Below are 72089 nucleotides of genomic sequence, written 5' to 3' on the forward strand. Positions count from 1 at the left end.
TTGAATGTTTGTCCCCCCTGTCTTTCTCCTTGATTGTCAGTGCACAGAGGAGCTGCTTCCATCTCAGGGGTCCAGACAAGGGAAGGAAAGAGACTGCCCAGGGGGCACCTCACACTGTCAGCTGTAATGGAGCCCTCAAGGCCCAAAGCACAGGCATGGCCCGATGGTGACATTGCCTGGCAGGAGGGTCACTGCAGCCAGCGATGTGGCCCTACGTCCCAGACACGACTGGAGAAGCTGATCATTTAGATCACATCCCAGAGCAGGTCAGAGATGGACATTCATGGGTCAGAACTGAGAAAGGGACAAAGAGAGAGAGAGAGAGGGAGGAGACGAAAAAGGAGAAAAAGAGGAAGAAAAGAGAGAGGGGAAGGGAAAGAGGTTGAACTACAACTGTCAAGCTGCAGATGAAGTGAGATTGGATTTTCCAAATGGGCCTCAGCAATCAGGATTACAAAACACTGTGGTGACTGAGTGAGACAGGTGCCTGGAGGCCTGGGGTTCCAGCTGACACCCCGTCTCCTCACCTGGAGAGCGTGGGTAGTCCAGCACCAATGGCCTGGACAAGGGCTTGCCCTCTAGTTATATTCTCCTGGTGGCATGTGGCTGCCCTTCACCTTGAAGTTTGACTTCACTTGAAGTTGGGCTACCGTCAGCTCTGGGACTGCTTTGCTCCATTGCTGTGTCATGATCGTGGTGTTCTCAGAGGCCTCAGAGGTAAGGCTGGCAGGTAAAATATAGGGTATCCAGGTAAGTCTGAACTTCAGATAGACAACAATTACCATTCTAGGATAAGCACTTTCCACACATATTTGACATATACTTGCACTGAAAAATGTATTTAACTGGATGACCTGTATTTTTATTTGCTAAATCTGGTAACCTACTCAGAAGACATCTGATCCACCTCCTCAGGTATGGACCACAAATATAAATGAACAGTGGCCACATGCCCCAGATTTTCCAACTCTCCTCCTAGAAAACCATGACCTGCTGTTAGATGGCATGTCCTGATTTAGGCTGAAGGTCAAACAGCTGGTTAGAGGCAGATCTTCAAGGAGAGTCTTGTCTCTCTCACCTGTGCTCTTCCATCGGTCCTATTCCGAACTTAAGTGGACTCAGTACACCTGAGGGAATTGGAAGACATCTCCATGAGTAGCAGATCTTGCAGTCTGCAAGATGTGTCTCAAGCACGTTGCAGATGAAATGATTCTTGTGAGACAAATGATGCTCTTCCGAAACAGAAGGGAAACAAATCATTAGACACATTTCTCTGTATAAGCAACATGAAAACAACCTATGAATTTGAGGGTGCAAATATTCACTGCACAGTGTAGCTTTGGGGTGCCAAGAAATAAGAAGGCTGTAAAGAAGGCTGTAATAACATAACAAGTCACCAAAGCCAATATTTTACTCAAATTTTTTATTGTTCTTCCTACTTCATATAGTTCTGGAAGTTTTAGACAGCATTCTACAACTCAGATACCTCCTATGTGTATCTACACAAGGAGCTTCTTGGATGTGGCCCACGGTATTAACTTTCTCTTTAGGGAGAAACAAGAAAATAACATTTCTTTTCTAAATGACTTTCAATGTCTCCTTATCGTTTTGAGATAAAATTCTGTTTGTAGGAAAGCCTGTCCCCAGCCACCTTGTGTGTCCTTTTCTGCTGCCCTTCCTCACAGGTCCCCTGTGTGCTTTTCTCTTCCAGGCCTCACTGACCTGCATGAGTGTCACCTCTGTCTGGGGAGACTTCCCTTCCACATATCATCAGGATAAATTATGAGTGGTTACCTCAATCTTTCCTAAATAAAATATTCATCCATTGTCATTGTTTTTTTGTTGTTGTTTGTTTGTTTTCTACATTTTTAGAATATGTTCCAATTTGCCACCCACTTTGCATCCTATTAATTATCCAAAATAAAATTTAGACATAGACTCTACAAAAAGGGGAATCATCACTTACTGAACTATGATGAAGGGCCAAATTACATTCACACTTCTTGAGAGCAAATGTCATTAAAAAATCATTAGACATCACTAGAAAATCACTTGTCAAAGACTCAGAAACTCTATTTTCTTGCATTTCCTCACCAAGTTGTCTTTTCAATATGAATTTATTTTTAGTCAAGTGAACTGCAATTTAGTACAGAGGTAAAAGTAGGTGTGACGATGTCAGATTTCCTCAGCCATTTGTCGTGTCCACCACTGTTTCAGGAGGCAGCTTGCAGCTGTCAGCACAGTGCAGGTATTGTGCATAGTCTTAGGGTCTGCAGATAAGGACACAAATTATTTACAAAGGTTTGAGACAGAGTTGATATCTTTGGCAAAGTCAGAAATTAGAAAAACTAAATAACCAATGGACATGGGATCACTGTTTCCGCATTTAAAATTGCACAGGTGTTAGAACAAAGCATTAAATACAAATTTGAAAAAAGGTAGAACAGCAACAATCCTAATTTTACTTCTGCAAATTGCCTTCTGGTGTCTGTCCACACACAAGTAAGTTTTATTTTGTTTTTTATTTCTCAGCAACATAGCATAAATACTTTCTAGTTTCTCAGATCCCTGTTAATTAACATTTCCAGGCTACACATAATATAATTTTGTTGTTTGGCTACCATATATTTAATCATTTTGTTATGGTAGAATTGCTAAATTTTCAATACTATAGGTTGACATGCTTTAGGAATCATTGAAAGTGATTTTTCTGTGTGAAAGATTTTGAGCATTGTATAGTTCTTGACATATTGCCAATGGACTTCCCCAAAAAAGTGTTCATAATTGAAAATGCCACCAGCAAAACATGAGTGCTCCTGTTGCACTAAAACCCGGAAGTCATTGACTTTGGAGGGTACTCATTTGTATAAAATGTTGTTTTATGGGTTGATCTATTTAGTGAGCATAAAACATTATTTCATTTGTTTGATTTTTAAAAAATGTATCTTTGTCTAAGTTATTTATTCTTATCGTTCCCCCATATTCTTTATTGGTGGACTTGTGCTTTTATTGCAAACTTGAAAGATGACTTAGTAAAGGCCATGTAATTTTAATGCAGTTATATGTGACCTGACCCCTGATAGAATGAGCTGGAGGAAGAGCACTCCAGGGTGAGGGAACAGGAAGTGCCAACTCCCTGGTTCCTGTTGTGTTAGAGGAACAGAAAGACCCCTGGGGCTCTGCACAGAGATATCATGGAGACAAAAGTGGAGAGGGAGCCAGGGGCAGGTTCACAGGCACCACCTTGCCAGCCATGGTTAACAGAGTCAGGGTTTATTCTAAGCATCTTAGGAAGTCGTTAGTGTTTTTCTAAAATGCTTTTACATACTCTATGTACTTTATCTTCTCCTTCCTCCTCTTCTTTCTCCTTCTGTACAGACAATTATCAAGACTTGGAAGTCAGATATCAAATTCTTGATTTGCTTACCATTATTAGCAAAACAGTAATGACCAGGGCATGGATGAGAGCTAATATTAGAGGGTAAGAGAAAATACATGAAGGTTGTCCAAGATCGTAGCACTGCTGGCAGAAAGGGTCTGAATCCAAGGTCACTCTGGCGCCTTCCTCACCAACCCCATAAGGTGGTCTCGGCTAGTGGAAAGGTTGAAGCAGCTCTTAGCACAAACGCCTTTGAGAGTCTTCCACATGCTCAAAAGGAATCATTGCTTTTCCCACTATTTAACAATTTGTATAGATTTTATTTGCTTTTCATGTCAGGTCATGAGACTAATTCTGTAGCATGTGTGCAGACTTTTCATGAATACATTTACTGCTGCATTTGCCAGATAAAATTCCAATTACTTTATATTCTTTTCAGACAACATGCTTCCTGCTGAAAGTGCAGAGCTCACTCTGGGAACAGGCTTTTAAACAATAGTGATTATTTAGTTTATGATATACTAGGAAACCCTAAGACAAAACAGTATTTTAGTAGCATCTGCTGTCACCAACAGTTACAACTTTTGGCAGCAGTGTTTATGATTGTTTAAAAAATCACCATTGTGCTCAAATTTAGCCTAAAAGATGATTGCTCAGGAGAGATTTTTCTGCATTGAAATACATTTTGTAAGCAGCGATCGGTCACTTTTACAATCATTTTTGTTGTTGTTTTCTAACTTAAAATAGCTCTAATAAACAAGAAAGAAAAGTTCTCAACTGTTTGGTTTATGCTGGTGACATATTTTGTTTTCCCGAAAATAAGACCTATCCAGACAATCAGCTCTAATGCGTCTTTTGGAGCAAAAATTAATATAAGACCTGGTATTATATTATATTACATTACTTTACATTACATTACATTATATTATATTATATTATACTATATTAATTATATTATATTATAATGTAAGAACCATTCTTATATTATAGTAAAATAAGACCAGGTTTTATATTAGTTTTTGCTCCAAAAGACACATTAGAGCTTATTGTCCAGCTAGGTCTTATTTTCGGGGAAACACGGTAGTTAGAATAAGCCTCCCCACCTTCTTCATACTGGTTATGTAAGATTTAAGTACTCTTAGTTGGTGACTTATTTTAGATATACAGATATCTGATTTGGGAAAGTACAGATATGCCTCTGTGCAAAATATTTGGTGCAAAGGAGACAGAGGCAATTTCAAATAAGCAAACCATATTTATACCTCAACTTATTAACTATTGGGGAAAAAAGTGAGGGATGAGGCATGAAGGAATAGTTACTTTAAAAAGGCATTTGGTTCTCAACACAAGAACAAAAGAAATTGTAATGTGTGATGATGGATGTTAAGTAAATTTATTGTGGTAATCATTTTGCAATATATACATATATCAAGTCATTATGTTGTGCACCTAAAACTAATACAATGTTTTACGTCAATTATACCTCAATTTACAAAGGTATTTGTAGGATTGGTAGCATCAGGAGGAAACCAATATGGTATATAGGACATTGACATTGGAATGACCTGATGCAGGCTGAGCACACACCCAGAAACATGTAGCTAAAAATTTAAATTACTGTTGATCAGCATTCTCTATCATCCACCTGGGCTTTGACTGCCATAGATTAAGAGGTAGCAGAGGTAAAGTGGCAGACTCAAGTCACAAAAGTGACTTGAAAACTAGAAAAGGCTAGAGTCAGTCAGTAAATGAGCAAGTGATACAGTATTCTGAGCCATTGCGGCTCCATAATGAACATCAATTTTTCACACAGGAGGGAAATTCAGACACTCTACAAAGCAGCATTTTGTATGCTTAGAACAGAGTAAAGGTTTCACAGTGGTGAGTCTCCTACATACTTTTACAGTTAGGATTTTTTCTGCACAGATAGACTTCTTGGTCATGATGTTTCCCCTTGTATGTATAATATGAGAACATCTTAAGAAGTCAGGGATGGGCCAAGAGAAAGCTATCTTGTTTTAATATGTAAATGGAAAAATTTATTTTGAACTTTCCTTTTGAATGCTTATCTCTATGTTTCAAAGTAGCAGATGTTTTCAAATTCCTTGGAGTCACTGTAGTGTTGAGGAATTGGGTAGAGAGCAGAATCTAAAGTATGGACTTCTAGAACTGACAACTGCTAGGAATTTTGCTCTAAAGGGAAGTAGAGAAATTTGAAATCTCTATAGTATAAAAAACACTATCTTCTTACTCCTGTGAGTTAGCAACTAGCTTACTGCTCCTCAAAAAAACAGTATGTTGGCTACAAAGAGGTGGATGAAACCTGGTCTATTATAATCTCTGCCAACTTCAGGGACATAGAGGAAATGAGAGTCACTGTCACCTTGATATACTAATCATATACTGTATCATTCTAACACAGAAACTGTCTGAGAGAACAGAAAAAAATAGGGGAACTTAAAGCAAAAAGAAAAGAAAAAGCTTCTAAAATAAAATATTAAATGTTCATCTGTGGTTCTGAGAAAATATGGAGAAACAAACTCTACCTCTGCCACAAAATGCAATTATAAATCCTAGACAAAAGGTATGGAGCAGCTATCTGAGGACTTGAAAAATAAATGGTCTTTCACCAAAATTAAATCAAAATAGGTCATAGACCTAAGTGTAAAACAGAAAACTATAAGACTTCTAGAAGAAAAAAATGAAAGAAAATCTAGGTGGTCTTGGGTTTGGTGATAATTTTTTATATACAACACCAAAATCATGATCCATAAAAGAAAAAAATCAATAATTTGGACATTTTTAAAATTAAAAATAGACATCTGCTCTGTGAAAGGTACTGCTAAGAGAATAAAAAGACAAGCCATAGACTGAGAGAAAATATTTGCAAAATGTTTATCTGATAAAGCACTTGTATCCAAAATATAGTCTTCTTAAAACTTAACAATAAGAAAACAAAAGTTTAAAAATATGCAAGACATATATCACCAAAGATGTTGCCAATAAGTATATGAAATAGTGCTCAACATTATTTGTCTCGAGGACATATAAATTAAAATAACAGTGAGATACCACTACATACCTATTAGAATGGCTAAAATATATATATATATATATTTTTTTTTAATTAGAATGGCTAATATATATTTTAAATGAGAATACCAATCACTGGCAGAGATGTGGAGCAACTAGAACTCTCATTACTTTCCAATAGGAATGTAAAATGGTACAGTTTGAAAGACAGATGGTAGTTTCTTACAAAGATAAACATACTTCTAACACACCATCTAGCAATCATGCTCTGTTTACCCAAATAAACTGGGTAATTATTTCCACACAAAAGCCAGACACTAATATTAACAGCAGCTTTATTTATAATGGCTAGAAACTAGGAACCAAAAATTCCTTCAATATGTGAGCAGATTACTGAGCTGTGATACATCCATAAAGGGAATGCTATTCTCGATAAAAAGGAATAAGCTATCAATTCATGCAAAGACATGGATAAGTCTCAAATTTGTATTGCTAAGCGAAAGAAGTCAGTCTGAAATGTGACATACTGCACGATCGCTTATATGACATTGTGGAAAAATCATACCCAGACAGATGGCAAACAGATGAGACGAGTGGTGCCAAGGATTTCAGGTGGAATGGGAGGTTTGAATAGGTGTAGCACAGAGGGATGTTTAGGGCAGTGAAACTATTCTGTGTGATATTGTATTGGTGGATACATGATACTATGCATTTATCATACACCCATAGAACTTTATATCACAAAGAACAAACCTTAATATATGCAAATTTTTAAAAATCACTTAGGCGGTCAGGAGAACCTAGGATGGAATGAAAAATGTGACACAAAAATGCAACTGCTTCAAATGCCTCAATGAAGTAGGTGGGGGGAAAGGTGCTGACTTCAGTAACATTGGAAATGAGTGGAATCTGTAAGACTAAAGGCATAAAAAACTAGTATATATAAGCCACTCTAGTTGATGAAGTTGTTTCCCATAGGGATATGAGTTAATGAACCTGAAAACACTAGATATGTATACTGAAATTTAACAATAAATAAATGGATGGCAGATGGTGGGAGACAAATTTTTCATTGTTAGAGAGGAAGATTATACATCAACAAGAGGAGAAGGTTAGAACAATCCAGGTGACAATAGATTAGAGTTGAAGACATCAGTATGAACTAATATTTAGCTTACTATACAGATGGATATATAGATGATAGAGATAGAGATAGAGATAGATACCTAGACAGGTTAGTGTATATACATATTTCCTTGCTCTATTGACTGAGAGGGACTATGAGCAAGGGCACTCCAATGGCAAAGTAGCAGCATCTAGCACCCAGATCTTGATTTCTAATAGCATTCTCCAGTGAAAGGAACAGGGATCCTGGGAGACATGGTTTACTCTAGAGCTGGGGCAGAAAATATAAAAGGTGACCGTAGAGTATCTTGTAGCGACAGGAACTAAGGAAGTGCTCAAAAATAAACAAACAAACAAAATCTCACAACGGTGGGGTATGCCAAAGGGTCACAGTACCCAACTGAAAGAGCTTCTGATGACCAAAGCTGGAACAATTTAGGCAATAAAATAAATAATGTGGTATTGGAGTGTAATTCAAAATGCAAAATATTTGTGAGTCCCTACTAATACAAATAAGTGACTGAGTTGAAGGCAGGAAGCAAAGAAAGAGATAAATCTGTGCAGAAAAAGGACAAATCATTCATGTAGTCTGTGCATGATTTCTTCCCAAAGAGTACAGTATGGCAAGGGGGAGGATGGGAGCACTTTTACAGGGGAGAAATTTGAAAAAGACGACTTCAGCTAGCTCATCAAGGTTAATATTAAGGATGATAAGTTGTGTTAACAGTATGTACTGTTGATAAGTATGTGCTGTTGTGACGAGGAGGCATTTTTCCTCTGTGGTCTGCCTTCCCAACCCCATAACCACAGTCTAATCATGAGGAAACTATCAGACAAAGCCCAGCTGAGGGACAGTCTACAAAATAGCTGAGCAGTACTTCTTGACAGCAAAACTGTCAAGGTCATCAAAAACAAAGACAGGCCTGAGAAACTGCCACCTTCAATAGGCTTCTATTGGCTCAATAGGCTCCAACTAAATATAATGTCACATCCTGGATGAGATCCTGGAACAGAAAAATAAATAAATGTTAGGTAAAAATTAAGTAAATATGGATATAGTATAGCTGTTGATTAAGAATGAAATATCAATATTGTCTTATTTTCTGTGACAAAACCCCACTAATGTAAGATATCAATAACAGTAGAAACTAGGTGTGGGGTATATGGAAACTCGCTGACCATTTTTTCTGTACATCTGAACCTAGATTCCATTTAATGTGAGGTATCTAAAGTAGCCAAACTCATAAAACTAGAGAATAGAATGGTGGTTGCCAGGGCTGGGGAGAGGGGGAAATGGGGAGTTGCCATTAAACGGGTATATTGTTATAGTTGTTCAAAACAAGACAACGAGCCCAAAATGAAGCCACTTATGCTAAGCCCCATGTCACCAAATTGAGACTTAATTACAGTTTCAACTCTTTCAGAAATGGAAGTCTAAACCGGTCAATCAGGAAATGCCTGCTCAGCATTGGTTAGGTAATCTGTCAGATAGGCCCCTACCATCCCCTAAAGGAAAATAACTTTGCAATCACCAATCTGCCTTTTTGCCTAATACAACTATTTTGTTCCTGCTCCCTTGTGCCTATAAAGGTCTTTCATTTTGTACAGCTCCTCAGAGCTCTTTTCTACCTGCTAGATTGGATGCTGCCCAATTCCTGAATCATTGAATATAGCCAATAAGATCTTTAAAACTTACTCAGTTGAATTTTGTTTTTTAACAGTTATGCAAATGTAATAAGTTCTAGGAATCTGCTGTGCAACATTGTACCTACGGTTAACAATACCATAAAAATGTGTGCACGTCAACAATTCTCAAGAGAGTAGATCTCATGTTAAGTGTTCTTAACAAAATAAAAACAATAAGATATAAAATTTAAAAGTCTATTAGAAACAAAAAAGTAAATGGTAGCAGGTGTATTGGAAAAGAAAACCAGAATCGATATTCCACAGAAGTGCCAGTGAATTTGTTCTTTTGTCCCTTTGTGATACTGCATGGCAGGGACTCAAAGGCAACCCCAAACCTGGTATTGTGCACAATGGTCCAAGGAGGAGTGAAGAGGGACCTAATGGTTAGAGAGTGGGGGAACCTTCTTTGTTTTCTTTGTACCTTTCTCTCCTGTCTCAACCTCTGGGAGATACCATGTGGTCATTAAGAGCCTAACATTTTTTGAGACTGAGAACTTACCAAAGGGGTTATACTCCAAGTGTATGGGGGCAAATATCTGTGTTGTTGTTTTTTCCCCTTTTGCTCTGTCCTCTTGCAGCTTTGCCCTGATGCAGACTCAGTCATAAAAAGCTTCACTGCAGAGCAGCGAAACTAAAACCCAAGCTTTCTAGCCAGTGAACTAGAAAGTGCCAGGGAGATCACAGAGATAGAACTAAAGATAAAGATACAGATAGAGGGAACACAAACTAATTGTATAATTGTGTAATTTTTAAAAAATAAAATATCCAAACAGGACAAATCTGTAGAAAGTAGATGAGCACTTGCCTACAACTAGGGATGGGAATGTGGGATGATAAAAGTGGGCACAAGGTTTCTTTTTGGTATGATGAAATATTCTAAAATAAATCATGAAGATAGTTACACAATGCTGTAGATACATTTTTTAAATTGACTTGTACATTTAGAAGGGATGAATGTTATGGTATGTAAGTTATATAGCTAATTAAATAAGTATATTAAATAACTATAATAAATTATAGAACGGGATAATAAATAAAGCTGTCATAAGGAAGGAGCTAGGTAGCCTAATTTCTTAATGAACAGTATTTCTGCTAGTAACGGTGTTTCATAAATACAAAGATTTCAATCATAATGGATCATGGGCTAAAACACCATAGATCGTAGCTCATGAGGGATACAAATCACATAAAGCAATATGACTATGATTCATTATGCCCTGATCAAAAATAAATTATTTACTTGGATTTGAACAACAAGAAGAAAAAATAACAGTGCAAACCCTTTGGATCATTATTGGAACTACAGATCATGGAAGCCATATAGGAACTTGTATCTTGAATACAGCTTGATATATTGCCTGCTAAAATAAAACGATGAACACATTCTCAGAATATAAACAATAACTGAGTCTCGTACAATATTCAAAATATCCAGAATTACAATCAGAAATTACTTTACATACAAAGAACCGGAAAATCTTAACTCTCAAGAAAAGAAACACTCAAAGACACCAACTTTGAGTAGACACGGATGTTTAAATTATTAGGCAAAGATGTTAAAGCAAGTATTAAAACCACACTCTAAAAAGTAAGAGTGAGCACTTTTGAAATTACTAGAAAGACAAACGTTCTAAGCAATAAAATACAAGATGAAAAGAAGAACCAAATGAGAATTCTAAAACTGAAAATAATATTGGAATAAGAAATTCACTAGATGACTTCACAGCGAATGGAAATTACAAATGCAAAGGAATGAGTCTGTGAACTTGGAGGTATACCAATAGAAATGACCAAATCTCAACAGAGAGACAAATATTGAGGGGGGGAGAAAAGGAAGAAAGAAAGAAAGAAAGAAGGAAAGAAAGAAAGAAAGAAAGAAAGAAAGAAAGAAAGAAAGAAAGAAAGAAAGAAAGAAAGAAAGAAAGAAAGAAAGAAAGAAAGAAAGAAAGAAAGAAAGATTTTAGCAACCTGTGGGTCGATACTAAGAGGTCTAAAATTCATGTCATCAGTGTCTCAGGGAAGAGAAAGAGCATAGCACAGAGCAAAAAATTGAATTAATATTGGTTGAACACTTTCCAAAATTGATGAAAGAGATAAACTTACAGATTTAAGAAGCTCAGCAAATCCTAAACAGGATGAGCTAATATAACATCTATTTCTAAGACACATAATGATAAAACTGCTGAAAATTCAAGAAAAAAATCTGGAAGACAGCCATAGAAAAGTGACACATTTTATATAACAGAATAAAAATTGAATGACTGCAGATTCTCATGAAAGCATGGAGGCCAGAAAATATAGAGCAGTTTGTGTGATGTTTGTGAGTGCATACACAAGCCTGACACATTATCACTGTACACATATTTGTTAAACAGATGAAGAAATGTGAAAATATTGGCTCTTCCATCCTCCCTACCTCAGCCCAGATCAAGCTCCAGGTGGGCACACCTTGTTTCCAGTCTTGACAAATGATTCCCACCTTTCTCCTCCTCTCACTCCAAATTTCATCAGCTGCAGCTGGATTTGGGATCAGGGAAGAAATGGTGGCAGGCTCTTGTCTATTTATTTTGCTCCATCGAGAGTGTGTCCAGCATGGTTTTAAGTATTTCCCAAATATTAACCCATTTAATCCACACCACATTACATCCCATAGGCAAGAACAAATATCATGTTCACTTCAACAAATGAGACAGTAGGGGATGTGCCCAAATTCCACATGAAATAAGTGGCAGAGTTATGGTGCAAGACATCCTCTACTGCTCTAGAGCTTCTAGAACACCCCACTCAAGGACCAAGAAAAACCCTCAGTAATACTCAGGAATACTGAGGTAAACTCTGAACAAAGATCAGTCAAAAATCTGTTTTCCCTTTTCCTAGCGACCTGAGAGATAGTAACTTAGGACCAGAGAGGGTGAATGCCTTTCCCAGTCACATAAAGGGGATGGCAGAGGTGGCCTTGGCACTGCCACCTCCAGCTTCTGTCCTGCCCTCCATGCCACGGTCCTCATGTAGCTGCAGTTCTGGGGTCCTGCTTTAGAGATAAATGGCATTTTACACTCTTTTTTAGTGTGCTTCCAGCATCTTCAACACCCCAAGCCCAGGTCTCTGACCACTGAGCTCTTCAGCCACAGTTTAGCTCCCATATCACTCCTGCTATTGTCCATTGAGCCCACTGTGCTTCAAAAAGATTGTTCTGTTTTCAACACAGCTGGAATACATCAAGTTTTGTTGTATTTCACTATTTTTTATAAGAGACTCTATAAAACACATTGAATTAGAAAATTTGGAAGCCCAAAGAGAAGGATTTTTTAGAGTTAATATTTACAGGCATTGAAAAATTATTGTCCAGGGGGAGAACTATGATAATAATTTTGTTAAATGTTGCAGTTTAGAATGGTGATTACCAATGAGATATCACCTCACCCCAGTCAGAATGGCTATCATCAACAAGACAAATAGTAACAAATGTTGGAGAGGCTGTGGAGAAAAAGGAACCCTCATACACTGTTGGTGGGAATGCAGACTGGTGCAGCCATTATGGAAGGCAGTGTGGAGGTTCCTCAAAAAATTACGAATAGAATTGCCATATGACCCAGCAATCCCTCTCCTGGGTATCTACCCAAAAAATCTGAAAACATTTAGAGATAAAGACACGTGTGCTCCAATGTTCATTGCAGCTTTGTTTACGGTGGCCAAGACATGGAAACAACCAAAATGTCCTTCGATAGATGAATGGATAAAGAAGTTGTGGTATATATACACAATGGAATACTATTCGGCAGTAAGAAAAGATGATATAGGAACATTTGTGACAACATGGATGGATCTTGAGAGTGTAATGCTGAGCGAAACAAGTCAGACAGAAAAAGCAGAGAACCATGTGATTTCACTGATATGTGGTATATAAACCAAAAGCAACAAAAGAACAAGACAAACAAATGAGAAACAGAAACTCATAGACACAGACAATGGTTTAGTGGTTGCCAGAGGGTAAGGGGGCTGGGGGGTGGGGGGTGGGAGATGAGGGTAAGGGGGATCGAATATATGGTGATGGAAGGAGAACTGACTCTGGGTGATGAACACACAATGGGATTTATAGATGATGTAATACAGAATTGTACACCTGAAATCTACGTAATTTTACTAACAATTGTCACCCCAATAAATTTAATAAAATAAAATTTAAAAAAAAAAAGAAAAGAATGGTGATTACTAGATTAGATAAGTTGTTTATTATGTTTATTGTTTAAAGTTCTACCTCCCTCCTAATTCTGGATATGAAATAAACATTTAAATCTTTAAACAGATGCACTGCGAAATTTTAAATAATTGCCTGAAGGTAACATAATTAGGTTTGTGATTTGCTATCATCAAAGGTCAGCTCCAATTCAGGAGGTTGTACCCTGCTGGGGGACCCTCTAATTAAGCTGGAAACCTCTATAGAAAGCATCTCTGCATTACTGGGACATGGATTTTTTTCATTACCTGGAGGTAGCCAATGGTCCTTCCTGAAAATGATTCAAAGACATTTGAGATCAAGCTGTAGATTAAATAAAAATTACAGGGTCTTGTCCACAGTTTCACCAACAATATGCTGACCCAATCAAGAAGTCAAAAAACAAAGGAGTTCTGATCAAGATAACCCAGTATGGCTTATTTTCCACAGAGTCTACCTCTGGCCCGGGGAAGCACATCTATCTTTTAAACCATAGACTCAGGGGTACAGACCATATCCAGTGTTGCTCCCTTACCATGTGTCACCCTTAGAGCAGCCAGCCAGTCTCTTGTTCTTAGGTTTTCCATGAGTGGGCCCAACACCAGTCTTCATCTCACAGACGCCAAGAGAAACTGGTAAACTCTTCACAGTGTTCCATTGAAGGCTTTCTCAGCTTCAAGTGAAGGGGAGCCCTCCTCTCTCACCACCCCACACACTGGACTGTCGCAATGTGTCGTACACACTAGGGTTAAGTCTCACAGCTTTATGATTCTCACCCCAAAGCCTCATCCTTTCTGGCTTCTTCAACCTCAACCAAAATGAGCCACAACAGGATATTAGCAGGTGGAAAGAGAGAGTCCAGGCACTTATTTCCCTGCCCTTCCTGTTTAGTTCAAGGTCTTGGCAGTGGGTATCTTTTTATCTGTATCCACACATCCAGTCATCTAGTCAACTAGCTCCTTTTCTGATAGTTACAGCTCTTGCCAGGTTCCAATAATATTCTTCCTCCTCCTTTACCTCTTTACCCCTTTCATTGAGCTCTTCTTCAACTCTTGAGTGTGCTAGCTATTTCATTCCAACACCCTGACTAATATATTTGTTTTATCCGGTATGATCCCATTACATCAAGGACATAAAAAATGGTTGACATTAAAGAGCAAGACAAATAAGATTCTTTTTGGAAAAAGTTAGAATTTAGTGCCATCACTCCACCTCACCAGGGATGAGAGAGGGATGTTTTCAATCACTTCTAGCTTGGTGAGAGGAAGACAAGAAGACCACTTGGACAGCTAGATATGGATCTGTTGAAATTGGGAGTAAGCAGTAGTTGGGAGCTGGTCTCATTCCTGGAGAGCCTAAAGGGGATGAGTGTGGTTGTTTAGCTGCCTTGGATTGACAGATTGATGACACTGCACTAGAAAAATAAGTGCACTTTTACACATAGTGGGCTCATGACCCTTAGGGGCCATATGAACTATGCAAGAAGTTATCCTCCATATTTTGGTAAGTAATTTTGTCCAAAGAGAGTTCCACAAGGGGCCAATCTCCACTGAAAGACATTGGAGATATTATTGGATGCAGATAGAGTCACTCAGACAATCAGCTGCCAAATAATTGTGCTACATTATGGGAACTATGGCTGGAAGTTTCAGTGGAGAAACACCAATAAACTTACCCTGTTTCAGCTATAAATATCCATTAAACTCACAGAGCTGTGCCAAGTCTATGGCATATCTCACTAAAAATTTGACTCTGAATTCTTTTCTCCTCCCTACTTGACTCATGACACTGGGAGTGAGGGGTATGAGAGGGGGAAAAGAAGAAGGAGGAGGAGGAAGAGGAGGAAAGAGGCAGGTGGTGGAGCAGAGCTCTGAGCTGGTGAGGGGAAAGGCTTTGGCTTCAGTGATTATCAAGAAACCTGGATGCTTTAATTACTGAATGAGGTTTTGTCTCTGGGGCAAAGATTACCAGAGAACATTTTTTATGATTTCATAGCAGCCTAAAAATTATAAGATTTACTCAAGTTTTCACCCAAAGGATGGAAAGGAATTAGCCACAAATGAAGTTTGAGAAAGCAGTGAAAAGGGGGATGAAATTGTATATTTCTCAGGACCTGTCAAGATCTGTTTTTCCAGGGAGGATCCAAGATGGTGGAGTAGATAGATGCTGTGCTTGCTTCCTCCCATGACCACATTGGAATTACAATTAAATTATAGAGAAAGCAACCTGGAGAACCATCTGAAGTCTAGCTATACAAATGTCTTATAACTAAGGATATCAAAGAACAGGCCATGTCAAGACTAGTAAAAGAGGCAGAATGGCCAGCCCCACACCTGCATGTGGCAATTGAGAATGGATAGAAATATCTCAGTCACAGAGGTACCCCCTAGAGGAAAAAGGGACCCCAGCCCCACACTGAACTCCCTAGTCAGGAGCACCAATACTGAGGAGCCCCTATAACATCTGGCTGTGAAAAACAGTGGGTATTATGACATGTTGGGTTACACAGAAGGCTGCTGGAAAATCAGGGGTCTTCTTAAAGGGCACACACACTGACTCAGTCACTTGCTGGTGCTCACCCTGGGCTGCTCAGGAGATGTCAGAGACATATAGGGAGAGACTGACTTGTGTGGTCTCAGGGCAAGGACTGGAGAGACAGTTGCCATTTTTCCTGTGTAGAGCCCTCCTCCCAAGTAGCCAGCAAATAGGTGCCATCTTTTATGCATTGAGCCCTCCCCCACACAAGCCAATCTGAATCTGCAATAGTCTGGTGAACTCTGCTCTCTCCACCCTGGTGATTCTCTGGGTCCCTACCCAGAGAGGGAGGGACTTTCTCAGCCAGCAATTGGCCCTACCCACATTGCAATCTTTCTTGGACAACTCTTGGGGGTCTGTGGGCCCCAGGTAGGCAACAGCTGGCCTCAGTGTACTCTGAGACTTTTGCTGAGTAGCTCTGGGCTCAGCACTGGCAACAAACAAGATTCTACATTAATTAACCTGGTGAACACCACTCATCCCACCCTGGTTACTCCCTGAGTCCCCACCTCATCCAACTCATGTACTGTACAAGGCTCTATCAGAAGCTGAACCTTAGGGGAACTGGCAGGTGGCAGCAGGCCTTGGGGTGTCCTGGGACTATGGTGGCAATAACCCAGGCCTGGTACTGGTGTCAGCCATCTTTGGTTCACAGTGTGGCCTTTCCCACACCCCTTCTGGTCTAGCATAGGCAGCAACTAACTGCGGGTCACTTTGTAGCTCCTACCAAGTAGTCCCAAGCCAGTCACAGGCAGTGGCTGAGCTGGGCCTGCACCACAGCCCCTCCCAAAAGGCCTCAGAACAAATATACCTGAAGATTGGCTTTAGAACACAGCACAGTACTACCCAATTAGCCCCACAAGTGGCAAACTAAAGGGGTGGTCTCAACAGGCACTAGAGATCACTGGGGCAAATCCCCCTCTATGGGGTAAGAGCCTGCACAGAAGCTTGTAAGCTGTGGGCATGGCTCAACCCCACAGCCAGTCAGCCTGATGGTCAATCCTACCCACTGATGTGCCATAGCAATCGAGGCTCAACTATAACAGGAGGGCACACACAAGGGACACTCCTGGAGAACCTGGCTCAGATGAACAGGGAGACTGCCACTGGGTCCCATAGAGCACCCAAAAGGCAAATTGGCCCACACAGGGAGACCTCTACCTAATACATAGAAACACACAAATAGGCAGAAAATGAGAAACAAAAAAATATGTCCCAAATAAAATAATAGGAGAAAACTCCAGAAAAAGAACTAAACGAAATGGAGGCAAGCTACCTACCAGATACAGAACTCAAAACACTGGTTATAAGGATGCTCAATGAACTTAGAAGTAGAATAGATGAACTCAATGGGAACTTCAACAAAGAGATAACAAGCATAAAAAAGGACATAGGAACCATAAAAAAGAACCAATCAGAAATGAAGAGTACAATAACTGAAATGAAAATACACTGGAAGAAATCACCAGAAGATTTGATGAAGCAGAAGACTGAATAAGTTATTTGGAAGGAAAGGTAGCAGAAATACCAAACTGGAACAGCAAAAAGATAGATAGATGATAGATAGATAGATAGATAGATAGATAGATAGATAGATAGATAGATAATAGTTTTAGAGGCCTCTGAGACAACATCAAGGATAACAATATTCACTTCATAGGGGTATCAGAAGGAAGAAAGAGAAAGCAAGGGACTGAGAATATATTTGAAGAAATAATAACTGAAAACTTTCCTAACCTGGCAAAGAAAATAGATATACAGGCACAGGAAGTGCAGAGAGTCTCAAACAAAATGAACCCAACAGACCCACACCAAGACACATTATAATTAAAATGTCAAAGGTTAAAGACAAAGAGAATATCCTAAAAGAAGCAAGAGAAAAGGAACTAGTTAATTACAAGGGAGCTCCCATAAGATTGTCAGCTGATTTCTCAACAGAAACTTTGCAGGCAAAAAGAGATTGCCACAAAATATTCAAAATGATGAAAGCAAAGACTTACAATCATTTAAAACTGTCATTTAAAACTGAAGGAGAGATAAAGAGCTTCCCACACAAGAAAAAGCTAAAGGAGTTCATCACCACCAAGCCAATATTACAATAAATGTTAAAAGGACTTCTTTAGGAAGAAGAAGAAGGGGGAGAAAAACATAAAGAAGAATAATAAAATGACAATAACTATGTACCTATCAAAATTCAGTTTAAGTGTAAATGGATTAAATGTTCCAATCAAAAGACATAGGGTAACTGAATAGATGAGAAAAGAAGACCCATACATATGCTGTCTACCCATTTCAGATCAAAAGACACAAACAGATCAAAAGTAAAGGGGTGAAAAAGGATATTCCATGCCAATGGAAACGAAAACGGATCTGGGATATCAATACTTATATCAGACAAAATAGACTTTAAAACAAAGCCTGCAATAAGAAACAAAGAAGGACACTACATAATGGTAAACATCAAACCAACAAAAGGACGTGACCCTAGTAAATATCTATGCATCCAACAGAGGAGCACCCCAACATAAAGGGGGTATCCACAGTAATACAATCATAGTAGGAGACTTTAACACTCCGTTGACAGCAACGGACAGATCTTCCACAAAGAAAATCAACAAGGAAACCATGACCTTAAATGACACACTAAACCAGATGGATTTAATTGATATTTTTAGAGTATTTCACCATAAAGCAGCAGAATATACGTGCTTTTCAAGTGCACATGGGACATTTTCCAAGATAGACCTCATGTTAGACCACAAAACAAGTCTCAGTAAATTTAAGAAGATTGAACTCATATCAAGCATCTCCTACCACAATGGTATGAAATCAATTATAAGAAAAAAACTAAAAAAACACGCAAACACGTAGAAGCTAAATAACATGCTCCTAAATAATAAATGGGTCAACAGCAAGATCAAGGAAGAAATCAAAAGATACCTTGAGAGAAATGAAAATGAAAACACAATGACTCCAAATCTATGGGACACAGCTAAAGCAATCCTAAGAAGGACATTCATAGCAGTACAGGCCTACCTCAAGAAAAAAGAAAAAAATCTCAAAGAAACAATCTAACCTTACAGTTAAAGGTACTAGAAAAAAACAGCAAACAAAGCAAAAAGTGTGTAGAAGCAAGAAAATAATAAAAATCAGAGTGAAAATAAATGAAATAAAATTTAAAATAACAATACAAAACATCAATGAAACCAAGAGCTGGTATTTTGAAAATATAAACAAAATGGATAAACCTTTAACCAGACATACTGAAATACATAGAATTATGAGAAAGTATTATGAATAATTAGATGCCAACAAATTGGACAATCTGGAAGAAATGAATAAATTCCTAGAAACATACAATCTTTCAAGGCTGAATCAAGAAGAAACAGAAAATCTGAACAGACCAGTTACTACCAATGATATCAAATCAGTAATCAAAATCTTCCACAAATGAAAGTCCTGGACCAGGTGAATTTTACCAAACATTCAAAGAAGAATTCCTTCTCAAAATATTCCAAAAAATTCAAGAGGAGGGAAGCCTCCAGAACTTATTTTATAAGAACACCATTACCTTGATTCCAAAGTTAGACAAAGACATTAATACACCAGCGTGCCAAAAAAAATGTACACAAGTGGACACTTTGGTCAATGTTGCTCAAGCAGTAGTTTGCCGTAATCAGAAGTGTCTGGACACTGATGGTAACCACTCTGAGTACCTCTTGTAATTACAGAAGTCAAACATGACTTGTATTCATCTTTTGTTATTGGTATATATTGAGTATTACAATTTTAATACAATTTTCCTCTCTTAAATTGTATATGCATGCTTTGACACTGTGTATATATATAGTAGGCTGATATCCTCAATAAAAATAGATGTAAAAATTCTCAACAAAATATTAGCAAACCAAATTCAGCAATATATTAAGAAGATTGTACACCACAAACAATTGGTGTTTATTTGTGGGATGCAAAGTTGTTTAAATATCTACAAATCAATCAATGTGATATATCACATAAACAAAATGAAAGATAAAAATATTAAGATCATATAAATAGATGCAGAAAGAGCTTTTGACAAAATCCAGCATCCATTTATGATAAAAAAATTTCAGCAAAGTGGTAATGAGAGAACATACCTCAACATAATAGAGGTCATATAAGACAAACCTACAGATAACATCATACTTAATAGGAAAAAACTGAAAGCATTCTCCTTAAGATCAGGGACAACACAAGGATGCCCACTTACACCATTTTTATTCAACATAGTATTGGAAGTCCTAGCTGAAGCAATCAGACAAGAAAAAGAAATAAAAGTCACCCAAATTGGAAAGGAAGAAAGAAAAGTGTCATATTTGTCAATGATATGACACTACAGAGAGAGAACCCCAAAGAATTCACCAAAAAAACTATTGGAACTGATAAATTAATTTAGTAAAGTAGCAGGATACAAAATTAATATTAAGAAATTGGTAGAATTTTTATATACCAATAATATAATAAACTGTCAGGAAGAGAAATTAAGAAAACAATCCAATTTACAATTGCATAATAAATAAATAAATAAATAAATAAATAAATAAATAAATAAATAAATAAATAACCTAGGAATAAATTTAACCAAGGAGATAAAAGACCTGTACTCAGAATACTATAAGACACTGAAGAAAAAATTAAAGAAGATAATAATAAACAGAAGCACATGCCATGCTCATGAACAGGAAGAATTAACATTATTAAAATGTCCATACTACTCAACAAAATCTATAGATTCAAGGCAATCCTGATCAAAAAACCAAAGGTATTTTTTACAGAATTAAAGCAACTAATCTTACAATTTACTTGGAACAACAAAAGAACATAAATAACCACAGCAATCTTGAGAAACAAGATCAAAATTGGAAGTATCATTGCTACCTGATATCAAACTATACTACAAGGCTATAGTAATCAAAACAGCATGATGGTGACATAAAAACACATGCATAGATTAATGGAACAGAATAGAGAGCCCAGAAATAAATCCACACCTATACAATCATTTAATCTATGACATAGGAAGTAAGATACACAATGGGATAGACAGTCTAATCAATAAATGGTGTTGGGAAAGCTGGACAGAAACATGCAAAAAAATGAAACTGGACCATCTTCTTGCACCATGCTCATATACAAGAATAAATTCAAAATAGAGTAAAGTCTTAAATGTAAGACCTCAATCCATAAAAGTCCTAAAAGAAAACCTAGGCAGTAAACTCTCTGACATTGCTCTTAGTCATATTTTTTCTGATCTATCTCCTCTGGCAAAGGAAACAAAAGAGATAATAAACAAACAGGACTACATCAAACTAAAAAGGTTTTGCACAACAAAGGAAACTATCAACAAAACAAAAAGAAACCCTATTGAATGGGAGAAGATATTCACCAATGATACACCTGATAAATGGTTAGTAACCAAAATTTATAAAGAACTCATACAACTGAACACCAAAGAAACAAACAATCCAATTTAAAAATTGGCAGAGGACTTGAATAGACATTTCTCCACAGAGGACATAGAGATGGCCAATAGATATATGAAAAGATGCTCAACGTTCCTAATCATCAAAAAAAAAACAAAAATGCAAATTAAAACTACAATGAGATACCACCTGCCTACCTGGATGGATATCTGGAGGATGGCTATCATCAATAAATCAATAAACAACGAGGATTCAAAGATAAGTGAACCCTTGTGCATTGTTGGTTTGATTTCACATTTGTATAGTCACTTTAGAAAATGGTTTGGAGGTTCCTTCAAAAAGTTGAAAATTGAACTACCTTATAACCCAGCAATTAATTTATGGGTATTTATGCAAAGAAATCCAAAATACTAATTCAAAAACATATATGCACCCCCATGTTCACTGCAGCATTATTGACAATAACCAAAATATGGAAGTAACTCAAGTGCCCATCAGTAGATGATTGGATAAAGAAGTGGTACATATATACAGTGGAGCATTACTTGGCCATAAAAAGAATGAAATCTTTCCATCACCATGTATTTGACCACCTTTACTCTCATCTACCTCCCCCTCCACCCTTACCCTCTGGTAACCACTAAACTATTGTCTGTGTCTATGAGTTTTTGTTTCTGGGTGGTGAACACAGAATGTGATATATATATAAATGATGCATTACAGAATTGTACACCTAAAATCTATGTAACTTTAGTAACAATTGTCACCCCAATAAACTTTAAAAAAAAAAGATATCTTACCATTTGTGACAACATGGATGGACCTAAAGGGTATTATGCTAAGTGAAATAAGTCAGACTGAGAAAGACAAATACCATGTGATGTCACTTATATGTGAAATCTAATTAAAAAAATAAATGAACAAACAAAATAGAAACAAACTCATAGATACAGAGAACAAATTAGTGTTTGCCTGGTGGGAGGGTGGTAGGGGGACTGGGTGAAAAAGGTGAAGGGGTTTAAGAAGTACAAATTGCACTTACAAAATAGTCACAGGGATGTAAAGTACAGCATAAGGAATATAGTCAATAATATTATAATAACTATGAATGGTGTCTGGTGGATACTAGACTTATCTGGGAAAATCACTTCATAAGTTATATAAATGTATAACCACTATGCTGCACATATGAAACTAACATAAAGTAATATTGAATGTCAACTATAACTGAAAAAAAAGAAATAATTTTTAAAAGTCTGTTATTTCATTGCTTTGTTCTGAGGCCATAGAGTTTGCAAAAGAAAAGTCCATTAAGCATGGCAATTGGACCCCTATAATCTCATAGATTCAAATTCACAAGGACTGTCAGTGCTCTTTGTCCCTTCTTTTACTTGTCAATTTCTTTTCTCATTTATCATGACGAGTGATCCAAATATTTATGCACAGTTCCCCAATCCCTTCTGCATCACATTTCTTGATACTCAATATAACCCACAGACTTGACCTGTCTGACAACTGTGGAAATGCACAACTCACAACTTCTGTTGCAGGTAGTGAGACTGACCTGCAGCTCAGTTACCGCCCCTCAGGATATAATCCTGAGATCTCAGACTGCTTCCAGCCACTGAATCAGCACTACTGGCAACGGATGCAGGCCTACCCCGGAGACGAGACACCAGGGACTCTTTCAACAGCTCTGGTTCAGGGATTTCCTCTAAAGAACTGTCTTAGATGCAGCCTGCAGCCCAGAACTCTTTCTACCCAGTCCTCTATCCTTCCCTGTCCATCACTGGAGTTAGACTTGTATCATGGTCTGATCACTTTCTTCGCTGAGTTAGAGTCAATCAATAGTCACTGGACATTTTAGCAGTAAACTTTTTTTCATTAGTTTCATGTGCACAAAACAAAGTAATACTTAGACATTTATGATTTATATCCCTCACACTGTGTCAACCCCCCTCCCCCCATCCACTATCCCTCTGACATTGCACACAGCCATTACATTTCCACTGTCTCTATTCCTAATGCTGTACTCCGCTTCTTGTAAGTGTATACTTACATACATACATATATATATAGATATATAGATATATATATATAGATATAGATATACATATATATACACATATATATACATATATATACATATATATGAACTTGTAGTTGACATTCATTATTGTTCAGCTTCAGCTGTAAACTTTTAAGCTTTTAAAAAGAATAACCTACAATTCTAAATTCATAGCTTTCCAATGCACTCATATTTCTTACCTTTTTGGTGTATGGCTTTGTTTTCGTAATACTCCATACATCCAAGTGTTGCTATAGTTTTTATTTACCATTTTGTATTACTCAGAATTCACATATTAAACCTCTGAACTAAATACATATTAAGTGCATGGACCACATTTTACATGGATGTCTTTATACCTAGAACTGTACCTAGAATACAAAAGACACTCAATGACATAATGTTTCCTGAATGAGTGACTTCTGAAATGATCCCTTGAAACTCCAAAGCCTCAGAATTGACTCCACTCAGTGGTTTATCTGCCATAGTATAAGTAAAATCTGGAGATACTGCCACAAGCTGCAGTGGTGTATCTGCCATAGTAAAAGTAAAATCTGGAGACACTGCCACAAGCTGCCCCACGTCCCCACCTTCAAATGTTAGAATTGCCATGGTGATGGATAGAAACAAGGGAGTGGGATGGAAGGCATTCTGTCTGCTTATTCCGTTTTCCTTTTTGCTGAAGTGGTTTAAAATAAAATCTACTTGTGCTTTTATTTACCACACCAGTAACGATCTAGAGCTCATTGCCTTGAGAAAGATTCCAGATAATTTGAATATTACATCTTTTACTTTAATGCTTTAAAACTATCTCAGAGTTTTAGAATTAAACTGTACTTTCTTTTTTAAAAATCTTGATAATTTCAATAAAAACTACCTCATTTGAAAACATCTTTTTTACATTTTTTTTCTAGACTGGGTTATGGTCACTTAAAAATATTAGTGTTTGATTAGAAATATACACACAATGTTTTATGCTTCTCACACTTTTAGGAGAGTAAAGCTATCCAGCTACTTTAATAAATTAATTAAAAATTAATTAGAAATAGAAAAATAGAACTTTAGAGGTCAAAAGGGACTTTGCGACCCTCCTCTGCTCACCTGGCAGTCGAGGCCCCCAGAGATCACCGCTGATGCAGGTGACTGAGCTGGGCAGTGAGCAAACCTGACAAAGAATTGCGGTCCAGGGCCTCTCCCATCTGTGTGCCCCGGAGCCCGTGGGCAGGCTGGGGGGTAATTGAAGAGGGCAAGGAGGCTGTGTGGGGCAGAGGAGAACTGCTTTCCTCTGTTTTCTATAAAATGCTTTCACATATGCTTTCATCAAAGACAGGGTTTAGAACCTCACAAGTTACACTTGACACTTCAAAGCTTTCAAATTATTATTGCTTTCAAATTAAGGCAAAATTCAATTATTGGCGTAATGTCCATAGAAAAATACACACGGCGTATGTGGGGACAGAGTCCCAGAGAGCAGTTCCTAGGCTCTCAGCCTCACGTGGAAAGGTGCTAGCTTGGTTATTAGATGGCCATCAGCTGTAATCAGATGGCCATCCGCTGTGGCTGGGTGGCCATCAGCTTTTACCGGTTAGCCATTTGCCACTAATATAACTGCCGTGGCTATGCTAGGGGATCGGTTGGTTGGTTGGCAGAGAAGCAGACGGCTGGTTGCGGATCGTGTATAGTGATATGACTCCCCTATCTATGGCTCTGTGGGTGTTCCTTTTTGGCCTCACTATATCCTGTGTTCTTATGCGGGGAGCGGGGCCAGAAACCCTGCATTACAGCGTACCAATCGAGAACGGAGAATTTAAACTATTCCATGAATAACTCAGAAGACAATTCAGGTCTCAGTGTGATTCTTTAAATGTAAGCAGGGCGGATTTGGATCTTGTCAATATTTTTCTGAGACTAGTGCTCATTGGGTCTTCCTGGATGGTGAGCTCTCTGTCAGCACAAAGCTGCTTAGGAAGAGAGTCCACTTCGCACTGGCTTGAAGTCAAGCCACTTTACTCAACCAGAAATATCTCTCAGTTTTGTTCAAGTACTTGTAGTATGCCCTTCTGCTTTGTATTGGTTACCTGGGTAAGGGGAGTAAATGAGAGAATCCAATAAATAATCGTCTGCTACTTGAATTGCTCAAATGTGCAGCTTCTTTAGGTTTCCTTAAGAGGTGACTCCTGGCCCTTCTTTTGGTTATTTTTTATTATTTTTTTTTTTCATAGAACACATGAATGATGAATTCTCTTTTTTCTTTCCTGATTATTTTCTGCTTAAACAGAGAAACTTTTTATTTTAACTGGGTAAGTGCATTTGCAGAAGTGTTTTATTATCACTTAGCCAATTCTTCGAAAGGACTTAAAAGGGCAGGTGGGGAGGGAAGGCAATTAAATTGATGAGGTGACTGGAACGCATATGGACAGTAAAATGGTGCACATGAATAAGGGACATGGGGTGACCCAGGTTTACATGTGAGTATGTGCACTGAGCATACATTAACCCTGCCAGAACTACTCGTATAGCAGCTTCCCTATGTTGGTAATTGTGTGATGTAACTTCTTTCATCTCTTTTTCCCATGGTTGATTAGCATGTCCCTGGAAAAATATCTTCACATATTAAGAGACGTGTCATTTACAGGTTATCTAACAGAACCTTAAAGTACATCAGCAATGTGAACTAATTTGGTAATATGCCACAGCATACTCCAGAAAATCTGCCATATGCTAGGAACAGATTTCTTAGCCTAAGCAGGAGTCATTGCACAAATAAGGGATAAGGGTTGATATCAGAAGCCAACCAGTGCTAATTTAGTGCCACTTTCCTGAAGCCATAATGGTCTCATGATAACACATTCCCCACAGGCTGCCGTCACCTCAGTGGGATCTTCCCCCTTAGGCTTATTTCACTTGCTGTTGGTAATGTACTCTGTTTTCTTTGAATGTGTATTCTCAAATAGAGCTGGAAAAATGCTCTTTGAAAAGACTGATTGGAAAATCAGAACCCAGGAAACAAAGGGACGCAATGCAAAAGCAGAACTGGCTACAATGCTCAGGATTCCCGGTGGAATCCCAGGAAGAGCTGGACTTGAGTTAATGTAGGACGATAGCCCTCCACCCTGTGATGACTTCTCCCAGGGCCATCCCTGAAGCAAGGAGGGAGACACAGCAGGTTTTAGTGTCTTCTCAGTCTCTCTTTTCCTGGGTTAGGTGAGTCCTAAGAGCAGCTGAGAGGCCCAGGGCATGGTGCCAGAGAACTGCAAAAGAACTCTCCACGTAATGACCCCCTCCAAACCCTGCACTCAGAGCCTTGACATTCCCTAGCATGGCTTCCAGCAGCTCCAGGCTACATCCCTGGGATGACCCAGCTCCCCTTTGAGTTCCCGTCTGAAAAAAATTGAAGACCATCAAAAATGTATTGTTTGTTCTAGTCAACACCTGACAATAGATTCTTTACCTCCCTCACTTTCTCTATTCCTTTGACATATATATGTGTCTCCCACCCAGGGGTGTCTTTCTCAAGGACCTGAAGTCATTCCTTAGAAATGTAATCATCAGAAAGGATGGGGCTCTGTCTCCCAGTCTCTGTAGGAGGATATAATTCTAGCTTTGATAAATGCCAACCAGCAGACACAGCTGCCAATCACACTGGCACTGAACAACTCAACCTTCTTATTTGCTTTTGATAAATTTTTATTTCTCTGACTCTACCTGAGCCCCCTCTTGCTCCCCCTTCACTGACCCTCATTTCTGCATAAAATTCCCAGTCACCTCTGGAGAAACTGGAATGGAGCTCAGCTCTTTCCCCTACTGTTAGTAGTGACTGGATAAAATCTGTTTTCACCACTCTAACTAATGTCCATCTTTGCTTGTCTTTGACAGTTGTCTGGTGCCATTACTCAGATCTGGATCAGAACCACCGCTGGGTCCTTGGACAGGACAACCAGACATTTCACTGTACACTGAGACCTTTGTATCCCCTCAGTCTGCTTTTTTTTTTTTTTAATTTTATTAGTTTCAGGTGCGCAAGACAAAGCAATACTTAGACGTTTATCATTTATATCCCTCACACTGTGTGAACTCCCCTCCCCCGATCCACTATCCCTCTGACATCTCACAGAGCCATTACATTTCCACTGTCTCTATTCCTAATGTTGTACTGTGCTTCCTGTAACCATATACATACATATATATACACAATATATTTATATACATATATATAATTATAGTTTGCATTCATTATTGTTCAGCTTTGGTGTACAGTGCAGAGATCAGGCATCTACATCATCCCTGAGGTGGTCTCCCAAATGGGACATGTGTCCATCGGATACCCTACAAAATCTTTACATTATTGATTACGTTCCCCAAATTAATTTTCAAAACCCCGTGGCCATCTTGTGGTTACCATCTATTTTCTAAACCCCTCACCTTCCCCCTTATCCCCACCCACCCCCCGCCCATCTAGCAACCCTCAGTTTTTCCTCTGTGTCTCCAAAACTGTTTCTGATTAGTTCATTCACTTATTCTTTTCTTTAGATTCTGCATATAAGTGAAATCATATGGTATTTGTCTTTCTCTGTCTGACTTATTTCACTTAACATAATGTTCTCTAGGTCCATCCATGTTGTTGCAAATGGTAAGATTTCTTTCTTCTTTATGGCTGAGTAATACTCCATTGTATAAATGTACCACAGTTTCTTAATCCAGTCATCTACCGATGGGCATTTCGGTTGTTTCCATGTCTTGGCTATTGTGTATAGTGCTGCAATAAACATAGGAGTGCATAAAGATTTTTGAATTGGAGTTTTGGATTTCTCCGGATAGATACCTAGGAGTGGAATTGCTGGGTCATAAGGTAGTTCCATTTTCAGATTTTTGAGATATCTCCATACTGTTTTCCATAGTGGCTGCACCAATCTGCATTCCCACCAACAGTGCACAAGCATTCCTTTTTCTCACATTTGTTCCAGCACTTGTTTGTTGATTTATTGATGATAGCCATTTTGACTGGGGTGAGGTGGTATCTCATTGTGGTTTTTATTTGCATTTCTCTGATGGTTAGTGAGGTTGAGCATTTCTTCATATGTCTGTTAGCCATCTGTATGTCCTTTTTAGAAAAATGACTCATGTCCTCTGCCCAATTTTTAATTAGATTGTTTGGTTTTTTTTTGGAGTTGAATTGAGTGAGTTTTTTTATAAATTTGTAATATTAACCCCTTATCAGATATATCACTGGCAAATATCTTTTCCCATTCAGTAGGATCCCTTTTTGTTTTATTGAAGGTTTCCTTTGCTGTGAAAAAACTTTTTAGTTTGATGTAATCCCACATGTTTATTTTTTCTCTTACTTCCCTCACGCGAGGGGATATATCAGTAAAACTCTTACTCCGGGTAATGTCTGTGACGTTTCTTCCTATATTTTCCTCTAGGAATTTTATGGTTTCAGATCTTACATTTAAGTCTTTAAGCCATTTTGAATTTATTTTTGTATATGGTGTAAGGAGGTGGTCAAGTTTCATTTTTCTGCATGTGTCTGTCCAGGTTTCCCAGCACCATTTATTGAATAGACTGTCTTTACCCCACCGTACATTCTTGCTTCCATTGTCATAGATTAAATGGCCATATAGGCATGGATTTATTTCTGGACTCTCTATTCTGTTCCATTGATCTATGTGTCTGTTTTTATGCCAGTACCATGCTGTTTTGATTACTGTAGCCTTGTAGTATAATTTGATGTCAGGTATTGTTATACCTCCCACTTTGTTTTTATTTCTCAAGATTGTTATCCAGGCTATCCAGGGTCTTTTGTGATCCCATATAAATTTTAGGATTATATGTTCTATTTCTGTGAAAAACATCATTGGTAGTTTGATAGGAATTGCATTGAATATGTATATTGCCTTAGGCAGTATGGACATATTAACTATATTAATTCTTCCTATCCATGAACATGGTATGTGTTTCCATCTATTTGTATCTTCTTTCATTTCTTTCTTCAGTGTCTTATAATTATCTGAGTACAGATCTTTTACTTCATGGTTAAATTTATTCCCAGGTATTTTATAGTCTTTGGAGCAATTGTAAATGGGATTGCTTTTTTAATTTCTCCTTCTGATGTTTTATTATTAGTTTATACAAATGCAACCGATTTCTGAATATTAATTTTGTATCCTGCTACTTTACTAAATTCATCTATCATCTCTAATAGTTTCTTGGTGGAGTCTTTAGGGTTCTCTACATATAGTATCATATCATCTGCATATAATGACAATTTTACTTCCTCCTTACCGATTTGGATGCCTTTTATTTCTTTTTCTTGTCTGATTGCTGTGGCTAGAGCTTCCAGCACTCTGTTGAATAGAAGTGGAGAAAGTGGGCAACCTTGCCTTGTTACTGATCTTAAGGGGAATGGTTTTAGCTTTTCCCCATTGAGTATGATGTTAGCTGTGGGTTTATCACATATGGCCTTTATTATGTTGTGATATGATCCCTGTATTCACACTTTCTTAAGGGTTTTTATCATAAATGTCTGCTGGATTTTATCAAATGCTTTTTCTGCGTTTATTGATATGATCATGTGATTTTTATTTTTCATTTTATTAATGTTGTGTATCACATTAATTGATTTGCGGATGTCGAACCACCCTTGCATACCAGGGATGAATCCCACTTGATCATGGTGTATGATCTTTTTAATGTATTGTTGAATTCTGTTCGCTAATATTTTGTTGAGGATTTTTGCATCTATGTTCATTAGCGATACAACCTGTAGTTTTCTTTTTTGTGGTGTCTTTGCCTGAGTTTGGGATCAGGGTGACAGTGGCTTCGTAAAAAGTGTTTGGGAGTCTTCCCTCCTTCTGGATTTTTTGGAAGAGCTTGAGGAAAATAGGTGATAATTCTTTTTTGAACGTTTTGTAAAATTCACCCATAAAGCCATCTGGTCCAGGGCTTTTGTTTGTTGGGAGATTATTGACTAGTGATTCAATTTCCCTGGTGGTAATCAGTCTATTCAGGTTATCTGTTTCTTCTTGAGTTAGCCTTGTAAAGTTGTACGCCTCTAGAAAATTGTCCATTTCTTCCAGATTGTCAAATTTGTTGGCATGTAGTTGCTCATAGTAGGTTCTTAAAATCTTTTGTATCTCTGCAGTGTCTGTTGTCACTTCTCCTCTTTCATTTCTGATTTTATTAATTTGGGTCCTCTCTCTCTTTTTTTTTTAAATAAGTCTGGCTAAAGGTTTGTCGATTTTGTTTATCTTCCCTAAGATCCAACTCTTGGATCCATTGATCTTTTGTATTGTTCTTCTGGTTTCTATTTCATTTATTTCCACTCTGATCTTTATTATCTCCTTCCTTGTACTCCCTTTGGGCTTATTTTGTTGTTCTTTTCCCAGATCCCTTAAGAGTGAAGATAAACTGTGGATTAGTGATGTTTCTTGTTTCTTTAGGTAGGCCTACAATGCTATGAATTTCCCTCTTAGGACTGCTTTCGCGGCATCCCATATATTTTGGGTCGTCGTGTTTTCATTTTCATTTGTCTCAAGATATCTTTTGATTTCTTCCTTAATCTCCTGCTTGACTCATTCATTATTTAGTAACATGTTATTCAGCCTCCATGAATTTGTGTGTCTCCCAGTTTTTTTTTTCCTGTAGTTCATTTCTAATTTCATAGCACTGTGGTCAGAACAGACAATTGGTATGACTTCAATTTTCTTAAATTTATCAAGACTTGTTTTGTGACCTAACATGTGGTCAATCTTGGAAAATGTTCCATGTGCTCTTGAGAAGAACGTGTATTCTGCAGCATTGGGGTGAAATGATCTGAAAATATCGATTAAATCCAAGTGGTCCAATGTATCATTTAAGGCTATTGTTTCCATATTTATTTTCTGTCTGGAAGACCTGTCCCTTGTTGTCAGAGGTTTGTTGAAGTCCCCTACTATGATAGTGTTACTGTTGATCACTGTCTTTATGTCAGTCAATAACTGTTTTATATATTTAGGTGCTCCTATGTTGGGTGCACAGATGTTTACTAGGGTTATGTCCTTTTGTTGGATCGATCCCTTTATTATTATATAGTGTCCCTCTTTGTCTTTTAATATGTTCTTCATTTTAAAGTCTATTTTGTCAGAAATAAGTATTGCAACTCCAGATTTTTTCTCATTTCCATTTGCATGAAATATCTTACTCCAACCCTTCACTTTCAGCCTGTGTGTGTCTTTTGATCTGAGGTGAGTCTCTTGTACACAGCATATACAAGGGTCTTGCTTTCTTATCCACCCAGCCACCCTATGTCTCTTGATTGGAGCATTTAATCCGTTTACATTTAAAGTGATTATTGATAGGTACATAGTTATTGCCATTTTTAAATTTGTAGTTAGATTGTTTTCATCTTTCTTCTATTTACAGAAGTCCTTTTCGTATTTCTTGCAATGCTGGCTTGGTGGTAATGAATTCCTTTAGCTTATTCTTTTCTGGGAAGCTCTTTATCTCTCCATCAACTTTAAATGATAGCCTTGCTGGATAAAGCAACCTAGGTTGTAGGCCTTTGTTTTCCATCACTTTGAGTATCTCCTGCCACTCTCTCCTGGCCTTCAATGTTTCTGCAGAAAAGTCGTTTGATAGTTTTATGGGAGTTCCCTTGTATGTAACCCTCTGTCTTTCTCTTGCTGCTTTTAGGATTCTCTCTTTGTCTTTAACCTTTGCCATTTTAACTATAATGTGTCTTGGTGTGGACCTGTTTGGGTTTATCCTGGTTGGAACTCTCTGCACTTCCTGGGCTTGTATGTTGGTTTCCTTCATCAGGTTAGGGAAGTTTTCAGACATTATTGCTTCAAATATGTTCTCAATCCCTTGCTTCCTCTCTTCACCTTCTGGTATTCCTGTGATGTGCATGTTGTTGCGCTTGATGTTATCCCATAGGTCTCTTAAAACATCTTCATTGTTTTTTATTCTTTTTTCTTTCTGTTGTTCTGTTTGGGTGATCTCTGCTAACTTGTCTTTTAAGTCGCTGATTCGATCCTCTGCTTCATCTAACCTGCTGTTAATTCCTTCAAGTGAGTTCTTTATTTTGGTAATTGTGTTCTTTAGTTTTAACTGGTTGATCGTTATGATTTCTACATCCCTCTTGATGTCGTCTCTAAGCTCCTTAAACATTCTTATCATCAGTGTTCTGAACTCTGTCTCTGATAGTTTGGTTTCCTCTGTTTCATTTGGTTCCATTTCTGGAGGTTTCTTCTGTTCTTTTATTTGGGACATGTTTCTTTGTTTCCCCATTCTGGCTGACTCTCTGTGTTTGCTTGGACGTATTAGGTAGATCCCCTAGAGTTCTTAGTTCTTGCTGGGTTATCTTATGTAGAATGTGTCCTTTATATTTGACTTGCACTACTTGGTTCTTCTCCTCTACGTGTGCTCCAAAGGTGACTCTTGTGTTGTGTATATTGTCCTGTTAAAGAAGATCTTTAATTGCTTTTCACTTGTGAGTGGGTGGGGTTAACTCCTAGGCTGACTAGTTGTGAGACTTGGCTCTGCCCACCACAGGGTGTTCTGCTGCGTGAGGGTTGACCACTTAAATGTGGTTTGGCCTCTACGGGCTCTTGTGCCTGTAGAGAATTCCCTCTGGGTGTGTCACTTGTAGGTCAAACCCGGTAGTACTCTGGTTTGGTCTGGAGTTGGCCTCTGGGTATATTGAATCTTGTGCCTCTTAAGCTGGGCCCTCCTGGCTTTTGTGTTCTCTGTTCCGTCCTGGGATCCCCTGCGTCTCTGCAGCTGTGGATGTCAGCCGGGTTTCCACTGCCTCTCAGTCTGCTTTTTTGTTTGGGTATGCAGTATGAGTCCCACTCCTGATCCAGTGCCCCGGACAAGCATCTGTCAAAGCACAGTGAGGACAAATTTCAATGCTTACAACTTTGAGTGCCTTCTCTGAAGCTGGTGTGGAGTCTCAGGCTTTTTATGAAAGGTACCTCCTGGGCTGGAAGTTCTTCGTGGCTCCTTGCTTTATGTGGGGATTAATTCCCTGACTCCTAGGAACTTTCCTCTGTGGGCCCTCTCTGTTCTCTCCATTTGATGCTGCTCCTCCCATGGGAATTTTTTCAGACAATTGAAACTGCTGCTTCTTGAACCCCTGCTGAGTATATGCATTACCACAATGACCTTAATAGTACTGTCCACTTTCTTTCTCACTAGTGAAGCATTGATAAAGATTCTTAAATTAAAATGACTCTTCTGGGGCTCCCGGGATATCCCCAAACTAGTCCATCTAAGGGAGTCCTAGAACAGAAAAGAATGAAAATCTTGGGTACACAATGTTTCACTTGTTTCACTTGGCATGAAGAACCTGAAAAAACAACTAAAGAATTCAAACTTCACTCTAACTGTTGTTGCTTTTAAGCATCATCTTCAGAAAAATGATTCTGACCCAATAAGCCCCTGCATTCTTCTTTCCAGGAATTCCCATCACCAATCTCAACCCCCTGCAGCAATAAGATCCACTGAGCCCCTGTCTCCTGTGGCTGAAACCCAGGATGAAGCAGGCACCCATTCCCAAGTGAAACCAACAAAGAAATAACATTTAAACATTGGTCTTGGCCTGAATTACAGGCAATCACCAACGTTTTCCTAAACCCTGCAAAGAAAGGGAAAAAGTTACTGAATGATTTAGAATGGTTCTGGGAACATGCTCTCTGGGATTCTCAACCTACATCAACTTCTTCACCTACTGGTTGGGCCTGGAGATGCCTCCTTTTGGCTTGGAAAATCCAGATGGACCACTATTCCTGAGGAACTTCAAGTGATTCCTGTTGGAGACTGAGGGAAACAAGACAAAAATTCCTGGGCGTTATCTCTTAGGTCTATTCCACCAAAACTGATTGGTATGGAATCAAAATTGTAAACAACAAAGGGAACAAACAGTTCCTAACTATCGTCATTGATTGGAGACAACATGGAAAGAGGGTTTAGGGCTGGAACTGACTCCCAAAACAGCCTCTGCTCTCGCCATAGTTTTATACATGGACTCAGACCAGGGATCCATGACACTTTACAAAAAAATAATATTAACTAGCAAAAGGCAGACATATCTGAGCTCCAGACATTAGTTCAGCATTTAAAAACAAGACAGTATTTAAAAACAAAAACAAAAAATCAGAAAGTACACAATACAGGCTTAAATTAAAACAATTAGAAAAAACTGAAAAAATTAACCCATAGCAAGTTTCAAAATCATAGTCTCCCACTGATTCAGGTGCATGCAAGTATCTAAAGAAAAAGGACATGGGACTTGCAATTGCCCAGCCCTCAAGAGAATGAATTCCTTCCTCATTAGAGAACCGTTGATGCCCCTCTGAGAATGCACCCAGTGCCCCCACTGCCACTAAACTTGAAAGGGGAAGTCGTCCTCAGGCTGGGGGTACAACACCACATTTCTCATTGACATTGGGACAACACATTCAATCCTTAGTGTTACCTTGTCTCCTGACGCCCTTCCTTGGAGTCACCAAACTTTACCAGTGGTGGGTTTTAATCATTTGCTTTATGATTTGTCTCTTTCTCTTAACATTTCTGTGGGACCTCTTGATTCTCAGCAGAACATCTTCTTTTGGTTTCACCACTCCTGAAAATCTATTAGGAAGGGATCTCATAAGTTGGGGTATCAAGATTTATTATACCTCTAAGGGACTCCTTCTACAGGTTTCACTCCTCCCCTTCATGTTTATGTCCCCTAACACTTTTGTCCAACTTTCCTGAGTTTCTCGTTCCCCTTTAACCTAGCACTTATTTAACTAAGGACTTAAATTAACAGTTAAAATTTCTCCTTCTTTGTGGGCAACAAACTCCACAATACTATATCTGGGATACAGAGCCCCTTAAAGTATAAACAATTCCTTTCTTGCCCCTCCCCAGGATTCTCCAATATCAATTTAAAACTAAAGGGCTTTACGAGATTCCACTCAATAATTCAAGGTTTAGGCAAAAAACTCTAATTCTCATTTTCAGTCTATGCAACACTTCCATTCCCAATGTTAAAAAGCCAAATGGAAAAGGACATCAGCTAGCCCAAGATCTAAGATCTATCAATAAAATAGTTAAACCCAGATTTCCCTTATACCATCCTGTCTATGATCCCCGCAACACCCACTATTTTATGGTAATTGATTTGTGATCAGCCTTTAAAAAAAAAAAATCCCCTTCAGAAAGATTCCTAGTATCTATTTGCCTTCACTTGGGAAAATCAACAATAATTCTTGGACTGTTATGCTCCAGGATATACTGAGGCACCTACCTACTTCTGGCACACCCTAAATGCAAATGTGAGGGGGTTAAAATTCCCAGGAAACTCCACTTTAATGCAATATGTAGATGATCTCCTATGTTATTATAGCTCCCTTCTAGACATCGAATATTTTCTGTGACAATTGCAAAAATGGGCCACAAGGTGGCTAGAGATAAAATTAAGTTATGTTCTCTGTGTGTCCAGTATACAAGTTCTGACAATTACATTCGTGAACTTGCCACCATACGCTTACATTGGCAGAACTGCAAAAACAGCTTGGTAAGGTTTCATAACCTTGGTATATATCAATGCCTCACAGCTGTGTTCATGTTGACATGTGGTGTTGTCTTGCTGAGTGGTGTTCTGTCAGTCCAAATCAAGAGTCAAAACAATGTGTCACCCCAATAAATTTAAAAAATAAATTTAAAAAAATATTGCTAACCTTTTTGGATATCAGGAGGATTATTCATTATGAATTTGTACCACCTGGATCAAAAGTTAACCAAGCTTGCTGTTTGGAAGTGCTGAAAAGTCTGCACGAAAAAGTTACACAAAAAGGACCTGAACTTTCACCAAAAAGTCATGGCTCTAGCATCACGACAATGCACCAGCTTACACAGCACTGTCTGTGAGGGAGTTTTTAGCCAGTAAACAAATAACTGTATTGGGACACCCTCCCTACTCACCTGATCTGGCCCCCAATGACTTCTTTCTTTACCCAAAGATAAAGGAAATATTGAAAGGAAGACATTTTAACGACATTCAGGACATCAAGGGTAATATGATGACAGTTCTGATGGTCATTCCAGAAAAAGAGCTTCAAAATTGCTTTGAAAGGTGGACTAGATGCTGGCGTCGGTGCATAGCTTCCCAAGGGGAGTACTTTGAAGGTGACCATAGTGATATTCAGCAATGAGGTATGTAGCACTTTTTCTTGGATGAGTTTGTGAACTTAGTTGTCCAACCTCATATGGGTCATGATATCTCAGCTACAGGAAAAACTCACTCCACCGACCAAGCCTCTACTATTCAACATTGTCCTCTCCAAGAAACAAAAACACATTGTAGAATGTAGACACCTAATTTGTCCATGATTGCCTCATCCCTCTATGTGATGACTAGGGAGTCATCTCCACAGCCAATAGTCTGGCACCCTCTAAACAAATATACTTTCAAGAACTTAAGGGCTCTTTACTTTCACTTCTCACCTTTGAATTTCCCAATGCCTTTTTCCCTTGTTCATATATGAATGATAGTGTCATACCCTTGGAGTGTTATCACAAAATCATAAAGGGCACCCGAGAACTCTAGGATATTGGAGTTTCACCTTGGACCCAGTAGTTAAGGCATATCCTCCTTGCCTATGAATGTTGGTCACAACTGCCAAACTCATCCAAATCTTCTCTGATTTGGTATTGGGTTATCTGCTTGATGTACATATCCCTCATGCTAAAGACCCTATTGCTTAATAAAAACACTCAGCACTTCTCTGTGTCTTGACTTATCTCTTAGGAAATTCTACTACTCTCCCCTTCTCACGTCACTATACATCTCTGTAAAACCTTTAACCCTCCATATGCTTCCTTTATAATTGATGTTACAACACATTGTTTTGCTAACATCAAATCTGTATCTCATCCTAGATTAGATTTATCAGAAGCCTTCCTTCCCTAAGTTGATTTTACTCTTTATGTCGATGGCTCCTACCTCTGGAATCTTCCCGGCAGGATATGCTATCAACGATCAACAAAAACCTCTTGAATATCAAACCCTATAAACATTAAATCAGCTCAGGTAATCTCACTCATGCTGTATAAGGGCAGAGAGATAAAAGTTAACATCTACCCTAACAACCCTACACCTTTGTAGGAGTGCATAATTTGGGTATGTTATGGAAACAGGATTTATGATAGCAACCCAAAAGTGGACCCCAAATAGCAGAAATTCTAGAGGCACTGTTAATCCCCAACACATTTCTATTATAAAAACTGATGGATGTAATATAAGGAACTCAGAGGACATTCAAGGAAACAAGCTGACTTCTTATGATAAACTAGCAGCTTTTCACCAACCACTTGAAATCCAAGCAGGTTCCAGGTCTTGAGATTTTGCCCTTGGGTCTCACTTTGAGACCCAAACCCTTGTGAGATTATTTACTCTTCCTTGAAGAAGACAACTTCTTTAAGATGCCTCCCAAGGAAATAATAAGGAAAACCCACATGGCCCAAATAACAGCTTCAGGCTTAGAAAGAACTGGATGAGGAAAAGCCAAGTGTTCAATCCATTTAAATTACTTTGGAAACATCCAGACGGTTACTTTGTTGCTACTTAGTCTTTTGCCTGAGTCATCATGTGTGGTCTACACAACACGACCTGTCATGGAAAAGACAAAATGCAGAATGTATTAGGCAAATGGTCGTTCAGATCAGACCTTTAGCTTTTATTTGGATCAAGTTGTTGCCACTTGCCTCATCTGCCAGAAACAAAGCCTGGAAAAAGCTACAAAGGTGGAGCAAGGAAGAGAAGTGGCTCCCCTATACCACTTGCAAACAGACCACTGGTACATAGATTTTATCCAGCTACCAAAGACACACGGCTACCAATATGTACTCATTCTAATCTGCATGTTTTCTAAATGAGTAGGCGCTTTCCCCTGCAGAAATACTTTGAGGACATTAGTCACTAGTTTTCCTAGAATAAACCTTCCCCACTTGGGGTATACCGTCTACTGTTTCTAGTGACAGAGGATCACATTTCACTGGAAAGATCATCTAGGATATTGAAAGGACATCACACATCAGTTAGAGATACCACTGCCCTCACTTTCCTCAGTCATCAAGCACCATAGAAAAGCCATCCTCAAGTCTAAACTGGCTAAAGTTTCTGAAAATTGGACTTATCATGGCCCCTGTGGTACCCAGCATTGTATCACTCTCAGATCCTCACATCCCATAGATTGGCCCCTCTTTGAAATAAATACAGGAAGGCCCATGAGAATGTTCTATTCATCCTGGCTAACAAAGGAGTCTAATTTAATACAGTCTGACATCCTCAGGTACTGTTAAGTATTAATTAAATACAGAGTCCTATAATCAACAAGTCAAGGACACCCTTCCTCTCAAACTCCCTGATCAGCACCTAAACAATTTACAAATAGGATATCTGGTATTTGCAAATGCCATCAAAAAACTAACATTGAGGGGCCGGCCCGGTGGCTCAGGTGGTTAAAGCTCCGTGCTCCTAACTCCGAAGGCTGCCGGTTCGATTCCCACATGGGCTAGTGGGCTCTCAACCACAAGGCTGCCGGTTCAATTCCTCGAGTCCCGCAAGGGATGGTGGGCAGCGCCCCCTGCAACTAAAATTGAACACGGCATCTTGAGCTGAGCTGCCGCTGAGCTCCTGGATGGCTCAGTTGGTTGGAATGCATCCTCTCAACCACAAGTTTGCCGGTTGGACTCCCACAAGGGATGGTGGGCTGTGCCCCCTGCAACTAGCAATGGCAACTGGACCTGGAGCTGAGCTGTGCCCTCCACAACTAAGACTGAAAGGACAACAACTTGACTTGGAAAAAAAGGCCTGGAAGTACACACTGTTCCCCAATAAAGTCCTGTTCCTCTTCCCCGCACCCCCAAAAAAAACCTAACATTGAACCTAGATAGAAAGGATCTCACACTTTCTTGCTCATTGCTAACACACTTGTCAAATTACAGTTTTTTATTCAATCGTGAGTCCATGACTCATAGCTGAAAAAAAAAAAAAAATAGAAGAACTATTCATACTTGAAAAGCATAGCAGTTGGAGATCTCAAACTGAGGCTTTATTGAGAACCTCCAGAAGCAGATGATGGGCAGAGCCAGACAACTGTCCCAAGTAGATGACATCAAGAAGTCATCTTCTTCCCAATATCACAGAATAAGACCCTGTCAGATTCCTCTTTTTCTCCCCTGCCTTGTCATTCTCCCACCTGACTAAACATTCTCCTCTTATTACTATCTTCCACACAAGACCTTGTCTCTATTTCCAAGACTCCTCACCTGAAATCACCCCAGCCTTCCACTGTGGTCCCCTTCTAGTTCCTCCTTCTCTCACTCTGTCCCATACTTTCCTATGAGGATCATGACTTCATTTTCTTGGCTCACCAAATAGCCACTGAGACTAATCAAGGTCATTGCTGAATTTGCACTCGCCCCTTCTCTGCCCCCAAACTGGTATCTCTTTAATAATCATGCTCATCACATTCTTAGCTATGGCTCTGAGGGGAAGCATCACACTCACACAACCAGAGCAGTCTCATCACCCCATGGGACACAGTAGAGGCTGCCTGACCTTATGGCAGGATGCATTCCATTGTCATGAAACAGGCTAGCCTGCTGGCATCCCAAGAAGGTGGGTGTACACTACTGGCTCTTCAAGGCTGGGCATTTGTAAATGACAGTCAAAAGGAAATTTATCAAGAAGTAGTCACAGCCAGGGCTCGTGCTCAAGAAGCAGCTGATGCAGCTTAAATGTCTTCAGAAAAAGATTGGTTCAACTCTTTTTAAATGGTTTCCTCCACTTCCTCAGCTCTTTATATCAGTTCTAACAGCCATGTTTTGTCTCCTGAGTGCATCGCCGCCCTGTGGGACAGTTGTACCCTTGCCTGGGATATTACTGAGCTGCCTCTGTCTTGTCTGTGACTTTTACTCCTCTGGAATCACACAGGGATTAGAAGCAACAGCTATCGTCTTCCTCAGGACCTCAGAATGACAAGTAGTATTTGTCCTGTAAGAACGAGATCTGTTCTTTCTCTTGAATAGAGTAGGGACTGACAACTACAAAAGAATGCTCTACACATAACTACTCCATCGAAACAATGCACGAAGAGTGTTGCGACCTGCACAACACAAGCCTTGGGAAGGCGATGGAGGTGGCGAGGGTTAAACTATAATAAAGAGACTGAGACTCATATACAGTTAAATCACAGAGGACCAAGGGACTCACAGCCTCAATAGACTGGAGCCCCAAATCGGGTCACTGACAGTATTTATTGATTACAAACAATGAACATCACATGATTAGAGGCAGGGTCTGTGAAACTCGTACACCATTTCAAAAGAATGATTTCAATACCCAATTATTTGTCCCAAAGCAGCCGAAGCAAGTCGTCCCAAAATGACTAAGGTGCGGTATGCACCACCCTGGGGGAGAGAGTCTCTCATGGTGAAACTGTCCCATGAGCTGAGCAGAAAGAGCTTAATCTTATCGCTCTAATGGGCCTCTCTCACAATAAGGTGGGAGGGAGTAGCAGGGGCAAGCAGCAGCTTCCCACAAGAACAAGAGGAAGGAGGGGCAAGGCTCCCTCCTATTATTTCTTGTAACAGCTCACTGGGGTCTCAATGGGGTCCCGTCTGGCTTGAGTTGTCCCTCCCGCGAGGAATCTTACTGGTCGTTGATCGCAGACCCTTCTCTTGAAGACCAAATGGAGAGACTCAGGATATTATAAACTCAATCCCAGAGAGGCACAGTCCCACAACTTCTTCTTTCCTTAGGGAAAGGTTGGGGGGCAGACGGCTAGGCTGCTGTGTGACCACAGAAGAGGTATTACCAACCCTAGTGTGTCTTCTGTCAGCCCAAGGCCAGATCCCTGGGACAATTCTTTTGAGTTCCTATCTGATAAAACTCAAGGCTTTCAAAAGAATATACTATGTTTTTTCTTGTCAACATATGATGATAGGCCCTGGACTACACTTTCTTAGATCATTTACTAAAAAGTCTTACAATTATAAATCTTCCTCTGTTTCTTTGAGATATTGTCATCTCGGAGACCCTGCTCGCTGTGCCATTTCTCGTGCGGGGTGGCCTGTGGGGTCTCAGCTCCCGCTCCCCACATAAGAACGCAGGATATGGTGAGGCCAAAAAGGAACACCCACAGAGCCATAGGTAGGGGAGTCATACCACTATAGTCTCACCTGAGGCTGGACTCACACGACGTGCAATCTGCTGTCCACTTTTCTGTCAACCAACTGACTCCCCTCTCCAGCGCAGCCACAGCAGTTATATCAGTGGTCAATTGACTAACCGACTACAGCTGACGGCCAACCAGCCACAGCTGACGGCCATCTACTACCCGAGCCAGCACCTTTCCACATGAGGCGGAGAGCCTGGAAACTGCTCTCTGGGGCTCTGTCCCCACAGATATATAGGTGTGTGTTTCCCTCTTCTACAAACCAGCAGTACCATTCTCAAGACCATTTCTTTGAAATGTAATCATTAGGAAGGATAGGGCCTCTGGGTCCCAGTCTTTGTGGGAGAATAGAATATGTACTAACCTTGGCAGCTGCCAGCTACCAGGCACAGCTGTCTAATCACTTTCACTGACCAGCCCAACCTTCCTACCCACTGTATAATTTTTTATTTCCCTCACTCTACTTGAGCCCCTGCTCAGTCCTCCTCCCTACTCCCTCATTCTCCCTAAAGTGCCCAATCATCTTTGGACAAATTTTAATGGAACTTAGCACTTCCCAGTACTATCAGTATTTACTAAGTAAAATCTACCCCAGACCAGGGACAGCCTCCAGAAAACGGCACCTCTTAGCCCCAGAATACTTGTGACTTTTAAAACATTTTTGATGTTCTAAGACTCATCTCAACAAAGGAAAGTAAAAAGGAGTTTGATGGATGTCTTTTCTGTTCTTAAAGAAAAACAGTTGTTGTATCTCCTAAGTTTAAAATATTCAAAATACACATTGATACACCAAACTGGCAAGTTACTAAGCTATTGATTTCAGTAAATCAATTCGCTATGTCAGAAGCAATGTCTTCTTGGTGCTACATAATGTTCCCAGAAGAGTGCTGACAGGTGCTGAGTAGACATGATCTAAAATGAATTGAAGTTTTTTTATCACACTAGAATATGCAAAATATTTGAAACTCATAAAACCAGTGTCATGCGGGGTGGCCTGCGGGGTCTCTGCTCCCTCTCCCCACATAAGAACACAGGACACGGTGATGCCAAAAAGGAACACCCACAGAGCCATGGATAGGGGAGTCATACCACTATAGTCTCGCTGGCAGCTGGGTTGGAGACACAGGAAGCAGGAGCCCCACGATCCGCAACCTGCCGTCCACTTCTCTCTGCCAACCAACCTCACTTGCTAGCTGCAATCTGCCTCTCTGCAATCCGCAACCCACACTCCGCCACTTGCTAGCTCAGCACCATCTTCATGCTAGCCCCCCATTTTTCTGCTAGCATAGCCATGGCAGTTATATTAGTGGCCAATGGGTTACTGGTTACAGCTGACGACCAACTAGCCACAGCTGATGGCCATCCAATCACAGTTGATGGCCATTTACTACCCTAGTGAGCACCTTTCCACGTGAGGGTGAGAGCCTGGAAACTGAACTCCTGGCTCTGTCCCCACAACCAGAAAAGTCTTCCTAATAGTTAATGAAAATATATTCTGGAGAGTTCCGGGAAAATGGTGGCGTGAGGTGAGCCTCTGTAAAGCTCCCCTGGAATTTACAAAGAATCGAACAACAAAAACTCCACAAAGGACTCCCTGCACAGCAGACAGGCAAGACGAAGAGGCCCACTACCGACTGAAATCACCTACAGGTGGGAGATTCGCGCGAGTGGAGGGAGGAGGAAAGGGAGAAGTGCCCGGAGACGGAGCCGCACGGGCGCAGGACGCAGACCCAGCTCAGTGCGCCGAGCTCACTGCTTCCCGGAACCACCGCAGCTGCGGGAGAGGGAAGAACTCGGACTGCTAGGGCTCCGCTTGTGGCCCACAGGGCTGAGGGGGCAGCATATAACACGGCTGAACCCAACGCTCACGGCAGAGACCTCGGAGAAAAGACTGAGGGAAGAAGGCTAAAAACGGTGGTTTAAGCCTGCACTGCTGAGCAGAGAACGGAGCCTTAGGCACTGAGACTAGCCGCCCCCTCCCTCCCCTCCCAGAGCTCGCCCCGCCCCCACCTGCCCAGTGCTAGAAGCCAAACAGTAGCAGTGTCAGATCAAAACAACAGAAAATTTGCTGTTTTGAGAACTGTGGACTGCAAACACAATTTCACAGCCCAACTAGTTCCAGCAAAGGGGAGAGAGCTGTGGAAGCAGGACCGGCTGTGGTGGTGGTCGCCGCCATTGCTCTGGGCCACCTCTCACAACTTACCCCACCCCTGACCCCACCTATCTGGGCGGATCCCTGCAGGAGTAAACAGAACTGCTGAAACATACGGGCTCTGAATCAGGAGCTGGAAGAGCTTTGGAACATCAAAAGCTCTCCGCATACCCACCAGGACACTGCGCCCTGTGACCTAGACAAACTATTAACAAAGGAGAAGCCCGTCTCCCGGGGAATCCCCCCATTGGGTGAGAAGCAGGAATAGTGCATAGAAAACAGCACTACCGTGTGGGAGAAGAAAAATAAATTGCAGTTGGAGAAATAATAAAACATTCTACCAACAAGTTCTGGAAAACAAAAGAAAGACCTCTTCCTATCAACCTGTTGGAGAAGTCACTCCTGTAGATGTCTAGGAAGAGAAATAGTAAACCAGTAATCGCCATGAATAATGAAGGCAACAAGATAGCTCAGAAAGAAAGTGAAAAATCTCCAGAGAAGGCACTTAAAAATATAGAAATATGTGACTTAAATGACAGAGAATTCAAGATTGCAGTTCTGAAAAAACTCAGCGAGATACAAGAAAACACAGATAGGCAGTTAAATGAACTCAGAAACTCAATCAAAGAACAGCATGAGCATTTAACGAAAGAGATTGAAATCTTAAAAAAGAACCAAATAGAATTTCTGGAGATTAAGAACTCAATAGAAGAAATTAAGAATGAAATAACCAGCTTAGGTAGTAGAGTTGACCAGTTGGAGGAAAGAATCAGTGACATCGAAGATAGAAACCTGGAAATGTCACAGATAGAAGAAGAAAGAGACTTGAGACTTAAAAGAAATGAAAGAACTCTGCAAGAACTTTCTGACTCCATCAGAAAGAGCAATATAAGAATAATGGGCATACCAGAAGGAGAAGAAAGAGAGAAGGGAACAGAGAATATATTCAAACAAATTGTCGATGAGAACTTCCCAAATTTGTGGACAGAATTGGACCCTCGAATCCAAGAAGCAAATAGAACACCTAGTTACCTCAATCCCAACAGGCCTTCTCCAAGGCACATTGTATTGAAGCTGTCTAAAATCAACGACAAAGAAAGAATCCTCAAGGCAGCCAGGGAAAAGAAGACGGTAACTTACAAAGGAAAGCCCATTAGATTATCATCAGATTTTTCAGCAGAAACTCTACAAGCCAGGAGGGAGTGGAACCAAATATTCAAACTATTGAAAGAGAGAAATCATGAGCCAAGCATAATATATCCAGCAAAGATATCCTTTAGATATGAAGGAGGAATAAAGACCATTCCAGACATACAGAAGCTGAGGGAATTTTCTAATACACGACCTGCACTACAAGAAATACTAAAGGAGGCTATTCGACCACCATCAACAGGGACAATTTGTGGCAACCAAAACTCAAAAAGGGGGAGAGTAAAGGCCTGAACCGGAATATGGGAATGTAGAAAGTAAGCGTGCTGAAGAAAATGTAATACTCTAAATATCAAACTTTCTTTTACATAAACTTAAGGGTAACCACTCAAAAAGATCCAGAACTGAAATATATACTGAAATAAAAGAAGAAACAGAGGGAAACATCATAGAATACCACCACACAGAAATAATAGACAACAACAAAAAGGCAAAGAAACAATGGAGACACAGCCTTACCAGAAAACTAAAGATAGAATGACAGGAAATCCTCACATATCAATAATCACTCTAAACGTAAATGGACTGAACTCACCAATAAAAAGGCACAGAGTAGCAGATTGGATCAAAAAATTAAACCCAACCATATGTTGTCTCCAAGAGACACATCTCAGCTACAAGGACAAGCATAGACTCAAAGTGAAAGGGTGGAAATTGACACTCCAAGCAAATGGTACCCAGAGAAAATCAGGTGTAGCCATAATGATATCAGATGAAACAGACTTCAAGGTGAAAAAGATAACAAGAGACAAAGATGGACATTTCATAATGGTGAAGGGGACTGTACAACAAGAAGACATAACAGTCATCAATATTTATGCCCCCAATCAGGGAGCACCGAAATACACCAAGCAACTACTAACAGAACTAAAGGGAGAAATTGACCAAAACACAATTATACGAGGGGACTTAAATACATCATTGACAGCTATGGATAGATCATCCAAACAGAAAATAAATGACGAAATAGTAGCCCTAAATGACACATTAGATGAAATGGACATAATTGACATTTATAGAGCACTTCATCCTAAAACATCAGACTATACATTCTTTTCTAGTGTACATGGAACATTCTCAAGGATAGACCATATATTGGGACATAAAATCAGTCTCAACAAATTTAAGAAGATTGAAATCATACCATGCATATTCTCTGATCACAAGGCTTTGAAATTGGATATCAACTATAAAAAGAAAGTGGGAAAAAACACAAATACATGGAGACTAAACAACATACTTTTAAAGAAGGACTGGGTCAAAGAAGAAATTAGAGGAGAGATCAAAAGATACATAGAAACAAATGACAATGAAAATACATCCTACCAAAATTTTTGGGATGCAGCGAAAGCAGTTTTAAGAGGGAAATTTATCTCATTACAGGCCTATCTCAAGAAACAAGAAAACTCCCAAATAAATAACCTCATGTTACACCTTAAAGAACTAGAAAAAGAAGAACAAGTAAAACCCAAGGTCAGCAGAAGAAAGCAAATAACAAAAACTAGAGCACAACTAAATGAAATAGAGAACAAAAAGACAATAGAAAAAATTAATGTGACAAAGAGCTGGTTCTTTGAAAAGATTAACAAAATTGACAAACCCTTGGCTGGACTTACTAAGATAAAAAGAGAGAAGACACTGATTAACAAAATCAGAAACGTAAAAGGGGAAGTTATCACGGACACCACAGAAATACAAAGGATCATCCAAGAATACTATGAAGGACTATATGCCACCAAATTCAACAACCTAGAAGAAATGGACAAGTTCTTAGAAACATATAGCCTTCTAAGGCTGAACCATGAAGAACTGGAAAATCTAAACAGACCGATCACCAGTAACGAAATTGAATCAGTCATCCAAAACCTTCCCAAAAGCAAAAGTCCGGGACCAGATGGCTTCACTAGTGAATTCTACCAAACCTTCAAAGAGGATCTAATACCAATTCTGCACAAACTCTTCCAAAAAATTGCAGAACAGACAGTACTCCCTAACTCATTTTATGAGGCCAACAGTACCCTGATACCAAAACCTGGTAAGGAGAGCACAAAAAAAGAAAACTAGAGACCAATATCTCTGATGAATACCGATGCAAAAATCCTAAATAAAATTCTAGCAAATCGAATACAACAATGCATTAAAAACATTATTCATCACGACCAAGTGGGGTTCATCCTCGGAGCACAAGGATGGTTCAACATACGCAAATCCATCAATGTGATACATCACATAAACAAAATAAAGGACAAAAATCATATGATTATATCAATTGATGCAGAAAAAGCATTTGACAAGATACAACATCCATTTATGATTAAAACACTTAATAAAATGGGTATAGAAGGAAAATACCTTAACATAATAAAGGCCATATATGACAAGCCCTCTGCTAATCTCGTAATTAATGGAGAAAAACTGAAGCCCTTTGCTCTACGTTCAGGAACACGACAGGGATGTCCCCTATCACCTCTGCTTTTCAACATAGTGTTGGACGTCCTTGCCAGAGCAATCAGGCAAGAGAAAGAAATAAAAGGCATCCAAATTGGGAATGAAGAAGTTAAATTATCACTCTTTGCAGATGACATGATGTTATATATAGAAAACCCTAAAGACTCCACCAAAAAGCTATTAGAAACAATCAACGAATACAGTAAAGTTGTCGGCTACAAAATCAACGCACAAAAGTCCATTGCCTTCCTATATACTAACAATGAAATCTCAGAAAAAGAAATACAAAAAACAATTCCTTTTGCAATTGCAGCAAAAAGAATAAAATACCTAGGAATAAACTTAACCAAGGATGTGAAAGACCTATACGCTGAAAACTATAAGACATTTTTGAAAGAAATTGAAGAAGACACAAAGAAATGGAAAGACATTCCGTGCTCATGGATTGGTAGAATCAACATAGTTAAAATGGCCATATTACCCAAAGCAATATACAGATTCAATGCAATCCCCATCAAAATCCCAATGGCATATTTTAAAGAAATAGAACAAAAAATCATCAGATTTGTTTGGAACCACAAAAGACCCCGAATAGCCAAAGCAATCTTAAGGAAAAAGAACAATAATGGAGGTATCACACTTCCTGACTTTGGCTTGTACTACAGGGCTACAATAATCAAAACAGCATGGTATTGGCAGAAAAACAGACACATAGACCAATGGAATAGAATTGAGAACCCAGAAATAAAACCACATAAATATGGACAGATAATTTTTGACAAAGAAGCTAAAAACATACAATGGAGCAAAGACAGCCTCTTCAATAAATGGTGCTGGGAGAATTGGATAGCCACGTGCAAAAGAATGAAACTGGACTGCTATTTGTCACCATGTACCAAAGTTAATTCAAAATGGATCAAAGACTTAAGCATAAGACCTGACACAATAAACTGCATAGAACAAAAGATAGGTACTAAACTTATGGACCTTGGGTTCAAAGAGCATTTTATGAACTTGACTCCGAAGGCAATGGAAGTAAAAGCTAAAATAAACGAATGGGACTATATGAAACTTAAAAGCTTCTGCACAGCAAAAGAAACCATTGACAAAATAAAGAGGCCACCAACTGAATGGGAGAAGATTTTTCAAACAGTGCCTCCGATAAGGGGCTAGTATCCAGAATATACAAGGAACTCATGCAACTCAACAACAAAAAAACAAACAACCCAATTGAAAAATGGGCAGAGGACTTGAAGAGACATTTCTCCAAAGAGGACATACAAATGGCAAATAGACATATGAAAAAATGCTCAACGTCACTAATCATCACAGAAATGCAAATCAAAACCACAATGAGATATCACCTCACCCCAGTCAGAATGGCTATCATCAACAAGACAAATAGTAACAAATGTTGGAGAGGCTGTGGAGAAAAAGGAACCCTCATACACTGTTGGTGGGAATGCAGACTGGTGCAGCCCTTACGGAAGGCAGTGTGGAGGTTCCTCAAAAAATTACGAATAGAATTGCCATATGACCCAGCAATCCCTCTCCTGGGTATCTACCCAAAAAATCTGAAAACATTTAGAGATAAAGACACGTGTGCTCCAATGTTCATTGCAGCTTTGTTTACAGTGGCCAAGACATGGAAACAACCAAAATGTCCTTCGATAGATGAATGGATAAAGAAGTTGTGGTATATATACACAATGGAATAGTATTCGGCGGTAAGAAAAGATGATATAGGAACATTTGTGACAACATGGATGGATCTTGAGAGAGTAATGCTGAGCGAAACAAGTCAGACAGAAAAAGCGGAGAACCATGTGATTTCACTGATGTGTGGTATATAAACCAAAAACAACAAAAGAACAAGACAAACAAATGAGAAACAGAAACTCATAGACACAGATAATAGTTTAGTGGTTGCCAGAGGGTAAGGGGGGTGGGGGGTGGGGGGTGGGAGATGAGGGTAAGGGGGATCGAATATATGGTGATGGAAGGAGAACTGACTCTGGGTGATGAACACACAATGGGATTTATAGATGATGTAATACGGAATTGTACACCTGAAATCTATGTAATTTTACTAACAATTGTCACCCCAATAAATTTAATTAAAAAAAGAAAAGAAAAAAAAAAAGAAAATATATTCCATAGCTGAACTTTCTTTTGATTTTTCTTTACCTCTTCATGCAGGAAGGTCAAAGGGCAGGCTGGGATATTGATCAATCAATGTGTTAATTATACACATAAATGCAAGCCTCCTATCACTGCTATTTTATTTAAGGAGTTAAACTGATTTCCTAGCTACCGTATTTCCCCGAAAATAAGACCTAACCAGAAAATAAGCCCTAGCATGATTTTTCAGGATGACATCCCCCGAACATAAGCCCTAATGCGTCTCTTGAACCAAAAATTAATATAGGACCTGCTCTTATTTTTAGGGAAAAACAGTACACGGTGAGACCTCACAATACCTCTCTGAGCAAATATATTTGCATTTATTTTAGGAATGAGACGATTTTTCCCAATTGTGATGTAACCTTCATTTTTCTAAGTAGATGGGAAAAAGTTCAGGAAAGTAAAGTCACCTGCATAAAGTTGTATAACAGGAGGTTGAATCCAGGGAGGATGGCTACCTGTCAGACATTCAATACTTCAGTTGTGGTGTCAATGAACAGAGAGAGAGAGAGAGAGAAAGAGAGAGAGAGAGAGAGAGAGAGAGAGAGAGAGAGAGAGTTCTAGGCCTAATCTTTCCTTTTGTTTATTTCTTTTTGATGAGGTTCTGTGCTGATGGAAGAAGTTTTGTTGCTCTGATCAGGCAGAGAAAAGTCCACCAACAGCAAATCACTACTGAAATCATTCACTTCAGACCAGATAGGTTGGTGGACCATTGACAATGTTGGTTGTGCAGTTCATTGCACCCTATGGCTGGGCCATAATCTGCATAGCAAGAGTTTTAGCTGACCATATCTAGTCCAAAAGAGAGTCATATACATTTTACCTGAGAAGAATAAAACAAGATTTTTGGAAAATTTAAAATCAACAATAGGGGGCACAGGTATTCATGGACGATTCATTGGGTGCCTACTTACCACTGACCTGTGCACGAGAGAGCAATACTCAAAGGTCCAAGAATCAAGAATAGTGTTCATAAAACTCACGCATTATTGGTCAGGCAACTCACACAGAAATATTATTGAGAACAAAGTAGTGTTAGGTTTTGTTTTTGTTTTTGTATTTGAAAGATAAAGGAAGGATAGAATAAGTTGTATGGAAGAGAAAGTGGAATCATCAATCAATGGTGAACAAATATTCACTTGCCTTGGACCCTGGTCAGATTCAAGAAAAACTATGAGCTAACTTGCTGCAGGTGAAAAGATAACCAATCCTTGTGGGGATAGGGTGCCTCATCCTCCTGCTCCCCGCCTGTCCTGGCCAGAAGTCTAGAAGCAGAGGAGATGCTGCCATTGGAGGGGAGCTTGGAGATAAGGCAGAATTTGAGTAGAACATGAAGATGGATAAAATGTAGATAAAAGAAGAACCAGTTCTATCTACAAGTTATGATGTGGACAAGTGAGAGGAAGAACACATTTTAAGGTAGAATCAGTTTAGTGATTAGTGAGAATAAAATCAGTTGTTTCTAGTGTGTGTCATCTGTCTGAATTTGGTATTTTTCCTGTGTATTGCGCCTGCAGTTTCTGCAGTATCCAGTGTGCTCACAATCTCCATGGCCTCTGTTCTAAACATATACATGCCATTGTTACTGTTCTCAAGTCAGCACTGATGTGTCCCTTTCCATTATCATGGAATAAGCAGCATAATTAAGTATCAATTAATATTAATGAATTTGAAGAAAAAATAGTCGGAAATCAGATAGCATCGATTTGGGAGTTTCTTGAAATATATGTTTTGAGAAAACTTTTTGGTCCATTCAACTTGTTTCATTCTACTTCATTAAACAAAAAGCCAGATTGAACCAGTGTTGTTTTATCTTTAAAATTCATGGATCAGCTGAAATGAAGCGTGGAGAACTATGCAGTAAAGTGCTTGGACACATTTCACTCCCTGCAGGATATCCAGGACATATATTAACCAGGTCCCTGTTAAGGATGCAGTCACTTGAGCATATACCAAGTGGCCCTGGAAAGCATGGAGGGATACCTAAGAAACACAAAGCAAATCAACTAAGTGTTGTGTGGCTTGCAGTACTCGATTTCATTTTATATCTAATCAATGTGGATTTTAAATTTTTTTCTATTTGAAATTGTGACTTTTAAATGATACAGAAATAACTAAGAACAAATTCCTCCCTTCATCCTAGCTGCTCAATTTTCATAACCAAAAGAGTTTCTCTTGGCAGAACTTGACTGCAGATATAGATACCTCAGTAGCCCGTGTATAGGAAGAACTGGCCCTGCCACTTTCAATCTGTCATATTCCAAGTTTTGGTTCTGTTGGGCATAAAGACGTGAGAATTGTATGCCACTTTTCTTTCTGCCAGCCACAATTTATCTTTTATTATAAGGCACCGTGGATTCCTGGCATGAAAAAAACAGATGTCCACAGGAGCAGGGTCAGTGTATATTGCATGAGGGACACTCATCTGAGCTGAGTTCTGCACTTAGGTTCCAAGTGAAAGTGCGGAGGCAGATGCTTCTCAGAACACACCTAGTCCCGTCTCCCCAGCAAGGCATCAGGGGTAGAGTGGCATATTTGCTCAGCACCAAAATTGATGGTGTTCCACGGAAGCCATTCCAAGCTACCTAGGAGCTTCTGGATGTGAAATTGGAGTCTCCCTTTCTCCAACAGTATCTTCCCTCTGTCCTACATATCTGAGGACTTTAGGCCAAACAAGCAGATGTTGAAATTCTTACAGACAAAAGCCCCAATTATCACTGTTCTGCTTATGGCAGGCTCTTTGTTAAACACAATGATGACAGTAACTTTCCTCCATTACAGATGGCCCAGCGCTTTCTCTCCTTGCTCTGTCTAGGTATGTACTTCCTGGGCTCTATTGCCCTGTCGCTTTTTTGGTAGCCTATGAGCTCTTGGACAAGTCTTTGACTTAATTTTTGCTGGTTAGTAAATATATATTTATCTTCAGGAAACTATGAAAACACAACAGAGAAAGTAGAGCCTGTCATACTTGAGGCAAAAATTATTATATCCTGCTATCTGAGTAAGTATAGCAGTATTTGTTTTTATCTTGAGTGAATTTGAACCTTTGGGGGCATGTTTCCAATTTTTTCTCTAAAAACAGAATAGAATTTTCATAGTGATTTTCCCTTTTACTTTCAGCTATGTAAATAGCTCCATTCAGATTATCATACCAAGTGCAAAATTATTCCGAGGATATTACAGCTTCCATCTACCCCTGATCTAAGGTCCATAGCTTTGTTGAGTGAGACTAACTAAAGTGCATTTTAAGAAGCCCTATCAGTGGATGACTGGCACTGGAAAATTTTTTACCTTCACTTATTTCTTCTTCGATGCTCTTCCCTTTCTTTATGTAGATCCAAGTTTCTGACCTATATTATTTTCCTTATTTCTAAAGACTTTTTTAAAAAACATTTCTTGTAAGGCAAATCTACTGGCAACAAATTCCCTTAATTTTTGTTTGTCTGAGAGTGTCTATTCTCCTTCATTCCTGAAGGATAACTTTGCAAGGTACAAAATTCTAGGTAGATTTTTTCCCTCTCAACACTTTACAAATTTTACTGCACTTTTTTTTTTTTTTTTTGAGGGACTGGTTCTTTATATTTAAAGGCACTTTTCAATTTTCAGTACCAAAACAGTTGCAGAAAGCTAAGAAAGCTGCTAATGAGAGCGAAAGAGGTATGAAGGTTATTGAAAACTGAGCTTGAAAAGATGAAGAAAAGATGGAACTCAGGAAATCCAACTCAAAGAAGTGAAGTACATTGCAAAAGAGGGAGATAGGATTATGAAGACGTAGTTCATAAGTTGGTGATTATTGAGGAAGACTTAAAATTCACAGAGGAACAATTGGCCCCAATTGCCCCCCAAAAAGACCACACTAGAGGAGAGTACATTTTAAGCCAGTAAGCTGCAGGATATATACCTAACAGACCTCACAGAAACTTCACCGAAAAGGAAGTACTGAGTAGCAAAAGAAACTTTCAAAAATCACACCCTGCCAGATCACAGACTGCATGCAGAGAGCTCTCACAGCCAGATGGGTGGCTGGTGTGCTCCAATCCCAAAGAAGCAAAGTTTCAAAATGATATAAAATTTAAGAAGTTTTGTACTGTATAGAGCATATAAAATATATTATATATGTGGATTGAGGTTTGCAAAACAAGTTGTCTATTAGTAGGGACAGGACTATGGCCGCACATGTGGGAGACTGATAAGAGTAAAGTGAAAGTAGGCGTATTTATGTTTAGAGCATATACATGAAAGTAAACATGTTTATGTTTATGTGTGAAACTGAGCATAACAAAATTGAGTCATAAACATGTTCACCAAAACAACTTCTGGAAAACAACTTCTGGTTCTCACCTAAGAAGTAAACAAGTCCAAGGAAAAGAGGATAAAAGCAGAAGTCCAGAGCAATGCCATAAGTGGTCTGACTGGGTGCTCTGGCTAAGACCCTGTGTGAGGCTCTGAGGGAGACACTCCAGAACGATCCTCCGGAACATTCCTCTGGGTGATCTGACAGAGTCCTCTGCAGGATGCAAGCCGCGATACTGGGACTCTCTGAAGTTCTTCCTTGCAAGACCAGCTCGCCTCAGACCCAACGTGGGCCCAGTCGCCTCTCCCAGACCAGGGACTTTCTCCACCTCAATTGACTCTGGGACTTGGTTCGTTATTCAATTCTGTTCTATTCTGTATAACCTTCTGTGCTTACCAGAGCATTGTCCTCTGGAGGGACATTTGTTACTCACTCTATCTGAACCTGTGTGTCAGGACTTTGTTCTCCACTCATGTCACGAGTACCATGCAGGGACAAACGTAGGGCCCTGCGGAGAGGTTAATGTCCCCTTGGCTTTCAGGAAGAGACTGAAATGTATTGACTGCCCTTCCAGGTGCTCGCAACATATACATAGGCTGTTCAGATTTCTGAAGCACTAACTGATACAAAGCACGATGAGATGGCACTTTTAGAGACAACAGCTTCAGACCCAGAAAAGGATAATGAGATGAGTTTCATATAGCTAAATCAATGGCAAAAAAACATAATTTTCTTTTCTTTCTTTCAAGGAGGCAGGAGAGCATATGACTGGTCACCTCAATATAAGGGGCACACGATTCATTCTAGGAGCTGTTGGGAAGGGGGCCGGGTGTAGCAACGGGACAAGGAGTTGGTCCCAGACAGCAGTTTCACCATTTTAATTTGTTTGGTCACTTATGATGAAAAAATAAAATAATATTGCCCAGTGATACCGTAAAGCTGAAAACCTGAACCGCATTTTTTTTCTTTCTTTTTTTTTCACTAACTCCCGGAATCACTTTTCTTGTTTGGTTGGCGCTCTGTACACGGCAGTGAAGCTCCCCCTAGCGTAGTCTTTCTCTGGGCTCTGTTTGCCTCTCAGTAGGCAGGCCCATACTTCTTTCCCTTCTCTGTAGAAAGGACAATATGCACCCATCTCACCCACCCCCAACACCCACCTTTGGTACTCACCAGTGAGTATTTTGTTTGTTTTAGTTTAGTTTAGTTTAGTTTAGTTTACACATATAAGTGACGTTGCCCAGTATTTGTCTTTCTCTGTCTTATTTCAGTTAACATAATGCCCTCAAAGTCCATCCATGTTATCACAAGTGGCAATTTCCTTTTTTTATGGCTGAATAACATACCATTGCATATATGCACCACATTTCCTTTATCCATTCGTTTGTTGATGGACACTTAGGTTGTCTCCATATCTTGGTTTGTAAAAAATGCTGCAATTAACATGGAGGTGAAGATATCTTTTTGAGATATTTATTTTGTTTCTTTCAGTTAAATACCCAGAAGTGGGATTGTTGGATCATATGGTAGTTCTAGTTTTAATTTTTTGGGAAACCACATTAGTGGCTGCACCAATTTACTAACACTGCACAGGGTTCCCTTTTCTGTACATCCTCACCAATATTTGTTATCTTTGTCTTTTTGATAATAGCCATTCTAACAGATGTGAAGTGCTATCTCATTCTGATTATAACTTATATTTTTAACATTTTACCAAGTAGCAAAATATGTTAATGTTTTCACCACATCGCTATTTTAACCAACAATAATTAGAAATACTGAGAAATATCGACAGAAATGTATTACTAAGCATTTGTTCTTAAACTTGACTACATGTTACAATAACCTGGGAATCTTTTAAGAAATACTGATATTTGGTTTCTGCCTCCAGAAACTCTGATGTAATTACCTAAGAGTGCCTCCCCAGGCAATTCTAAGGTACAGCATTTGAATTTTTTGAACTGGTCTCTTTTTTTCTTATCCAAAATCAGAAATAGATTAATACTACCAGTGCAGATTTAGACATGGTAAATTTCACTATACAAGTTACAAAACTGATAATAGAAGTATCAGATGATTTTTCAGTTCTAATGTGGATTCAAGTGGTATTAAATCCTCCTCCATCCCCTTCATCCCTATTGTTCTCTGAGGAGAATCAAGTGAGTTCAAAGAATTCCCAAATCACTGAGGTCTTAAATCAATAAAGATTTTAGGCTCTCTTGATTTGGTCCACTTTTACTATCAACCTACCTTGAAGTTATCAAGTTGCATATGTGAATTCAAATGCCAGCTAAATATATGGATCTGATAGTTACATGTCATTTCTGTTATCTAGTGACATAGATGCACAAAACTCGAATTACCGGTAATCTCAGAGTTAGACTTACATTGCTCTAAAAACTGATTTAACTGACAAGAAAATTTGATTTTATAATCGTGAGTCAGAAAGTGAAGATAAAGTTATAATTCTTAGGGGGCGGCTTCAATTTCAGGATGATCATTTCTACCATTTTCAAATAGTGATTGATGGAAGTCTCAGGAATCAATCAATCAATAAAAATTATTTATCCAATACCAATTTATGTAAGGTATTCTGCCAGGAAGAGTTGGAAAATAAGAAGAAGGCGACTATAAATAAGAGTCCTTAGAGTTCTCTGGTCAATTTTGGAATTCACGAATACACAAAAAAGCAGCTAACAGTACCAAGTTATTGATGTGCCAAATGACTTATAAAGACATAAATGCTATGTGTCAAGCAGGATTTACGTGTGTGTGCGTGTGTGTGTGTGTGTGTGTGTGTGTTCTTGGACCCTTTTGGTAAGAAAAATTCTTCAAAAACTTTTGCATTGGAACAAATACAATTTTTAAAAGGCCCTGTTACCAAGAATTGTTACTCAAGGTTTCTCTCCAAATCTAGTAGTCTGTCAGAGGATGACTTCAGTGGATTAGCCAATCTTCTAAGGAACAAAAGAGCTCTTAGAACCAGATGAAATAAACATAAATGAGTAAACATAATGAACTGAGTATTTGATATTGTGAGTGAAAGTCAAATTTTATGTATATGTTAATGACATAATAAAAATGGAATAATCTTAAAATGTGTACAGTTTCATTAAGAGAAATCCACAAAATAAATACTGTATTTTTAAATAATAGGATGCACTTCAGGTTTTCAGACCTTATTTTAACTCCCTATTCTCTAAAACTAGCAATTCAAATACATAATAAAAATTATTTTATTGTTTTTCTGCATGCAGTGAAAAAATAACACAAACATGAGCAAGATATAATCTCTGAGTTCTAGGTTTAACAATTTGTGCTGAAGATAGATCCTACTACAGATTCTATAGTTTGAAATGGCTCTTGTGAGCTTGGCACATAAAAACGTGGAAACACTGGAGATTTCTACAGTTTGCTGAGACTATAGTCAGAGAAGGTTTCACTTGGGAGATGAAACTTGTGCTGAGATAAAAGTGAAAGTGCAGAACAACAAAGCTTTTCCCACGCAGACAAACAGGCAGAAGCTTGCCAGTGGCGGGAGATAACAGTATGAAGGCTTGAAGCTCTGTTTTCCCTGTGGCTTGACCAGTTTTTAAACTTGTATCTAGAGCCGGGGTGTCAAAACTGCGGCCTGTGGGCCAACTGCGGTCCACAATCCATTGTTAATTGACCCGCAGCAAATTCCAAAAATATATTTAGTTTACTTAAGTAAACCAGGTGAGGCAATACGTACTTCACCTCGAGTGAGTGGGCCGGCTGTTTGTGTATTTTACCGCATATGGCCCTTGGTGAAAAACGTTGAAAAAAGTTTGGACACCCCTGATCTAGAGGGTGAAGCAAATGTGAGTTACAGGGCTCCACAGAGGACACCACAGCACCCCAGAAAAGGGTGATGCTCTTTTTCTTCTAGATAAACTAGAAATGGTTTTGTCAACAACAACAACAAAAATCTGTGAAATATGCAAAATAAAATGGGGAAAGAAAAACAACAAAAAACACAAAAGTCTATGAATTAAAATAGAAAACCACAGCATGGTCTGTTACTGAGTTTTTCCATTAATCTTTTTTTTAACAGCTTTAATGAGATATAATATTGATACCCCAAAATTCACCATTATAAGTGTTTCATTCAATGATTTTAGTGAATTTATAGTGTTGTGCAACCATCACCACAATCCACCACAATTAGAACATTTCCATAACCTCAAAATTTTCCCTTGTGCCTGCTGGCAGTTAGTTCTGACTCCTACCCTCAGGCCTAGGCTACAACTAATCTTTCTGCATCTGTAAACTTGCCTTTTATAGATATTTCATTTGAATGCAATCTTACGATATGTGGCCTTTTGCACCTGACATCTTTCATTTGGCATGTTTTTGAGGCTCATCCAAGTTGCAGCAGGTTTCAGTGGTTCTTTCCTTTTAATTATAGAATAATTAGAAATGTGTTCCATTATACGGATAAACTGCAACTTGTTTGTTCACTCAGTACTTGACGGGCATTTGCACTGTTTCTGGTTTTGGGACATCATGACTATTGTTGCTGTGACCGTTCGTATACATGCTTTTTTGTGAAGATAGGTTTTCATTTCTTTTAGGTACATAAATACCTATAAGTGGAATAGCTGAATCTTATAATCAATGTATGTTTAAGTTTAAGAAACTATTTACAAAGTGACTATACCATTGTGGATGAAAAGGGGCCACATACTAAATGTGGCAAACAGAAGAGGCCAGCATGGCAGGACCTACAAACTCAGAGACCGAAAGTAACCACACAGGATGGTCTGAACATAAAAATTCCTAACTCAAAGCAGGCTACGGCAGATAGTTACACCTTGGCATGTAGCTTCCTAGACAAAAGTCAGTCTTTACCTTAAGTGAGCCTGTCTATTGTCTTTTTGCTTCTAAGATAACACACTCATGGAATGTCAGAATTATCCCTTCTTCAGGACCCCCAGGGCACACAACCCCACGGAATGGCTCACTGCTATCCTGTTCCCCAAATACAATTTCTATGTGCTGTAAAATGTTCATTATTAACTATCCTGCACCCACCAGTGTAAAGGAAGTATGTGTCTCTCTGTTTTAATTTTAATCTAATCCCAGAGATTTCCCTGCTTTGCTTTCTCCCACCCCCTTAATCTACCATCAGTGGATTTCATGTAATCCTCCTTATGTCTTCTCCTTTGATTCTAATGTATAAAATCAGCTGCAAAACTGCCATTCTTCAGAGCATTTTCTCAATCCGTTGAGAGTTTGCTTCCTGGCAATTGTCATCAGAATTGGCTCAGATAAACTCATTAGAGTTCTCTGCAGGTTTGGACATTTCTCACGTCGACACCGTTTTAAGTTTTCACCATCAGTGAACAAATATTCCACTTTCTCCACAGCATTGTGAACCCTTAGTGTTCTTGGTCTTTTTGTTCATAACCATTCTAATGGATATGTAGTAGTATCTCATTGAGGTTTTAATTTGCGTTTCCTAATGACAAATAATGTTCAACATAATTTCATGCACTTACTAGTCATTTATATGTCTTCTTTGGTGAAATGTCTATTCAAATATTTTATCCATTATTTAATTGGGTTATTTGTCTTATTATTCATTTTTAAGAGTTCTATATATATCCAGGATACTAGTTTTTTTCCAAATTATAACATACAAATATCCTCTCCCTGTCTCTACCATGTCCTTAATGGATCTTATGAAGTATAAAAGTTTTTAATTTTGATGAAGTCCTATTTATCAAGGTTATCTTGCATAGGATCATGCTGTGATGTTATATATAAGAAATCTTTGCCTAAGTAGAGATTACAACGATTTTTGTTCTAGAAGTTTTATAGTTTGAGCTCTTACATTTAGCCCTGTGACGCATTTTTGAGTTAATGTTTATATATGGTCTGAGGTGAGTCTAAGTTCACATTCTTTAGTGAATATCCAATTGTTCTAGCACCATCGATGAAAAATATTATTCTTTTCCTATTGAATCATCTACATCTTTGTCAAAATTCAATTTCCATAAATGTAAGGATTTAGTTTTTGACCTCTGATTCTGAGCTATTAATTTATATGTCTTGATTACTGCAGCTTTCAACTAAATTTTAAAATCCAGTAGTATAAGTCCACCAATTTTGTTCTTTTTCAAAATCAGTTTGGCTATTCTAGGTTCTTTGCATTTGTAGATAAATTTTAGGATCACCATGTAAATTTTCACAGTAGACCTGATGAGATTTTGATAGAATTGCGTTGAATTTAGACATTAATTTAGGGGTTATTGTCATGTTGACAATACTGAATCTTTCAATTTATGAACATGAAAAATATATTCACTTATTTAAATCTTTGCTACCTATACACAATGTGTTTCAGTTTTAAACATGTATGTCTTTCATTGGTTTTGTTATATTGTTATATTTGTTTCTAATTACTTTTTTCTATTTGAAGTTATTATGAAGTATTTTCTTAATTTTATATCTGAATTATTTGTTGCTAGTATATAGTATTAAAACTGAAATAACAGGCTCAAAATAGGATATTTTCCCTCCACAACAGCAAACTAAAATTTAATTGCAATTTCAATCTCTCCTGGGTATGTGACCCACCCACCACCCCAAAGAAGGTAATGGCGCTAAAACAATCCTTTTTTTCTTTTGCTAATGGTTTCTTGTCCTGCCCAGCTCCCTATAAAAACCTGTCATTTTGTGCAGCTCCTGGGAGTATCACTCTACTTAGTAAATGGGATGCCACATTTACTCAGTTGAATTTTGTTTTTTTAACAGGTTGGTGGCAGTAACATCTGGATCTGAAGTGAACTTCTGGCTGCATTCAGAGACAATGAGAAACACACTTGAACCCCATTTTGAGTTTACTGTCTTTCTCACTATTTCCAAGGCTCCTGGGTAAATTTCTCTCCCTGGAAGCTCCACTTTCTCTGGCTGGAGCTCCAAATCTAATTGGCTTTACAGTCCAGGGCTTAGTGGTCAGCTTGAGCTGACAGATGGTTCTATCCAGAACCCAAGTCCCTAGCCCTTGGTTCAGTCTGCAGTTCCCCAGTTGTTTGGAATTCCTCCTCCCCACCTCCTCCACCCAATTATTGAGGCTGGCTGGTTTAGTCCTTTCCCAGTCCAGGTCCACAGTCCCCATTTACTGGGGTTTGCTTTTTTCCTCAGTCCCAGTCCACAATCCCATTTACTGGAATCTGCTGGTTTAGTCCACGTGGCAATTCCTGGAGATTTGTACATAGCTTTCTATTGGCCTGTTCACAGTAATGTCTAAACAATAGAAGTTTGTTTTTTAACAGTAGGAATACAATTGATTTTTGTATATTGATCTTATACCCTGTAACTGTGCTAATTTTGTTTATTAGTTTTGAAGTGTTTTTGTGATCTCTTTGGGATTTTCTATTTACAGATGCATGTAATTCACAAATAAACACACTTTCATTTTTTCCTTTCCACTTCACGTGCCTCTAATCTAGCCTTACTTTTATTCCCTTTGAGTGTACTAGAGAGAATTTCTAGTACAATGTTTAATAGAAGTGGCAAAAGCACTCACTCATGCCAGTGCTTAATCTTAGCGGAAAAGCATTTAGTATTTCACAACTTTGTATAATATTTGTACAGGTTTTTGTAGATTCCATAAATCAGGTTGAGGTAGCTCGCTAGTTTGTTGTAAGGTTGTTTTTCTTTTTTAATCATAGTTGGTTCTTGAGTGTTGTCAAATACTTTTATTTCTATTGAAATGATTTTTTCCCTTTCTTCTAATATTATGTAATATTCCGTAACAGTAATGGATTATGAGATGTATATCATCCCTGAATTCAAATGGATAAATCCCATTTGATCATGTTGTGTAACCATTTTTTATATAATTGCTTAAGAATTTTTGCATTTGTGAGGAATGTTAATCCATAGTTTGTTTTTTGATGCTTTCTTGTGATATATTTATTTGCCTTTGATATCAGAGTAATACTGGCTTCATTAAATAAGTTGGGAAGTATTCCTTCTTCTTCCTCGATTTTCTGAGACTTTGTGAAAGAGTGAAATTATTTCTTCCCCAAATATTTGTAGAATTCCCCAGTAAAACCCTAGAGATTGGATTTATCTTTGTAGGAAGATTTTAAATTATTGATTCATTTTCTTTAACTGTTATGAGAGTATTGAGATTTTCTACTTCTTCTTGAGTCTATTTTGGTAGTTTTTGTTTTTCAAAGAATTTGAGCATTTAATCTAAGCTGCCAAATTTATTGGCATAATGAGGACTGTAACATTCCCTTATAATCTTTAAAAATTTCTGTAGGGTACGTAGTGATTACCCTATTGCATCTCTGATTCTGATACTTTTTGTCTTCTCTATTTTATTTATTAGTAGCTTATCTAAAACTTTGTCAATAATTGGTAATATTTTCAATGAACATAATTTGGTTTTATTGATTTTCTCTATTATTTTTCTTTTATCTCTTTCATTGATTTCCACTTTATCTTAATTATTTATTTTCTTCAGCTTTACTTTCGGTCAATTTTTCTCTCCTACTATTTTATTGTGTAAGTTTAGGTTATTGATTTAAGACACTTCTCCTTTTCTCACATAGGTGTTTAAAGTTAATAATATTTTTAGTTGTATCACATTCATTTTTATGTGTTGTATTTTTGTTTTTATTCAGTTTCAAAATATTTTAAATTTCTAAATATATGGGTATTTATAAAATTTCAATTGTTGTTGACTTCTAAATTAGGTTCACTGTGTTCAGAGAACTTTTTTTATATGATTTCAGTCCTTGTATGTTTAGTTAGGTCGTGTTGGTTGATAGTGCTGTTCAAATCTAAATTCCTCTTAATTTTCTGTCTAGTTGTTCTTTCAATCATTGAGAGCAGGTATTAAAATCTTTTACTACAATTTTCAAATTGTCTATATTTCTTTTCCACTTTGTCAGGCTTTACTTTGCATATTTTTAGGCTATGTTCATAGGTCCATATGAGTTTATAATTATTATATTTTCTTCATGTTTTCATTATTTTTATCTCATGATATTTCTCATCTTAAAGTCTATTTTCTATGATATTAACATAGCTATTCATCTTTCTTATGACTACTGTTGGTATGGTACATCTATTTTCACTTTTCTTTCAAACTGTTTGTATCTTTGAGTCTAAGTGTGTGCTTTGTAGACAGGGCAGCTTAAACACAGACTTTTGTTTTGTTTTGTTTTGTTTTTTTGTATCTAGTCTTACAATTTGTGTCTTTTTATTGAGGTGTTTAGACCATTCACATCTAATGTAATTATTGGAATGGTTGACTTTACAGATGCTATTTGCTGTGTTTTCTTTATGTTGCCTCTCGTTTTTTGTTCCTTCATTCTTCTTTAACTGCCTTCTTTTATTGTAAATACATATTTTTATTCTACCATTTTAGGTTAATTCTTGAATTTTTTATTATTATTATTCTTAGTTATTTTCTTAATGGTCGCTCTAGAGATTATAAAAGTTGTCTTAAGTTGAACTCATTGACGTGCATCTGAGAATCATGCTCTCATTTTAGGTTAGATTTACAAGCTGCCTCCATGTTGGGTGTACAGGGAGCTATAGGACTATCTGTCAACACAAGTTTTCCCATGTCTGAGCTCCTGGGAATGGGGAAATACCACCAGTTTCACTATTGACTTTCTATGCATGCCTCAGTTACTGGAACTTCCTTTATTTTCTACCTTCCAGGCCCTACTTTACAACAAGTGAATACTTTACTTTATTCACTCTCATAGGGCTTACATAAGAACAAATGAATAGTAAAGTCACTTTTAGAAAGAAAAACCAAAGACACCAAAATGAAGTTATCCTTCACATTTGCAAATGTAATTATGGTTTCATATATTATTCTAAGAATGAAAGTATGCATAGCTCTCATCTGTATAGTGAAACAACTAGACAATTATTTGTTCTGTTTCAAGCCATCATTATAACTCTAACAACTGTGTAAGATTTGACAAACATAACCTTGGAACAAATAAAATACTTCTAAGAATAATACAATTTAATGGTAACATAAATCCTGCATTTACAATAATTCACATTTATATTTTGAATGGATTATTCAATTACCTTCTAGTATGCTAAGACCAACCTCTAATGTGCCAATTTTACATTCATCCTAATGAAACAGGCTCTGCCCAGATCCATAGGGGCTCATTGGCATTAAAGCTGCAAAGCAGATACATTTTTCTCCTTTAGTTTACACCATCACAGAATAGGCAATGGTTCATATATAGGCAACACAAGGAACAGAAAGGACTGGTTTTGATCTATATCACTCTCTAACTTTGCTGCATTTTTTATTTTTCAAGAAATACCACTACTAAGTGTATGTCCCAATATAGAATATTCAGAAAATGCTAATGACCTTATGTACTATATAATACACAGGAAGTTAGTTTATTAAAATTTAATTCTATATCCATTTAGGAATATATTTATTACATCTTTTTATAATTAATTATACTTCACTATTATAGAAGCAAGAGTATGAATTTTCAATAAACTCTTAATAGTCACATTGATTAATGTTAACTTAATGGTCTACTCATCAATAGCAGCATTAAATTTCACTGTTTGTTTCCCTATCTCATCAAAAAAACAGCAAAGCCAATATTCTCTAGACTCAGACATGGAAGAAATTAGATGTCTACATAGAAAGCTTTATCCCCCTTGATAAATAGTAAACATTCATATAGCAAGCATATAGAAACAAAGTTTACCAAGTTAATTGTTATTGCATTCTGTTCAGTAGTTATTTTACTGATATTTTCTTTTTTTCTGAGTGTGTTTCAACTTTTTGATTGTGTACATTATGTTATAAATGACTGTTTTCTTAGACAGTTGATCTCCTGATTAAGTGTTCTCTGATTTACTTTTGAGAAAACTTAGAAATGATTGCCTTATATGTGGGGTGTCTGGAAGTAATTAATATTATGGATAAGAAGTAGAAGGCCTACCAGTTGTCTGACCACACAGAAAATCATCTGTGAATATCTTTTCCACCAGCAGAAGCACTGCAAACAGGCTTGGAGCTAAACATCCAGAATCCCATGTAGAATCCCAGCTCTGTAGAGTGTTAGCTGTGAGACTTGGGCAAAGTAGTAAACTGTTTCCATCCTTAACTTCCTCATAATGCCTGACTTTGAGGGTGGCTGTGAGAATTAAGTGACATAATAAACACGAATACTATAGAACATGTCTGAAACATGGCAGTGTTGTTAGGTACTATAATTATTACATGTGTTATTAAGACATATGTCAGCTCTGTGACCTTGAGCAGTTGCATGATCTATGTGGGCCTGAGTTGCCTCATCTGTAAAATGTAGTAACTGTATTGCATGACCTTGATTTTATGATTCCCTTCAGAGAAAGAGAAAAAGGTAGCCTTGGACATCCAGAAACTGATCTAACCTCAGGGTTAGACCTCAAATTTACTACAAACTAGTCTGATGCTTATGGCTGAGCTATTATTCTCCTCTTGTATGCACATACAAACAATTCTTACAGAACATCCACTTGAGACGATTACATGCAACCTACAAAATACCAAACATCCTCTCTTTTACTAAATAAGTGACTGTTACCCTTTACCAGTTGAAGCTTTATCCTCACTGTAATCTACCCTCCCTTTAGATTTAAGATTTATTGAGATACTCAATCATAGAATTGTCTTCTGATTTCTGACAATATCCAATCCAAAGTAAGCTTGCTTCTTTAGACCCTCCCCCAAATTACCCCAAAAAAGCCTAATCACATATTCGGCTAACGGCCCATACTGAGGTACCCTGCAGTTCCCCAAGCAACAAGTAATAAACCCAGTTTATTCAACTCCAGATATTCGTGGTGGTCTTTGGCTGAAGGACGTTGACAGTTACTTTTGAGCAATTAGTTTGAGATATACATCATCTCACTCTCCAGTCACTATCCCCATGAAGTCCTCCTTTCTGATATCCAAGTGGAGTTGACCCTTAGCTCTGTGGACCTACTAAGCCCACCACCATCACAGCATTATTGGCTTTGGTGGGGAAAGAGAGGACACAGATGGCCTCAAGACTACATCCTGAAAGGAGACAGAATTGATTTTAACTATCTGGTTTAGAGATCAAAGTCTGCTTTACAATTGTCCCCATTTCCTAAATTCCCATTTCTAAGGGCTCTTATAATACCCGTGCATTTGTAGATAGATAATTATATTTTTTTAACTCTAGTAAAACTGAAGAAAGAAAGGATATTGTAATGTAAAGTCTAGGGCATAGAAGGTTCATTGGACTTTCAGAACTTCTCACTTGCTCATAGCTGGAAGGAGGAAGGGGCACAAAAGTTCATAGACTTTCCATATCCCTTAACACTTTGTCCTATGAAGTCTTCCTCTGTCCTCCCTCTTCCCTGATTTCATGCCCATTTGCAGTCCTTTTCCCTGATTTTCTTTCCCAGGTCTCAGCCAGAAGGGCTCCATCTTGGACAGGTCTCTCAGTCACTGTCTGGGGCAGGCCTTTGTCTGCAGGGGCCTAGAAGCATTGACGGCCTGGAGTCCTGTAAAGGTAGCAGGTCCCTCAGGCAGGTATGAAGTGACTGGTCAGTGAGCAAGAATGTTAGATCCCCACAAGGACTCCTGAGGGATGGGGGCTGTGTAGGTCCAATAGACAACACAGCACTTGGCAGACTTCATGTCCAAACTCCCCAAACTCCCCAGTAGGGCCAGACTTGGCAACAACAGAAAGTTCTGCTTCCTTCGTTACCTACCCCACTCTCCTTTATCATGAGTAACATACATTCTGTATGCATTTGGTTAGAGCATCGGCAGCTACTTTTCTTTGTCCTTAGAACTCTTCTCCAGTTCTTTCATAAGTGTCCCGTTAGAGAGCCCCAGACCTGACAGTTGTCAGAGGGTCTTCTTCAGGTTCACTGTAACTGGGATTGCAGTGCTATCCTACCAGGAATCTTTACATTCAGTTAGATCCTTTATTCTCTCACTAGACTTTGTTTCTCATAATCCTGCTGGAGAGTGAATGTGGAAGGGTATAGCAGTGGACACATGCAGGGACTAGGAAGATGGGCCAGACCCTGAGAATGTATATTAGGGGGGCCTCTCATGCTGGCTCCACTCAGCTCCCCACATCTCTCTCCTGCCCCTCTTCTTCAGAGGTTCCCATTTCTCTGGGATCTGGGAAAGTTTTCTCAGACTGAGCTGAACACTCAGTCATGATCTGCCAGTCACACTCCTGTACCCTAGACGATTCTTGCCTGGCCCTCCAGCCCCTTGGATTGACAGGTCTGGTCCCATCTTTGGAGATGTAGGTTAGACATCCATCATTCCCCCTATCCCAGAATCTTAGTCCTTGCTGGACTGGAAGCCCTGAATTCCAACTTTTGTTTCCCCAGCCATATAAAACTGTCAAATCTCTCAGCTCCAAATTCTGTTGACTTCTTGGCACCCCACTGCTTATTACTGACAGTTACCTGGAGGGAAAGCAGTGAGAATGCTGGCCTCACTATAGTGACGGGAAAACTTCCCTTTACTCTGAGTTTTAGGCCCTCAGTACCTGGATTCCTTGGTTGCTCTCTAAAACTGTCAAACAGATGCCTTTTAAATTTTATTTAGTTTTTATATGTTTCTTGAGAGGAGGGTTGATCTCATACAAGCTACTCCATTGTTCTTGGAAGAGAATGTTAATATCCACCGAGGTATATGTCATTTTTCATAAGGTAACCCATCCCCAGAATTGGTGATACAGCCATAATAGGCTGTGTCCATCAGGGTTCTTTGTTTGTAAGCCAAAGAAACTCTCCATAACTTGATCAGAAAAAAAACGTATTAAAATAAGATTGTTTTACCGAACACAATTTAAGAAACAGCTGAAAATAATCCATTATTTTTATTTTTGTGTACTTTTTTCAAGATGCATGTTCTAGGGAGAGCTTCTCATTGCCTCTGCTTGTCTAGAAGAGCATGGGGGCCCATGAGTGATATTCCCATAGAGACAACCCACTAATGGAAATAGAAAATTGAAGTGCAGTTACCAAAATAAAAGCTCTTTGGGTACTTAGCAACTACAACACACCTACCTACAGTGTTAGGGATTGTCACCAAAGCAAAGTCCTCACGCACAGTGATGTGCAGCCACCTTTGCAATGCACGGCAGTAAGTTTGAAAATACCCAGAGTGACTCAAAAGAAGTTGGTAAGATTTGACCTGCTCAGGGCTGGCTAGCAAAAGCTTTTCTGGTACATTCTCTTTTCCTTCTCCTATTGCCTCAAGTAGATTCTGTAGTCTGGAGGTGAGGATTGTGTCTTCCTCATCTTTGCATTCTTAGCAAGGACTCACAAAGTAGGTGCCCCAATAAGTGGTTATGGAAGTCATTGAAATTAGTGGTTAAAAGCAGCACCAAATCCTCAAAACAAGAAAGCTCATATGGTAAAAATAAACAAGTTTCAGGCAAGGGAAACAAAATCTAGAACCAGAGTCTTCCTATAGGGCCCAGATAGCAGGTACATGGCAATCTGCCAGATTCCAAGGCAGCCTCAGTGTCTTCCACTGTGATGCTTTCTGAGAGTGGGAAGATAGCCTTCAGGCCTGACAGAAAAATCAGCCCCACAGTTGTGCTCAGATGGGGATTAGGGCAGGAACCTGGGCCAGAGTCCCAGCCCTGCTTTGGGTGGAACTGCACTGGCCCATTGTGTAGTTGAGTAGAGGATCAGGACCAGAGTGCTGCCCTAAACATTTTCTACTTAGGAGTTCTAAACAAAGACCAGAGAGTCAATGTGCTTCATTTTTGTGGAGAATTTTTGTACCAGAATCACAAAGCATGACCTTGCTCCATTTTCACTGCCAGCTTACTTTCAAATTCTAGTGTGGCATCAATACTCCACATCAATTGATACACGTTTAATTTAAATGCAAAATCACTCACTTCCATTTTCTGCATATATGCTTATATTTGTCTTAGAGATAAAATATTTAATAGACTCAGAAATCTTAAGTAAACTTCCAGTATTCCAATATTTTAAAATCTAGGTGGTAGCTAAAAGTAATTTATCATGTTTTCTCCACAATCACATTGATCTCACATATCATTTAAGGTTTAATTATGATTAAGTACATTTAGTAAATTCAGGAAGACTTGGAGAAATGAACCTTGCTTTTCTATTGCTTGTATAAAAAAGCCCTTATGATAAACAATTTAAACACTTGAAGTTGTTTTCTCCCATGACCAGGTCCCCAAAGCATTTGTTTTCTAACAAATAAGGCAAAATATGAACATTTTCATTATGAGATACTTGGGGATAGGCGCAAACTGGGCAGATTTCAATTTCATAATAAGCTTAGAGTTGAGGGATCCTGTGCAGGAATGGGGAGGGGAGAGTCAGGTCACCCACAGTTCTAGCCAATCATCTGTGACTTCTCCACCACTATTAATTTCAGGTGGTATGTAACATTTTCTTAATTCATGAACATCCTCGTGTTTGTGGGTCATCTTTAAAACAGAGGTAGTGTTATTAGTGTTGTGTGCACTTTGCCTAGATTATAACACATGACCCTCTCACAGCCTACAGACCAGCTACTATTCCATCCTATTTTCCCTTAGCCAGGGAAATTGAGGCTAAGAAATATTATTTTCCTCATTTTAGAAACGTGCAATACCAGGCTAAGAGTGGTAAATAGCTTAGGCCATACCTGTTGGAGCAGGTACTTAACTTGGTCCTTTGGAGTAGAGCCCTGGGGATTTTTAATCAAGAAGGTGAATGAGGCAGGAAATCATCAAAGCCACAAATGATCTCACAAAGGAGCCCTCCAATTGTACACCTCACTTAGTGATTAGTGAGCAAGAGGCTTTTCCCAAAGAAATGTCGTTTGACATTATTATTCTTCATCTTATATTCAATGAACCTTTAAGTAACTCTTACTATCCTTAAGGTAAAATAGAATAAGATACAGTGCTCCTCCTCGAGGAGATGGTACACTGGCAGGAGGTCTGGGAAATGTATGGTGCCATTAGGAAGCCAAGTGAGGAGCAAAAAGTGTCCTGCGACTTCCAGAAAAGTAGAGGACCCCATACGGGGAATTCTAACATTACTTTTTTCTGGGTTGGGTAAAGGGTTTCTGGAGAGCAGCACTGGTCTGCTGGCACAGATGTCAGAGGAGGCTCTCTCTGCCTGATCCAAGGGGCAGCGATGTGAAGCAGGGTGTGTATTAAAGAAATGACAACTAGGTCTGGTTGGCTGGGAGCCTGCAGAGGACTGAAAGAAATTAAGCCCGAAGAGAGACACTGAAGCCAAATTTAGGATGGCTCTGAAAGCAACGGTAATAAAATGGAAAGCCATTGAAGGATTTTAGCTGGAAAGAAGCACCAAAGAAAAATTCTTTTACGATAAATGGGCATCAACTTGCTCTACCCACCCAAATTTGCAAGATTTTCAAATTCAGAACATTTGCCATGTATATTTTCATAGCACTTTGTACATGATTTTATCTCAGGACTTATATTGTGTTAATATTACTTATCCCATTCATCAAAAATAGGATAAAAATCAAGTGTCTCCACATTCTTTTTTTTTTTTTAATTTAAGCATATAAGTATATTGGTATACAATTTTATATTGGTTATATTAGTTTTGGGTGTACAATATAGTGATTTGACATTTTTATATCTTACAATGTGTTCACCCCACTAATTCTAGAAATCATTTGTCACCATGCAAACTCATTACAATATTATTAACTATATTCCCTTTCCCCTTTTCACTCATCCCCCTTAGGGTTTAGGTTGGCTTAGGTTGGGGAAATGTCTGTGGGGCTGTCACAAGGAGTACAGGCCCAGGTGAGTGTCCGCAGCCATTCCTAGCTGACAGCATCACTATCAATTGGCTGAGATAGACACAAAACAATACTTCTATATATAATATAGATATGGAAAAAAATAAATGTCACAAAGCATTATTTTCAGTTCACTATGGACATCTCTATGTCTATAACCTTGGCTCTTTTACATAATACATTACGTGTTAAAATTCTCAGTATGTACCTTTTGAAATAGAATTCACATACCATGCAATTAACCCACTAAACTGTACAATTCAATATTCTTTAGTATATTCACAGGGTGGTGCAACCATCACTAAATCTAATTTTAGAATATTTTTGTGGAATCTAATTGTGGAATTTATCTCAATGTATGGTTACACTACATTTTGTTCATTCATTAGTTGATAGACATTTGAGTTGTTTCCACTTTTTGACTATTGTGAATAATGTTGCTATGATCATTTCTTTTTGTGTGGACATATGCTTCAGTTTTCTTGGGCTACACTTAGGAGTGGAATTGCTGGGCCATATGGTGCCTCTGTGTTTACTTTTGGGAGAACTGTACCCTAACGGCAGGCTGGCATTTGGTGAACAGAGGAATCAAGCAAGCCCCAAATTCACACAGCATTGGAACTACTATAATTAACATCATCTATGAGGTCTGACACTTAGGTTCGCGAACTTGTTGCAACTCTGATGCTAACCTTTTTTTGCTATCAGAGGGATTATTTGTTATGAATTTGTACCAACTGGACAAACAGTTAACCAAGTTTGCTATTTGGAAGTGCTGAAAAGGCTACGTGAAAAAGTTAGAAAAAAAAAAGTTAGACGAAAACGGCCTGAACTTTTCGCCAACAATTCATGACTAGATGAAGAGCCAGGCCACCCCACCTGGGTGCATGACAATGCACCAGCTCACACAGCACTGTCTGTGAGGGAGTTTTCAGCCAGTAAACAAATAACTGTATTGGAACACCCTCCCTACTCACCTGATCTGGCCCCCAATGACTTCTTTCTTTACCCAAAGATAAAGGAAATATTTAAAGGAAGACATTTTGACGACATTCAAGACATCAAGGATAATATGATGACAGCTCTGATGGCCATTCCAGAAAAAGAGTTCCAAAGTTGCTTTGAAGGGTGGACTAGATGCTGGTGTCGGTGCATAGCTTCCCAAGGGGAGTACTTCAAAGGTGACCATAGTGATATTCAGCAATGAGGTATGCAGCACTTTTTATAGGATATGTTCATGAACTTAATT

Source organism: Rhinolophus sinicus, chromosome 16 (assembly GCF_057876585.1).
Source record: "Rhinolophus sinicus isolate RSI-liver-muscle chromosome 16, RSI-T2T, whole genome shotgun sequence".
In the NCBI taxonomy this organism is placed as follows: Eukaryota; Metazoa; Chordata; class Mammalia; order Chiroptera; family Rhinolophidae; genus Rhinolophus; species Rhinolophus sinicus.